Below are 70,000 nucleotides of genomic sequence, written 5' to 3'. Positions count from 1 at the left end.
TAACTCGTACATGCAGGTGCAGGAGAACACAAACACATCGGGGTTCGCCGACCCCGATGACTTCCCGAGAGCTCCTAGTAACCTCATTTTCTCACCAGCTTGGACCACAGTAAAATTAGAAGCTGACCACTAGATAATTATGTTCAGTAAGCTTCAAAGCCCACTACGTTGATGCTCATGTAGTCCCAGAAACATAAAAGTCACCTGCTTCTGCTTGCCACCAACGCGCGGCATGGCGCCCATTCATCTTCCCATCCAACTTGTGGATTCACCACCACTATGTTCTGTTCTTGCTTGGCCAGTTGGCCGCTCAGCACTCGGCACTCGCTCCTCACTGCCTCACGGCCTTGTGCCGTCTGCTATGGATCTCCGACACATTTTACATACACGCGTAGATATACAATATGTCCAGATACATATGCATAGCGTAAAAAATATGCAAGAGAATACTAAACGACTTCGAATTTGGAATGGAATGAGTATAAATTATAGCAGCCATGCCTATATTTGATTTTTATGAAAGTAGTTTTGAAATACGAATTCAGTGGTGCTAAAATTTGAATGGTATAGTATAAAAATTCATAGACCTGAAAACAAAAGGAGAGAGAGAGAGAGAGAGTATATGCTCTGCCGGCAATTTGTGTTTTGTTGTCCACGCATTTGAAGCTGGTAGAAACTTCTTACAGCACTAGCTTTTCAACAAACTATATAGATAAAAACAAACGGAGCCCTGAGGAGTGCGGACTGAAATGTGGCGAGAACACTGAACCCGCCAGCAGAGAGCGCAAAGTCGATCGCCGGAATATCAATGAACCTCATGCTCTTTGTACGTCGACTAAGGCTATCTCCAATAACATATACCCAAACATGAGACCCACTCCATAGTTTAGGTCCTAAACAGTTGAAAGTTCACTCATCCAAATCTTATCTTTTCCAACAGCCAACCCAAATCTCGCCGCCGTTTTCCTCGCATTGCTCGCCTCCTCCAACCACCTCCCCTACGCGCGCCTCATCCTCGTCTGTGCGCTCATCACTTGCGGGCCGCGGTCGGGCCTCGCGTTCTACCGTCGTGTGTGCCGAGTTGAAGGCGACGAGGCTGCAAAGGGTGTCCACACTCCACACACAAGGCTGCAGTCCGCCATTCCTCCATCGCCGTGTGCGCACCAGGAGCGGAACGGAGCAATATCTGATTGTGCAACACGGCAGGAGGAGGAACCGTTGTTGTGTGTTTGGTGGATGGGCCGATAGCCCATCTGAAAATATACACACTAGGCCTTTTGTGTCTTCCACGTTGTTCTCGTTGGGCCTCAAATCTTCTATGTACCCCACTATATTTTTCTCTTTTTTTTTTGGCTCGTTGGTTTTTACACCACAAACGTGACTCTCCACACATAGTTTTCTTTACCATGGACTCCAGATCGAATGGATCCTCGTTCTCGAAGCCGCCGGTTTCGCAAACCTCCACCGTGATAACACGTAATAGAGCTGTTTCGTCAAAAAAAACACGTAATAGAGCTAGAGATAATCTGCAGGAGAAGGCTTGCCACGCTTGAGTTTAGGATGGTTCAAGAGTTTACCAATTCAAGGTCAGTAGGTCACTGTGCACACCGCGTACGGCGTACCCACTTTAAGACATCCTCCGTGCCATCCTCCCATCTTTCCTGGCTTTTGGAGTTATAAAAGATATAGTGTAACATGAAGTTGCTACAAGATCATAGTCGTTGAAAAGATATTGAGCATCTTAAAGGGAAACTTATAAATGTAAGACAAATGATGATACAAGTTAATCCATGATGGACGACGACATAGATGGAAGAGGGGGGCAGTGTGGCTGCTCTATGGTCGGGGTGACATATCGACTAGAAATCATGTTTTTGTCATACTATGGGATATTTGAAATTACCCCACAAATTTCACAGTGGAGCAGTCTCATAACTTCACTTTTATTCTCGATCACAGTGCGTAAAGCTAAAACCGTTTTGCTAAGAAAAATATGAAGCGGAGCTGAAAAACATAGAGCGAAGCAGTCCCAAAAACACTTTATATTCTTGGTTAAGATATATCGTACCTATTAAGTACTAAAAGATGGAAAGCACGAAGATAAGCATGAATCCCAACATCATAGCTGTCAAACAATAGTACATAGTAATTCACATAGGCTTTGAAGGCCACAAGAATCTTGACAACTACACTATCTGTCATGATTTTTATTCACTAATACAAAAAAAGATTTTAGAGACGGTTAAAATCAGTTTTTAGAGGCGTTTTGAATAAAAATCGCTTCAATGTCACCGATTGTAAAAATAAGTGATTTTTAGAGATGATTTTCTTAAGATAACCGCAACTAAAAATAGTTTTCTGGGACCCTAAAATAATTTTTAGAATAGCCTCAAAGTCGGTTTGAAAAACCGCTTTAATGCCATCAATTATAAAAATAAGTGATTTTCATAGGCAGTTCTCCTAAGACAACTACAACTAAAAATGATTTGCAGAGACCCTAAAAATAACTTTCATCTCCTACCACTGCACTATACAATCTCTTATGTCATGTTCTACGATGTTGTCTATTTGTACTAATATGTACTAATCTTGTAATTAATATTTTAACTCATAAACAATCTTAAATGAGATAAACTTTCAACTATAAAGTTTTAGAACTCATCGAGCACTATAACTTTCATACAGGACATTTCTCCTTCCATGATCATTTTAAAAATTCAAAAAATTAAAATTCAAAATTTGAGACTTAATTTTTATATTTGGAACCCTAAATGATCTCAAACAAAAAAATTTATCAACTACAAAGTTTTAGATCTCATCGAGTTGTATGATTGTGTCTTCATCCAACTTCATTTAAAAAAGATATGATTTTTTTGGGCTACAGCTATTTTTAAAGATTGTTGACTTAGTCAACTACCTCTGAAAATTGATTATTAGTTGCGACTGTGTTATGAGAACTGCCTCTAAAAAATTACTTATTTCCAGAGACATTGACATAAGGAACTGCCATTAAAAATAGCATTTTCAGAGGTGTGGATATATTTTAGAGACAGGTTTCTTAATGGAACTGTCCATGAAAATGGATATTCAGCCACGATCACGGAGCTACAGATGATGTTAGAGACGGCGTGCTAGTTTAACTACCTCTGTTTAACTACCTCTGATTGAAAGGAGAGATGTCCCTAAAAATCTTCTGTACTAGTATATATGTGCTAATGTGTGTAATTAGAGTAAAGAGAGTGTATCGGTAACAGTCCTCACGCATACGTGCATATTTGGAGTACTACATTACCCCTACTCAATTGAGTGCATAAAGCTAATGCTTAATGACAATGCAAAATAATGTATATTTATTCCAAACATAAAAGTGGCCATTGCCCATACGTTACCGGTATAAAGAGGCATGCATGAAAGCTAATGCATACATTTTTTTTCTTTTGTTGAAAAACCTAATGCATACAGTTGAAGGTGCAGTTCATTCTTAATGCTTATGCCGATACAAGTCCTACACACCTATGAATAAATAGGAACGATGGAAGACAAGAAAGGTACGGTCATACGGACATGAAATCCATTGCGGCTAATATGAAAAGATAACCATTCTGGCATTCTCCAATCATGCATGGAGAGAATAAGAAAGGTAAGAAGGAAGAGGAATGAAAGAGAAATACTTTAAAACTGCAAGAAAAAAAACATGGTGATGTGGGTCTGTAAATGTTTAGCAAATGAATGCATGCTTTTTCTGAGCCAAGCACATATAAATGATGTTTATTTGGTTCATTAAATCCATTTATGCTAACATCATCTTGAATATAATCCTTCACAAATTGTTTTTTAGGCTTTTACACAGACTGGACAGACCTGTGGTGGTGAAGCGGCACCAGCAGGCTTTGGTGATTGGTGTCGCCAGATGACCGGCCGGACCGGTTGATCACACGTTATGACGCACGGACACGGCGTACTTGGGGAAACAATCAATGGAGATGCCGCGCCGGATTAAAAAGGCAACAATGAGGAGAGACGCCGGCCTGTCGAACAACTAGCAGTAAGGCCTTGTTTACTTAAAAAAATTTGCAAAACGTAAACAGTAGCACTTTCGTTTGTATTTAACAAATATTGTTTAATCATAGGCTAACTAGGTTTAAAAGATTAGTCTCACGAATTACGTGTAAACTGTGTATAATTAGTTATCTTTTTTATTTATATTTAATGCTCCATACATGTGATATAAGATTTGATGTGACGGAAAATTTGAAACATCTTGCAAAATATTTGGGGAAGTAAACAAGGCCTAAGTACTCCGAGACTTGGGGAAACAATCAATGGAGCACGTAGTAACAGCAGTACGTACGTCGAGAACGGAAGCGGCTATCGTCGTCGGCCCAGACCGTCGGCAGCCTGAAGATCGACGAGTGTATCGCGGCGCACGTTCCCGCTGCAACAAAGTCGTCGTCCATGGCAAGCATTACAACGTGTGTGCGGTCAGTTGTGGAGCTATACTACTGTAGACATTCACTCGTCGCTGTTGCCTTTGGGTGCAGTACGAGTTGTTGGTAGCCGCGGCGCGGCGGCGGCAATAGGCTCGCGTGCGGTGACGGCCGCAATTTTCACTCCCATATGTTGACTTGCTTGCTGGTTTCGATCGTGACCCAATGTCTCATCTTGCGCATGGGTAGGTTAACCATGGCACGTTCACTAGATTCGCTTACCACCAATATTTCGTCCTCCATTTTTGTGAGATTACCCAGGTGTCCATCACCCAACGTGTTCGTGAAGAGAAAACGAGTCCGCATCTTTTTCCATTCCATTTTCTTTCAAAATAGAAATACTCGTGCGTAACGAGAAGAACAAGAGACCTCAAATGTCTTTTCTTTTCAGCAAACAGCTTAACTAAGGCATTGTTTAGTTCACCCAGAAAATCAAAAAATTTTCAAAATTTCCCGTCACATCAAATCTTTTGGCACATGTATGAAGCATTAAATATAGACGAAAATAAAAACTAATTGCACTGATTACCTGTAAATCACGAGACGAATCTTTTGATCCTAGTTAGCCTATAATTGGACAATATTTACCACAAACAAACGAAAATGCTACAGTAGCGAATTTCAAAATCTTTTCACATCTAAACAAGATATAAGTCCATTGGCTAACCTTGCCGTAGCAAGGGTGGTCCGTGCCCTCATCATCGTGCCACTAATTAATTATTAAACACATGTGACCGGGAGAGAGAGAGATGCTCTTCGGGCTCGCTTAACCCAAAAAGAATCCGACTACAGGTGCCACCTTCCGGCACCACGTAGTACGTCGATTAAGAAGCTTCAGATAGTTTAACACAAAGCAGAGTGAAACGTCAGGGCAGACAGGCAACTGAAATTATTGGTAGCTACTGTAGTAGGTGCTAGGTCACCGGAAACCGTCGACAAGTCCGATCCCTTGTGCGGTCTTGCAGTTGCAGGTCGTTGGACTGCTGCTTCCAGAAATCCGTTTGCCAAAAAAAAATTACAAATGCCACGTCCCAATCGCGCATCTGTACGTACTGAACGGTCACGAGAGATGGACGGATCGGAGCGTCGTCCCAAGAAACCCACCAGCGATGGTCCGCTGTCCGCAACAACAAATAATGCCACGTCGCCGTCGATCGATCTCATCTCACGAGTAAAGGAGCGCCGGCGGCGCCGCCGCTAGAGCTGCACCAGCTGACTGATCCTCCGGCCGCCTACAAAAACGGCCGTCGCCTCCGCCGCATTCAACCGCGCGCGCCTGTGTCTCCCTCCCGTCTCGACCCCTGGTCCCTGGTAAGGAATCGGTCGGAGCACAGCACTCTTCTACACCACTGCATTCACAGAAGCTGCTAGCGCGGCGCGCCGCATGCATGCAATTCCAATTCTCAGTCGCGTGGCTCGCGCTCGCGCGCGCAGCAGCGCCCAACCACCAACAAACGATCGCGAGTACACGCTGCGCGCGTGCATCGCTGGCTGCACTGCATGCGCCATGCGCGGACCGACCAGTGTACCCTCCACTCCGCAATCCGCATGTTGGATTTTCATATGCAGCAGCTGTTGCACTTGCACGTCTTGTTGCAACGGTGGACGACGCCTGGACGCACATGCCATGCGCTAGTGTTTGCGCGAATGGACGGGCCAACCACCGGTCCGCCTTGCCAGCGATAAGTTAGCCAAGAGTATTTCCAATACTAAAAACTACGCATAGTTTCTATACCTATTAAATCTTAGATCAGTCTCAATGTATATTTTATGAGAGTGTCATACACATTAAATAGAGTGCCACATAAGCGTAATTGCTGACTTGGCAGGGTCATTAAATGGAGAAGTTTCATCAGATAAGGCCAGTCTCAGTGGAAATTTCACCAGGATGTCATGCACATTTATTAAAGCGTCATGGCGTCATGTCAGCAAAACTGCACTTTTTCCATGAAACGAAGAGGAGAGAGAAGGAAGTAGTTTCACCATGGTAAAACTCCACGCGCATTGTTTCCCACGCGGTGAAACGGGATGAAATCCCTACTGAGGGCTAAATCGTTTCACCATCTTACATGTGATCCAATCATTTTGCGATAATTAAATGCTTTGCCCAGCCTAGGAAACGTCAAGGGGAAACTCATGCATTGTGGAGGTTGTTTCATTATTCGTTTCATTGATGTCCTATCAGCGGATTTATTTTGGAAACAGTGCATTGAAACAGGCCACTGAGACTGGCCTAAGAGAGAAGTTTCATTCCCATGAAATTCCTGTGGTTCGGTTACCTAGTTTATAGTCTTGGTAACTGTGTCATGAAATTATGCATTGAGACTAGCCTTTACATAATATTTTTTTATCCAATCACATGTATTCTCTCAACATTATCTACCAATCACATCCTATGTCTTGATTCTCATGTAAACCTGATTTTTATAATTTTTACTCTCTCTTTTCAATAACTACTTTGCCATATCAACAGTACTTTTAGCTTGCGGTCCTATGTCGTGGTCAAAATCTTTTTAGCTACAATAAGGAATACACTTGGAAAGATCAGCTCAGTAACATATCGAACCCTATCATCAACATATCAAAAAACTTATGTATATGTCTTTTTTCCCTAAAAAAACTTACATACGTCTCGTGTTAAATCTCAACTAGACACCATGATCTTGAACTAAGTGGAACCAACAGCAAGCAAGATAGGAACCAATCAACAAATATGACAAGATAAATATCGAATGAAGTGTAGACACAAAAACTTACAAGAAAACTCTATGCAGGGAAAAACACAGACAATGACGAGAAAGCAATCCACTAAAAAGATGTAGATACATGGTGGGAGCCAACAAATAGAGGAGAGGCTCTAAATTTGCTCATATATTTGTACTAGTATTTAGTGGATGTAGAGGAAAATTAAATATAGTTCTCTCACTCTCTCAAGTGTTCCCTAACCCTGGCTCTCAAGGTGAAAGAACAAACCCCTTATTTGTCGAAGAAACTCCCATTTTCAAGCAATAGTCGGGCTTGATGGCCATAAGAAAACCCCCCAATCACATGTGGGGTGTTTAGTTTTATTTTATAGTGAACTATGAAACTAAAAATCACTATTTTTATTCTCATTACATAGCAATATGCCTTGATAATTCTCTTCTCCCACTTCCAGTTATTATGTCAATGGCATTTGCACTTTTTTCTTAATTTTGACAGCAACAAAAAAATCTTAGACATTTAGCGCCCTTTTCTAGCATTTTCTCTTAAGTATAGCTATCGTATTCTCACTTTACTGTATATTCAACAGATAAATAACTGTTGACACCGTTTTTGGACGCGTACATGAGGATCAGCGGAGTACGGATCGACAGGTAGAGCAACGGTAACTAGACTGCAGGAGAGTTGCCGATGAGGAGAATTGCCGATGATGAGGCAGATGAATGTGACTAAGTCCAGAAGTGGTGATATGTTCGTGCCGATGGTCAGCATTAGTCTTTGCCGATGACTATGATGAGGAGTCTGCCGATAACTCGGAAGGAGAACGTGAAGGTTGCCGATTGACCTATGGTGGTGTCCCGGTTTGTTACGGGAGGATAGTTTTATGTTTTCCATAGATGTTTAAATTCGTTTTGTATACGGATTCCGTTTAATTTGGAATTCGAGTTCTAGTCGTGTCTGATTGTAGCTCTTTGAGCAGGGTATAAATGTAGACCCTAGGGCCTTGTAATAATCTATCTATCAATCAATCAAACACAAGTTTTTACACATATTCTAGCATCAACTTTTTCGACGACTTCGTCATATTTTCCTTTTACTACGAGTTCTAAGGAGTTCGTCGACTTAAGTTCGGCGTATTCTCAAGTTCCGCGTGAATACCTCTTGGCCGTGACATCCGGACGCATCGCTGTTGTCGGGACCAAAGTATTCGAGTTATCACCTTTGCCGATAGTAAGGTCAAATCGGCTGGCACGCCTTAACATTTGAATCGGGTATTAACCCTTTGTGTTTGCAGATCCGCTTTTGCATCAACACATCTTTTGGCACGCCTAGTGGGACTAAATCAAGATCAAGATTAGCATGGCGAATACCGAGTTCGACTTGGAGAATGTCATCCCCGTGACGGAAGCCAATCTCAAGGATGAGCAGAAGCAAGCCATTGCAAAAGCCATGGAGGACTACAAGCAGCAATGTTTGAAGTCTTTTAGTATCAACAGGAGTGGCGAGGTGATCCAGAAGGAGGCACTGCCGGCACCTCGGCAGGTTACTTTCGACGCCAATCCTGGTAAACTCCAAGACATGGTTGATAGTGCTATTAACCGTGCCTTGATCAATCAAGCTGGTGTGCTGTCCAATACGTTTTTCAACACCGTGGCTAGAACTTTCAAAGAAGGACAATTGCCACCAAATTATGTGGGCCCTGTCTATCATCAGCCGGGATCACCGGTGGTTACAGCTCCATCGGCTGCTACAGCCACTGCGGGCACAGAAACTACTGTCCCTCCAAGCACGTTAGGAGTCACTAACGCGCAATCTACGCCGATGACGACCAATCCATCGAATTCAGATGGGCAGATCAAGCTTGCTACAGATCTATTAGCATCGGCGATGTCTGGATCCGTTCCTCCTCCTAACTGGTGGGGTTATGGTATGCCCCCAGAGATGACATTGAAGACACCTGGCACGTCTCAGACGGCTGATTTGAGGGGCAAGGTTCGTATGACATCGGCAGCCCCAAATTTGCCGATGAATCAGAGTCCCCAATATACTACAACTACTACTGCAAGGCCTTACACTGGGAATTCTCAAGCTCCAACGTTCCAGATGCCTAATGCATCGGCAGATTCAATGCCGACGCAACAGAGGTTTATGGCTCAGTCAGGGTATGTCAATTCTATGATGATGCCCAATTACCAGACATTAGCAGGGTCTATGCCGATGACTAATGGTGGATGGACTGGGCAGCAAGTCTTTCCACAAATGCCCCAACAGAATCATCAGGCTACAGGGTTTGAACAGGGCTAGATTTACCCTGGGTTCCAGAATCAAGGATTAGCCAACCAGCCAATGAACCTTGGTGGTCTGCAGTTCGGTGGTCAGCAGTTTTGTGGTCAGCAGATTGGTGGCCAAATGATTAACCCAATGTTCCATGCAGATCACGCACCGCATAGACACGTGGAAGTATATCAGCAGGTGCCGCATCCGCAACCACCCCATCGGCAGGATGCCGATGCTTATTGGGCCGATAAGATTGCTGAAGTAATGAGAGACCAATTTGGGATAAAACCCAAAGTCAACACTTATTCTTATCGGACACCGTATCCTCCTGCATATGATTTAATCCGACTTCCAAATCGGTACAAGGTGCCAGATTTCACTAAGTTTTCTGGACAGGATGACACATCAACCATGGAGCATGTCAACAGGTTCATCATCCAATGTGGAGAAGCTGCTAACAGGGACGAGTTAAGGGTTCACTTGTTCTCGTCATCATTATCTGGATCGGCTTTCACTTGGTTTATATCATTACCTCCCAACTCAGTGATTACTTGGGCCGACCTGGAGAAGCAGTTCCACAAATACTTCTTTTCTAGAGTCCATGAGAAGAAGATCACCGATTTGGTCAAATTGAAGCAACGCAATGATGAATCGGTTGAGAGTTTTATGCAGAGGATATGGGAGGTCAAGAACAAATGTTATAGTCTGGTTTTGGATGATCGGCAGCTAGCCGATTTGGCTTTCCAGGGTTTGTTGCTGCACATCAGGGACAAGTATGCTTCTCAGGAGTTTAAAAGCTTAAGTCACTTGGTACAGAGAATTTCTGATCAAGATATTAGACCTTTTGAACCCAAGAGAGCATGGAATAAAAAGGTATCGTTCGTTGATGAAGCAGCAAGCTCGGATTCTGATGAGGAACCAGTCATCGGCTTGGCAGAATGGGTGAAAAATAAGAAACCAATGTCTTGTCCTTTTGGGCATAAGGAGCCAGAGAAGTTTGCGTTTGACATCACCAAAGCCGATAGGATATTCGATTTTCTACTTCAAGAAGGTCAGATCAAGCTGTCACCCAATCATGTGATTCCATCGGCTGAAGAATTAAAGAAGATGAAATATTGCAAGTGGCACAATGCAACTTCTCACAACACCAATGAGTGCAAAGTTTTCAGGCAACAGCTGCAATCGGCTATTGAATCTAGGAGAATCAAGTTTGATAGTTCTAAAGCTCAGAAGCCGATGAAGATTGATCAACACCCTTTTCCGACAAACATGTTGGACGCTAAGGGGAAAACTAAGGTGCTGACGTCAGAAGCAGCTGAAAGAAATGCATCGGTTGATCCTCAACATCAGATTACCGCTGCTGATGCTAAAGGAAAGGGTTTGATCCAGGAGGGATCCGATTCAGGAAGGCCTCCCCGATCTGGTATTGTGATAACTCATAGAAGGCCTCGGGAGGCTTGGCAGCAACGTGAAGATCGGTATCGGCGCCAGCAAGAAGATTATCATCAGGAAGAAGAAAGACGCCGATGGGAGTGGAATCGGCACAAGGATCACTGGAACTGCCCGTTCTTCGTCAATTGCTAGGAGCAGAACATTAAATTACCTACTGTTGAAGATTGCCCTGAGTTCAATGGTTATAATCAGCATGGCAGATCTGATCGGCGCCATCATGATAACAATCGGTGATTTAATGGGCCAATTAGGGGGAGAGCGTCGGTTCATGATCGGCTGGGGGGCAGACTCAGTGTACACGATAGGCTTGGTGATCGTGTTGGATATTTTCCCAGGGATCAGGAAGAACTTGAGGAGATGGCTAATGCACGAGTTCCCGACGAGTTCATATTTTGTAGGGATGCTAATACTCATCGGATGGAGTCGAGGGAACATCGTTGTCCATCGGCAAGGCAGTCACCACTTCCCCCATGGTGTCCAGAGGGATTGACCAAGACAGAGAAGAGGAGATTGTAACGCGAGAGACGAGAAGAGCTAAGCAAGGGTGAGAATTCTGGCGAGTCTGGGGATCAGCAACAATCAGACCCTAAGGGAAAAGGGTCATCGGCAGGTGTTAACATGGTATTTATGTTGCCGATGGAATTCCTTGCACCCTCTAGTGATGATGAAGAGTTGGAGTTTTCTGACCAGATAGCTCAATTGGCTCTGGATCCGATGACAGCCATCTTCGAAAAGCCTGCCGACAATGAAAGGCAGCATCTTAAAGCTTTGTTTGTCAAAGGAAGAGTTGATGGTCAGCCCATGACCAAGATATTGATTGATGGAGGAGCTGCTATCAACATCATGCCGTATACAGTCTATCGGAAGCTTGGAAAAGGAGATCAATATTTAACCAAGACCGATATGATGCTCAAAGACTTTGAAGGGAACGTGTCTCCAGTCAAAGGAGCAATATGCGTCGAATTGACCATCGGCAGCAAAACCTTGCCGACAACTTTCTTCGTGATCAGCGGAAAAGGTGTCTATAATTTGCTGCTAGGGAGAGATTGGATTCATGCCAATTGTTGCATCCCATCTACAATGCACCAATGCTTGGTGCAATGGGTAGGTGACAAGATTGAGATTGTCCCGGGAGATTCTTCCTATGTTATTGCATCAGCAGACGCAGATACTTATGAAAGGACTAGATGCATCTCGGGAGAAATTTGGGAGAAGGATTTCCTCAAAGTCGCCGATTATGAAATTCCACCGATCCAAGAAGTCGGTTCTGATGAGGAGTTTTAATGGATAGGTTCGCCGATGATGGAAAATTAGGCTAAGGATTCACATTGGCCGATGATTTGGTAGAAGTAGATGTAGGTAGTGGTGATAAACCTAGACCTACTTTTATTAGTGCTAAATTGAGTTCTGAGTGTAAGCAGCAGTTAACCGATCTGTTAAAGGAATATAAAGATTGCTTTGCTTAGGATTATACTGAGATGCCTGATTTAGACCGATCAATTGTTGAACATCGATTACCCATCAAGTCTGGATTTCGGCCGCATCAACAGCCAGCTCGCCGATGTAATCCTAATATTCTTCCTGATATTAAAGACGAAATAACCAAACTTATTGAAGCTAAATTTATTCGGCAATGTTGGTATGCCGAGTGGATTTCCAATGTTGTTCCAGTTTACAAGAAAAATGGGAAGCTTCGGGTTTGCATTGATTTTAGGAATATTAATAAAGCTACATCGATGGATGGTTTCCCGATGCCGGTTGCCGATCTGCTAGTTGATGCTGCGGCTGGGCATCGGGTCATTAGCTTTATGGATGGCAATGCAGGATACAACCAAATATTCATGGCTGAAGAAGATATCCCAAAAACTGCATTTAGATGTCCTGGTCATGTTGGGCTGTTTGAGTGGATAGTCATGACCTTTGGCTTGAAAAATGCTGGTGCTACTTATCAAAGGGCCATGAATTTTATATTTCACGAGTTCATTGGCAAGCTGGTGGATATTTATATTGATGATGTGGTGGTTAAATCTAGGGATTTCACGAAGCATCTTGCCGATTTACGAAAAGTGTTAGAATGCACAAGAAAACATGGTATGAGGATGAATCCTAATAAGTGTGCATTTGGTGTATCGGCAGGACAGTTTCTTGGTTTCATGGTACATCAAAGAGGGATTGAGATTAGCAGAAGATCCATTGATGCTATCAACAAAATAGTTGCTCCTACCAACAAAACTGAGCTCCAGTCCTTGATCGGCAAGGTGAATTTTATCAGAAGGTTTATATCTAATTTGTCTGGTAAAATCCGTGCTTTCAGCCCTTTACTCAAATTAAAAGCCGATCAAGAATTTGTATGGGGAAAAGAGCAACAGTTGGCCCTAGATGAAATCAAGAATTATTTGGTGAATCCTCCGGTTCTGATTCCACCTCAGCAAGGAAAGCCCTTCAGATTGTATTTGTCTACCGATGGGATGGTCATCGGTTCAGCTTTGATTTAAGAGTTTGAAGGGAAGGAGCGTGTAATTTATTACTTAAGCAGAAGTTTGATTAATACTGAGACCAGGTATTCGGCTATTGAGAAACTATGCTTATGTTTGTATTTCTCCTGTATTAAGTTAAGACATTATTTGCTATCAGCCGAATGCACTGTTGTTTGCAAAGATGATGTGGTCCGATACATGCTATCTATGCCGATCATGAGTGGTAGAATCGGTAAGTGGATTTTGGCACTGTCGGAATTCGATCTGCGTTACGAATCGGCTAAAGCGGTTAAAGGACAAGTTATGGCCGATTTTGTGACTCAACATTGCGGTACAGTGGAAATTTTGGAAATAGTACCTTGGACACTCTTCTTTGATGGATCCACGTGTGATCGGGGGGCAGGAATTGGCATAGTGCTAATTTCCCCTCGGGGAAGGAAGTATGAATTCTCCTTGCCGATTGCTGCCACATCAATGAATAATCAAGCTGAGTATCAAGCTCTAATCAAAGGGTTGGAGTTGTTAAAAGAAGTTCATGCTGATGCTGTCGAGATCTTCGGGGATTCCATGCTGGTTATAAATCAATTAGCTGGGAGTTATGAATGCCGAAGTGAAGTCCTGATAACTTATTACGAAAGGAGTATGCAATTATTAAAGGAATTCAAGGATTTCCGATTAGAGCATGTTCCTCGGTTGCATAATGAGGAGGCCAATCGGTTGGCTCAGCATGCTTCGGGATACCAGCCCATGTTGAATACAATATCGGCAGTTGGTGCCGGTGATTGGAGTAAAGAAATTGTTAATTATTTGAATGATCCATCCAAGAAAGTCGAGAGACGTGTTCGGTTTCAAGCCACCAAGTATGTGCTCCTCGGAGATGAATTGTATTATCGAACAATTGATGGAATTCTTCTCAAATGCTTGCGTGAAGATGAAGCTAAAAGTTTGATGGGAGAAATCCATGAAGGAGTATGTGGAGCACATCAGTCGGCATTCAAGATGAAGTGGATGATTAGGAGGAATGGGTATTATTGGCCAACCATACTTGAAGATTGCTTTAAATATTTCAAGGGATGTCAAGGGTGTCAGAAGTTTGGCAATGTTCAAAGAGCACCCGCATCGGCCATGAATCTCATTATTAAGCCTTGTCCGTTCCGGGGATGGGCTATTGATCTAATCGGTCAGATTTATCCGCCTTCTAGTAAAGGACACAAATTCATCTTAGTTGCTACTAATTATTTCACCAAGTGGGTTGAAGCAATTCCTTTGAAGAAGGTTACATCGGCCAATATGATTGATTTTGTGAAGGAGCATATTATTTACCGATTTGGTATTCCTCAGACGATTACTACCGATCAGGGTACTATGTTCACATCGGGGGAGTTTGACGAGTTTGCAATCGGTATGGGAATTAAAGTGTTGAATTCTTCTCCTTATTATGCTCAAGCTAATGGGCAGGCCGAGGCATCTAACAAAGGAATTATCAAGCTTATTAAACGAAAGATCGAAGAAAACCCTAGAAGGTGGCATACGTTGTTGAATGAAGCTTTTTGGTCATATCGGATGGCTTGTCATGGATCGACCAAAGTTTCACCTTATCAATTGGTGTATGGGCACGATGCAGTGCTACCTTGGGAGATTAAGACTGGATCTAGGCGACTATCTTTTCAAAACCAATTGGCTGCCGATGATTATGCTACTTTGATGACAGACGAGTTGGATGATCTAGCGGAGCATCGGTTAAAGGCTTTGATAAGTATAGAAGAGAATAAGAAGAGAGTTGCCAGATGGTATGATAAGAGGGTAAAACCTAAGGAGTTTGCCGATGGAGATTTAGTATGGAAACTAATTTTACCGATCGGGACTAAAAGTTCAAAGTTCGGGAAGTGGTCTCCTAATTGGGAAGGTCTCTATCGAGTAAATCGGTCGGCTCCTGGAAACGCTTATATCTTAGAAACTCTCGAAGGAGTTGAATTTCCCAGGGCATTAAATGGTAAATATCTGAAAAAATATTACCCAAGCATCTGGGTCGATGCGTAGAAGTTTAAATGCCGATAACATTTCTATCGGCTGGATCAAACTGTGTGTGGAACCGGACTTAATGTTTTAAACGGATGCCGATAACAGCCCTATCGGCTAGACCAAAATAATTAAGAAAAAAGAGCAAAGTGTGCCGCCGATGAGGAATTCACATGTTTAACAAAGCCTGAATCGTCGATATGGTGCGCAGACGGATCTGGTTGGCTTCTTCTATCTCTTTCATGTCACCATCGGCAGAGCCCTCAACTGGATTCAGCTTCTTCTTTATCTGTATTGCTTTGCGGGCTTGGATATTTCGCTCTTGCTCAAGAAGCTTGATCGCCTCAAGCAGCTAGCTTTCTTCTTGTTGAGCTTGGGACAAGGTTTCTTCTACCTCTTTGAGCTCTGCCAACAAAGCTTCTCTTTTTGCCGATAAATCAGAGATCTTGTGCTTCCGCGCATCTCCTGAGGACTTCAAGATGCCGATACTCTTGTGCTTTTCATCGGCAAGGAGCTTCACTTTTATCATCTCTTCTGAGAGCTAGGCGTGACTAGCTCTATCGGCAAGGCGCTGAGCGGCCTTTTGATATTGAAGTTGCCGACTTTCTAAGTGAGCAGCTTTGAAGAGGACCTCCTCGGCATCAGCAGGAATTTGGTCTCTGAGGGTCTTGAACAAAGCTTTGGCCGGATCAGAGTCGTCGACCAATTAGGCCGTGTCTTGTTGAAAGAAGTCCGATAATTCTTCTAACTTTGCTCTGATTTCTGCCGATGAGATTCCAATAGCTCGAGAAGAACTTGCCTCCTCACCTACATCCTCAGAGATCTCGATAGCAAAGGAGAACAAGCTGTCGGGAGAATCCTGTTCCTGAGAAAGAAAAACAAAATAAGTTATTCCATGATCAAGTACTGATGACAATGAAAGTAAAAGGTTGGATGACTCACTTGTTTTAGGGCTATTTCTCGCCTCTGACTAGATGACGTTGATGGAGCCACAGACTGATCGACTGGAATTGCCGATGGAACTATGTCAGCTGAAAGATCGACAGAAGTAATTAATAAAGTAAAAAAAATAGGTTCATCGGCGGTAAATCGGAAGTGTGTTACCTTGAGGGGGTGCAGTACTCGTCTGAATTGAGAAGACTACCGATGCTATGATTGGGCTTGTTGGATCGGCGGTCTGCTCGTGTACGTCAGCCAATGTTTCTTCTGGCTGAGGTTCCTCTGGCTGAGTTTCTTCTTCCTGTGGTTGAGGGGGAGATGGTGCTTGTTGTATCTGGACTTCTGGAGAAGAGGGAGAAGATTCCACCGGGATCGGTGACCTTGGAGGAGGGGAAGGTGTTGCTGTTCTCTGGCGCGCCGCTTGGGTTCTGGTACTCTTGGAGCCTTTTCTCTTTGGTTGGCTGGACTGGGGGGCATCGGCAGTCGTACTTCTGGTCTTTGCCGATGTTCCAGTGTGCTAATACAACAGTAAGAAGCTTTGTGAGTACAAGTACAATAGGGTATAAGAATGGAATTGGTATAAATGAAGAATTAAATACTTTACCTTGAAGGCTTGTGCTAAGGCAGTGGCGGCCACCGATGGGGATGTCTTTGATCGCCTGGTGGTGACTTTTTTGAGACGCACACCTCGATGCATCATAGCAGCCAAGGTCGGAGCGTTGTTGTCGATCGAGGAAATCGGGCCTGATGGAAAGAGCTCAATCGGATTGCCACTCCCGCTGACCGATGGTGGTGTGTCATCAACCTGTAATGCAACACAGAAAGTGAGTTACCGATGGAAGTAAAAGTGATAGGATTGAAACATCGGTTTAGAAATACTTACAGTGTTATCAGGGACTTTGTATTGAGGGTCAATCATGCCACGGTATGTGAGAGCCGATCTGCACAACAGGTGCTCTTTCCATTATTCCCACCACTGTTTGTATGCTTGAGTGATGAAGAGAGTTGGGATCCAAGCCGATAGATCGACATCTGTATCGGCGTTTGGTGGAAGCTGGGCTACCTTGATCCATTCCAGATGGCTAGTGATGATCTCCCTCGGCTTTATCACATCGGCGTAGCAAAGTGCAATCGGCAGTTGGCCGAAAGCCAGTTGACGAGCTAGTGCTGATGGATTGTAGAACTCGTAAGTCAGATTGGAAGTTTTTCCACTACCGAAGAAGTTCACCGGTATAGCTCTGGGAGTAACAATTGCCATCATCACTTTACGATCCTTGTTGAGAGCGTCATTAAAGGGATGGAAAATCAGAGGGAATCTGGTGTCTGGATCTTCGTAAGGCATCCATGCCCGCTGTTCTCTGGTCAAACCCTCATACAGAGTTTGGAAGAATCTGCTGACTTGGTCTGCGTTGCCACTTGTGCCAGGTAAAACTATGGCGGCTTCGCCAAAGTTTAGAGGGGAACGAGTTGCCGATTCTTCTTCGCCCAGTTCATAATCTTCAGCTATGTCTGTGGGAAAGCGCTGTGCAAAGAGGTCAAACTCAAGGCGCTTGTGCATGTGAAGACTAAGCCACATGTTGATGAACCACCAGGGACCCCCCAAGTTGCCGATGGGTTGACCAAGCAGTAGTTTCTGGGCTACCTGGTGGAGGAGGTGATAAGCTGACCCAAGCAAGTATCGACCAAGAGGAAATCGGCCACCATTGGCTAATTTTTCTGCTGCCGATAAGTAAACCGAAGTTGGTCCTGCCGATCGGCCACAGAATACGAATTTGTCTAGCCACATGTTTAGAAAGGTGGTCTGTTCCTTTATATTGACGGGGCCTATTCTTCGGTACTTCTGGATGTACCCTGACCAACCACCGATAGAGCGAGTTTCCACCTTAGCGCTGGGTTTGGTATCAAACACGTGAGTGGTATCGGCAGAGGATACATCTAAGCCGGTGAGCATAAGCACATCGGCAAGTGTGGGAGAAGCAGGGCCATGGCCAAACACAAAAGCATTGAGTGTGTCTGACCAAAAGTATGAGGCAGCTATCAGTAGCGACTCATTTCTCTCCATATCGGCAAGAGACAGTCTAATGCACTAATCTAATTTCCGTTCACCCCATTGGACTTCATTTGGATTACTGACTCTCAGAAACCAATCCTTCCATCCCTTGGTAGGACTGGGCCAGCAACAGAAGGCATCTTTCCATAGATCTAAAGAAAAATTCTCGGCTCTGAAAGGGATTCTGTTTGTCTCTGCGTTTATGAGATCGGTGAGATCTAAGTTCCCTAGTGGACCAAGGCATTGGAAATGGGGTTGATCGGTAGGGATGACAATCTTATCGGCCAGATCCTAGAAATATTTAGGAGCGAAAAGAAGAACAGAAAGAAAAAGGATTCGGTAAGACAGATTGATGAACAGGGGTACAATAAAAGTGCAGGAAAAAGGACGGTGTGCTGACCACAGGGACAACGAAGTTGATGGCCATCTCCTCGCGGGGGAGAAGAACGAAGACTTGGGAGTTGTTGAAGGAGGTTTTTGTCGCAGTTCTTGGAGATCTCGAGCAGTATCGCCGCTGGGAAAGTAAATTTTGGGCTGTAAAATGACAAGGTGGAGAAGGAGTACCCGAGAAGGAAGTATTTATAGGACAAAACGGGCAGGGGCAAAACTGACTTATCTCTTTGCCGCATCCGTGAAATCCGAGGGTGCTCAGGTGGATATGGTAACTGTTCGCACGATAATCAAGGGATTGCGCAGGTGATTTGACAGCAAGCGGTCATGATTTTGGAGATATTTCACTATACAAGATCTCTTGGTCGGTCCATCGGCAGTTCCTTCTAACGGTTATATTGCCGATGGGCGAATAAAGTGGGGTGTCCAGCTTTGGAGGTTGAGAAGTTCGAGGAATCCGCAGAAAAATAGGCCAGGGTTGTTCGACTTTAACGGTCGGTTGCCAAATTGGGAGAGTTAATCACGGAAAGGCGTCATTAATGCAGAGAATTTCGGAGCATTAAGGATTTTATACTCCGAAACTGGGGGGGCATGTGTTGACACCGTTTTTGGACGCGTACATGAGGATCAGCGGAGTACGGATCGGCGGGTAGAGCAACGGTAACTAGACTGCAGGAGAGTTGCCGATGAGGAGAATTGCCGATGATGAGGCAGATAAATGTGACTAAGTCCAAAAGTGGTGATATGTTCGTGCCGATGGTCAGTATTAGTCTTTGCCGATGACTATGATGAGGAGTCTGCCGATAACTCGGAAGGAGAACGTGAAGGTTGTCGATTGACCTATGGTGGTGTCCCGGTTTGTTACGGGAGGATAGTTTTACGTTTTCCATAGATGTTTAAATTCGTTTTGTATACGGATTCCGTTTAATTTGGAATTCGAGTTCTAGTCGTGTCTGATTGTAGCTCTTTGAGCAGGGTATAAATGTAGACCCTAGGGCCTTGTAGTAATCTATCTATCAATCAATCAAACACAAGTTTTTACTCATATTCTAGCATCTACTTTTTCGACGACTTCGTCATATTTTCCTTTTACTACGAGTTCTTAGGAGTTCGTCGACTTAAGTTCGGCGTATTCTCAAGTTCCGCGTGAATACCTCTTGGCCGTGACATCTGGGTGCATCGCTGTTGTCGGGACCAAAGTATTCGAGTTATCACCTTTGCCGATAGTAAGGTCAAATCGCCTGGCACGCCTTAACATTTGAATCGGGTATTAGCCCTTTATGTTTGCAGATCCGCTTTTGCATCAACACATCTTTTGGCACGCCCAGTGGGACTAAATCAAGATCAAGATTAGCATGGCGAATACCGAGTTCGACTTGGAGAATGTCATCCCCGTGACGGAAGCCAATCTCAAGGATGAGCAGAAGCAAGCCATTGCAAAAGCCATGGAGGACTACAAGCAGCAATGTTTGAAGTCTTTTAGTTTCAACAGGAGTGGCGAGGTGATCCAGAAGGAGGCACTACCGGCACCTCGGCAGGTTACTTTCGACGCCAATCCTGGTAAACTCCAAGACATGGTTGATAGTGCTATTAACCGTGCCTTGATCAATCAAGCTGGTGTGCTGTCCAATACGTTTTTCAACACCGTGGCTAGAACTTTCAAAGAAGGACAATTGCCACCAAATTATGTGGGCCCTGTCTATCATCAGCCGGGATCACCGGTGGTTACAGCTCCATCGGCTGCTACAGCCGCTGCGGGCACAGAAACTACTGTCCCTCCAAGCACGTTAGGAGTCACTAACGCGCAATCTACGCCGATGACGACCAATCCATCGACTTCAGATGGGCAGATCAAGCTTGCTACAGATCTATTGGCATTGGCGATGTCTGGATCTGTTCCTCCTCCTAACTGGTGGGGTTATGGTATGCCCCCAGAGATGACATTGAAGACACCTGGCACGTCTCAGACGGCTGATTTGAGGGGCAAGGTTCCTATGACATCGGCAGCCTCAAATTTGCCGATGAATTAGAGTCCCCAATATACTACAACTACTACTGCAAGGCCTTACACTGGGAATTCTCAAGCTCCAACGTTCGAGATGCCTAATGCATCTGCAAATTCAATGTCGACGTAATAGAGGTTTATGGCTAAGTCAGGGTATGTCAATTCTATGATGATGCCCAATTACCAGACATCGGCAGGGTCTATGCCGATGAATGCTAATGGTGGATGGACTGGGCAGCAAGTCTTTCCACAAATGCCCCAACAGAATCATCAGGCTACAGGGTCTCAACAGGGCCAGATTTACCCTGGGTTCCAGAATCAAGGATTAGCCAACCAGCCAATGAACCTTGGTGGTCAGCAGTTCGGTGGTCAGCAGTTTGGTGGTTAGCAGATTGGTGGCCAAATGATTAACCCAATGTTCCATGCAGATCACGCACCGCATAGACACGTGGAAGTATATCAGCAGGTGCCGGATCCGCAACCACCCCATCGGCAGGATGTCGATGCTTATTGGGCCGATAAGATTGCTGAAGTAATGAGAGACTAATTTGGGATAAAACCCAAAGTCAACACTTATTCTTATCGGACACCGTATCCTCCTGCATATAATTTAATCCCACTTCCAAATCGGTACAAGGTGCCAGATTTCACTAAGTTTTCTGGACAGGATGACACATCAACCATGGAGCATGTCAACAGGTTCATCATCCAATGTGGAGAAGCTGCTAACAGGGACGAGTTAAGGGTTCGCTTGTTCTCGTCATCATTATCTGGATCGGCTTTCACTTGGTTTATATCATTACCTCCCAACTCAGTGATTACTTGGGCCGACCTGAAGAAGCAGTTCCACAAATACTTCTTTTCTGGAGTCCATGAGAAGAAGATCACCGATTTGGTCAAATTGAAGCAACGCAATGATGAATCGGTTGAGAGTTTTATGCAGAGGATACGGGAGGTCAAGAACAAATGTTATAGTCTGGTTTTGGACGATCGGCAGCTAGCCGATTTGGCTTTCCAGGGTTTGTTGCCGCACATCAGGGACAAGTATGCTTCTCTAGAGTTTGAAAGCTTAAGTCACTTGGTACAGAGAATTTCTGATCAAGATATTAGACCTTTTGAACCCAAGAGAGCATGGAATAAAAAGGTATCGTTCGTTGATGAAGCAGCAAACTCGGATTTTGATGAGGAACCAGTCATCGGCTTGGCAGAATGAGTGAAAAATAAGAAACCAATGTCTTGTCCTTTTGGGCATAAGGAGCCAGAGAAGTTTGCGTTTGACATCACCAAAGCCGATAGGATATTCGATTTTCAACTTCAAGAAGGTCAGATCAAGCTGTCACTCAATCATGTGATTCCATCGGCTGAAGAATTAAAGAAGATGAAATATTGCAAGTGGCACAATGCAACTTCTCACAGCACCAATGAGTGCAAAGTTTTCAGGCAACAGCTGCAATCGGCTATTGAATCTAGGAGAATCAAGTTTGATAGTTCTAAAGCTCAGAAGCCGATGAAGATTGATCAACACCCTTTTCCGACAAACATGTTGGACGCTAAAGAGAAAACTAAGGTGCTGACGTCAGAAGCAGCTGAAAGAAATGCATCGATTGATCCTCAACATCAGATTACCGCTGTCGATGCTAAAGGAAAGGGTTTGATCCAGGAGGGATCTAATTCAGGAAGGTCTCCCCGATCCGGTATTGTGATAACTCATAGAAGGCCTCGGGAGGCTTGGCAGCAACATGAAGATCGGTATCGGCGCCAGTAAGAAGATTATCATCAGGAAGAAGAAAGACACCGATGGGAGTATAATCGGCACAAGGATCACTGGAACTGCCCGTTCTTCGTCAATTGCTGGGAGCAGAACATTAAATCTAAAAAAAATTTAGCAAAATTTTGTGGGAACTAAACAAGGCCCGTGCATTGCGATACGCCGATAAAGTTTATGCTACTTTAATTTAATTCGGTACATTCAATTCTGCCGTCTCCATCTAAAACAAAAGAAAAGCTTAAAACTACTACCGTGCTGCAGATAAAAAGGGCATACACGAAAAGAGTAACGTGCTGAAAACCTCTGGTAGCATCTCTTGAAGTTGTGAAGAAAGCGCAGGCTAATTATATATACCAATATATCTCCACTATAATTAAAAACTTCTTGGATTATTAGACCAGACAAACTCACGTCCCAACAAACTCATCTCCACCGCAGCCTACTAATTCGGCCCATTAATCTCCACCATAACCAGGTCAAAACACGCATCTGGCTCCCGGGAGTGAATTCTACACGCATGCATGCATGCAAGAGACATTTTCTGTCGCAAAAATATTCTACTACTGGAGTAATAAATTTTTTTGCTATGATTTTGGTTTATCCTTTTTTTAATAATAAATAATAAATAGCTACAGTAGCCAGTAGGTGCTGTATATGGTCCCTACTGGAGTACATACAGGAGAAAACGTTTTTCCTCCAAAGGCCAGCCTGGTTACAGTACGTGACATGTACAGTGATCATAGATCGATCTTAGTATATTCGTATTCAAGTACTATAGGTTACACGTATACGTACCGGATGGTCGGTGACGGGCGATGCGGTGTGGAAGACGTCGTGGCAGCCGGCGACGGCCGACCGCATCGTGTCGTAGTCGAGCAGGTCGGCCTTGCACAGCGCCAGCCTCTCCGCCGCGCCGGGGAGTGCCCTCAGGTGCGCGTTCTTCAAGCGCGAAATTTTTTTGGCCTATGACGCCGTCGACAGACGGACGGTCTGATCGGCGGACAGCAGGGAGACGGTGATCAGCGAATTCCAGTCGATCTACGTATCCCTTCCTCAAGCGCGAAAAAAATTTGCCTGGACAGCAGGGAGACGGTGATCAGCGAATTCCAGCTGATCTACGTATCCCTTCCTCAAGCGCGAAAAAAAAAATTGCCTGAGACGCCGGCGCAAGATCCTAAAAGCTCATGGAGAGCAAGATCCTGAAGATTTAGGGATTAAAAGACAAGTCGTGGCTGAATCAAGGGTAAAGGATTATTTAAAAGATGATATGGTAAGCTTAAACATAACATTTGTCATATGATAAATTTTATACCGTCCAAATAAGAGTACATAATGAGCATAAATTTCTATGTCAGCACCATCAATATTCCACACTGTCACTGCCTCGCTGGTACCTCGCAGTCATGAATGCTTTAAAACGAGAGATACAAGTATTGGACTCTTTTGGAATGCAGATGATGGACTCTATTGGAATGCTTTAAAATGAGAGATACAAGTATTGGACTCTATTGGACACAAGCAAATGGGAGCATGGTATTAAAGTGTCGTATTGGAAAATTAACCATATGATTGCCCGAAGAATGCAAAAGGATTCACTAAGGACGGAGTTCTTAGCTGAAATTTTGGCGAGTCATGCAAACGAGTGCTACGACAACATCCCTGAAGATATCCAATATTTGATTAAAAAGTTAGAGAAAATGTAAAGATGTCTTTATGTACTGATGATTCATAAAATGTATATAGACTTAAAAATAATTACCCAAAATTAAAACTCTAAAAAAATTACTATAGCATTCCATAGAAAAAACCGTGGCGTTAGCATGAGCATTATACTAGTTTGGGTAATTCCTCTTCTCCCACTTTGATCTAGTTATTATGTCAGTGGAATTTGAACATTTTCTTAATTTGACAGCGATAAAAAAATTAGTCATATAGGGGCTTTTCTAGTATTTTACTCTTAAGTATAGCTATGATACTCTCACTTCACCTATGTCTTAAGTGAATATTTTTTCCTTGGAATTAGGATACTTGGTCGACTCCTTTAGGGCGTCTACAACAAAACTAGCTATTTGGCTAGCTGTTATAATGTAGATAGGAACAAAGAAGGAGAGAGTAGTCACTAGCAACGAATAAAGCCTTGTTTAGTTTGGGAAAAATTTTGGATTTCGCTACTGTAGCACTTTCGTTTGTTTGTGGCAAATATTATCCAATCATAGACTAACTAGGATCAAAAGATTCGTCTCACGATTTACAGGTAAACTGCGTAATTAGTTTTGTTTTCGTCTATATTTAATGCTTTATGCATGTGCCGCAAGATTCGATGTGACGGGGAATCTTGAAAAATTTTGGGAACTAAACAAGACCTAAATAGATAATATATTTCACATGGTGCAAGAGGAGCATGTGGGTCCAATAGCACATAAAAAAACAAGAATGTATAAAATAGTCTTTACTTTGTCTTTCACCTTCACATAAGCTAACTACATAGCTAGCACTATTGCAAACACTCTTATGCCTATCATGTTAACATTAACATTAATTGCTATTGTAGGAATCTTACGCCTTGTTTAGTGTCTACAAATTTTTGGTTTTGGGCACCGTATCACTTTCGTTTGTTTGTGGCAAATATTATCTAATTACAGACAAACTGTGTAATTAGTTTTTATTTTGGACTATATTTAATGCTTCATGCATGTGCCGTAAGATTCGATGTGATGAGGAATTTTGAAAAGTTTTTTGTTTTTGGTGTGAACTAAACAAAGCCTTAGTTCTTTTGTTGATGATAAAAGATATTTAAGGTTTTCTAAGGGTATTGCAAAATCTGTATATTAAAAATAAAACAATTTATAGTTTGAAATGGACGAGTACTTGCTACCGTTAATTAGTACGTGGAATCAAAAAGACTGTTATATGATATGATGTCTTGCTCAGTAGCAGTTCAATCGTGTATTGCGATACCAAATATAAAATCCAGGGTGGAGCTGATCGTAAAGTATAAAGGGTACTATATGCTACTTTAATTCTGTACTACATTGAATTCTGCCGCCTCCATCTAAAACAAAAGAAAAGCTTAAGGCCTTGTTTAGTTCGAAAAAATTTCGGATTTCGCTACTGTAGCACTTTTGTTTTTATTTGACAAATATTGTTCAATTATAAACTAACTAGGATCAAAAGATTCGTCTCGTGATTTACAGACAAACTGTGTAATTAGTTTTTGTTTTCATTTATATTTAATGTTTTATGCATGTGTCGCAAGATTCGATGTGACGGGGAATCTTGAAAACTTTTTGGATTTCGGGTTGAACTAAACAAGGCCTAAAACTACTACTGCGTCAGCATGTTGTAAAGTACTCTAATAACAGAGTACATATACAATAATACAACCCTTGAGCACGTACGGTGCTGCAGATCAAAAGGGCATACACGAAAAGCGCAACGTCGTCAAGCATCGGTACAGCTACAACCAGCTGATTAGCACGCTAATATAATGGCACGCCAGGGACTTCCGTGATCATGCATTCATGCATGGTTACCGAAGCAAAAGTGTTGCATGATGTGCCAGGCCGCGGGCACGCCGGTGATGACATTGAGAAACCACGAGACCCCTCCACTAGGTCTTGGGAGGCACCATTTATATGCACCGGCAATTATTTGGCCTCGCTGAAAATGCGTCATGATCAAGATATTGGATTTCCCTGATATCTCTCTGATATCTGGAGTGCATCACAATACTATGTTCGACTGTTGCACCTACCTGTTTGGCTAATGATGCAATTATAGTTTCCAGCTCGAATAATGTCATGTCTCTTCTGGAGTGCCGTTCATGGTACTATTTTTTGAGTGGGGGAATTTGTTAGCTAGAGCACTTATATGTGAGACGAAAACAAAGTAAATACAAGTAGCACAATTGTGCGGCAACACAAAAGGTATCGGTCATCATGCCCTATTTGAGTCGCTTGGCTGATAAGTTATAGCTCAAAGTCATGTTCACTTATTTATTATGAGAAAAAAAGAAAAAAAAAATTGGTTTTATCTATTGTAGCACTTTCGTTTGTATTTGTAATTATTGTCCAATCGTGGATTAACGAGGCTTAAAAGATTCGTTTGGCAAATTACAGACAAACTGTACAAATTAGTTTTTTGTTTTTGTCTATATTTAATACTCTATATTTAATTCGCAACGGCCCGTGAGCACAATGATTGCCAGGTGCTGCGTCCATTGTAGCCGGTGCCGGCAAACAGAATAGCAGCCGAGCACACGGCATGACAAAGCTACTACACCTACAGTCCTACTAATAAACAAACAACGGTAGTAGAAAACTGAAAACATGCCGAGTCGTTGCCACTCTCACGATTCATGCACGAACCGCTTGGCGATGATGCCATATCATGCGCGTGCATGCTTACGACGACGACGACGGTGAGGTTGTCCGGATCCCCCGCGGATTTTCCCCATGTGAGGACGACGGACGTCCCGCTTGTCCGCACGTCCTTCGGGTTCGCCTCGGACTTGGCGGCGGCCGGAGGCAGATGGAGTTGCTGCCCTGGCCTTGCCGATGCCGCCTTGCCTGGCCTCCCGCACGCATCGTAACGATGACCGGCCATGCGCCGTGCCTCCTCTCCCGTCCGCGTCCGCGTCCGCCCGAGCCCGGCCAGCTGATGAGCTCAGCCTCAGGGCACAGGCCCTCAGCTCCCCGCCCGGCCGGTGCGCGGTGACGAACGGATGGGAGTGGAGTTGGTACGGGTACGGCCGAGCAAACGACTGCGACGCGCGAGCCGATCTGGTTCTAGGTCTCGTTGTCGCGCGGGGTCTGTCTGTGTGGCACGTACGTACGCCGCCGACCAGCACTCCACTCATCCAGATCCAGGGGCAGGCAGGCAGAACTGACAGCGAGCTCATGCATGGCGCCATCAGGCCGCGGGGGACGTACGCCGCCCGGCCGGCGGCCCCGGCCCTCTCGGAGGCAAGGCGGCAACAGTACTGAACCGGATGATGGCACACTTTGAAAACAAACGGTGTTGGTGTTGCATTGCATCGTGTGATCGTGTCGTGTCGTGTCCCACACACTCCCCTCGACGACGCTTGCAAGTTGCAAATTAAGCGCGCTTGCGGTGTGATGCAAGGTCGGACGACGGACGGCTCCAGAGCTGCTGATTTTGGTTTGGTTGGGTCATCCAGGTGGTGCTTGCGGTTCGGATCCATCGAGGCCATCACCTCATCACCACCACGTTTGCTTCTGCCTCGCGCTAGCTTTGTGTGTGTGTGGCCGTCCCTGGTGTGGGTGCGTTGGTGGCTAATGTGCTCCCGGTTGCTCGCCTAATCCAGATCCCGACGGACGGACGGACGGAGACCGGCGAGCTTCCTCCTCGGCCTCGAATATTTTATTTGTTTGATTGGCACTCGGGGTGGGGGCTTGGCTTCCGTGGCTACATTTGGCGTAAAACCGCCGGTTAACGTCGGCGACGTACGTGCTGTGCTGGCAGCCTGGCACGAGGGGCGGGTCTCTGTTGCCCACGCGGTTATCCGTTTCGTTCCGAGATTTATTTCTCAGGGCAAAGCAACCGCAGATTCGATTTATCGTACTACTAGTATTTGTGCATGACAGCATGAGTTTAGTGGCAAACAATATTCCATCGTTTCCTTTGCACTGCCGAAAGCGTGCGTGCGTGCTTAAAAGGAACACGTAGGCTCCGGCGGCTCTGGCTCCAATCCAATGAGGACTCGTGAGAACGCGTGACGGCAAGGGCGATGTGTAAAAGCAGTGATCAATGTGGCCAGGGCCTTGTTTAGTTCCAAAGTATTTTGCAAAATCGACACTGTAGCTTTTTTGTTTGTATTTGACAAATATTGTTCAATTATGGACTAACTAGGCTCAAAAGATTCGTCTCGTCAATTTCGACCAAACTGTGTAATTAGTTTTTATTTTTGTCTATATTTAATACTTTATGCATGTGTCTAAAGATTTGATGTGACGGAAAATCTGAAAAATTTTGCAAAATTTGTTGGGAAGTAAACAAGGCCCAGGAAAAGAATGCACCGCCTAAAAGTAGAGCTCTCCAAGATACCATACCAGTCGGTACAACTGAGTTTTCGCTTTATTATATTATATATATTTCTTTTCCTATAGGTGTAGTGTAGTAAGATCATTTTGTAACCCAAAAAAAAGTATGGAGTACGGGATTTGCATGCCAACGTGTCACTTCCAGCTCGATGCCAAGCCACAACCAGCGACCGCGGTTGGGAGCACATAGCAGCATCCAGTTCACGGTTCACACGCGTGTGCAAGCCGGGGCCGGCCAGTCCGCCAGTGCCAGCTCAACCACCAAGCGCGGCGTAGGCGGCGGACGGAAACACGCGCCGGTCCAAGGCAGCTATCGATGCCGGCCGGCTGGCTGCAGCGCGCACTGTCGAGTAGTACTTGCAGAGGAGTAGTAGCAGTGGCAGGCCAGAGCGGCACAAGACGGCGTCACGGGTGCCGCCACTGTCCGTGCCGTCTCGATCCCACACCCACACCGCACTCCACACTCCCCGCCACTGGCCACTGTACCCGCGCGCATAAAAACAGCCTACTACACCCACGCGCACATTCCCACCTCTTCACTTCCTCCCGAAATTTCCCACCCCCGAGAAGCAAGCAAAAAGCCACCGTCCGCAGCAAAAAAAAGCGGCAGCGGCAGCGCCAGCCAGTGAGGAGAAAAGAAGCTCCAGCTCCAGCTCAAGCTCCCCTTCCTCCTCCTCACCCAATGCCTCGCCCGTAGCCGCGTCGCAGCTCCACCGCACGTCCGCAATGGCCGGTCCCCGCGCGCCCGTAGCGGCGCTGGCGGCCCTGCTCGCGGTCGCCGCCTTCGCGTGCTGCGCCGTCGCGGAGCCGCCGCCGAGCGAGCGGTCCGCGCTGCTGGCGTTCCTCACCGCGACCCCGCACGAGCGCCGCCTCGGGTGGAACGCCTCCACCCCGGCGTGCGGCTGGGTCGGGGTCAAGTGCGACGCCGCCAACACCACCGTCGTCGAGGTGCGCCTCCCGGGCGTAGGCCTCATCGGCGCCATCCCGCCGGGCACGCTCGGCCGGCTAACCAACCTCCGCGTGCTCTCGCTCCGCTCCAACCGCGTCCTCGGGACCATCCCCGACGACGTGCTCCAGCTGCCGAGCCTCAAGGCGCTGTTCCTGCAGCAGAATCTGCTCTCCGGCCCCATCCCGTCGGGAATCCAGAGGCTCGCCGGCCTCGAGCGCCTAGTGCTCTCCCACAACAACCTCTCGGGCTCTATCCCCTTCGCGCTCAACAACCTCACCGCGCTGCGCGTGCTCAAGCTCGACGGCAACCACCTCTCTGGGAGCATTCCCAGCATCAGCATCGCCGGTCTCAGCGTCCTCAACGTCTCCGACAACAACCTCAACGGCTCCATCCCCAAATCGCTCTCGCGCTTCCCGCGGGACTCCTTCGCCGGGAACCTCCAGCTGTGCGGGGACCCGCTGCCGGCCTGCAGCAGCCCATTCTTTCCCCCAGCGCCATCGCCGGGGCTTAGCCCGGGCGGCGGCGGCCCCGCCCCTGGCTCCTCCAAGAAGCGGAAGCTCTCTGGCGCCGCAATCGCGGGCATCGTCGTGGGCGCCGTGGTGCTGGTGCTCCTCCTCCTCATCGCCATCGTGCTCTGCACGGTGTCCAAACGTCGGAGTGCCGGCGCCCGCGAAGGGCCCAAGGCCGCGACATCCGCGGCGGCGGCAGCGGGGGCGGCCAGAGGGCAGCCCCCGCCGGCGTCCGGCGAGGGCGGCGGCGGCGGCGGCGGCATGACGTCCTCGTCCAAGGAGGACCTCGGAGGCGGCGCGTCCGGGTCTGCCGCAGCCGTCGCGGCCGCCGCTGCAGGCGCCGCCGCGGGGGAGCAGAGCCGGCTGGTGTTCGTGGGGAAGGGCGCCGGGTACAGCTTCGACCTGGAGGACCTGCTGCGCGCGTCGGCCGAGGTGCTGGGCAAAGGCAGCGTGGGGACGTCGTACAAGGCGGTGCTGGAGGAAGGCACGACGGTGGTGGTGAAGCGGCTCAAGGACGTGGCGGTGGCGCGGCGCGAGTTCGACGCGCACATGGAGGCGCTCGGCAGGGTGGAGCACCGGAACGTGCTCCCCGTCCGCGCCTACTACTTCTCCAAGGACGAGAAGCTCCTCGTCTACGACTACCTCCCCAACGGCAGCCTCTCTGCCATGCTCCACGGTCAGTGCCCACACAACCTCTTCCTTTCCTCGCGCTCGCATTGCGTCGCCGTCGGGTCGCGGTCGCGGCGTCGCTGCTGCATTGCCTGCGGCTTGCCTTGCTTGGTTTTTTTTGCGTCGCGCGGGCGCGGCTGGGATTTTGTTTTGTTTGCCGCCTTGGGACGGGAGGGGACTACTACGGCGAGGGGAGGAGACCCGGCGGGGAATTCCAAGTCCAAGTCGTCGTCTCGGATAGCTGCCGGATTTGCCACCACTCATTCAGCATTTACGAACTATCCGTGCGGAATTGCGCGAGGAATTCACCATCAGAGCGTCTCCTTGACAATTTTAATTTGGGCAACGTCAGATATGGTACGATCTGGCAGCCCGCGTTCGTCACGTCGGTACGGCGTCCGTCGCATCGCCCGCGGCGGCGCGCGTGGACGCGGAAAATCCTGCCGGAACAGGCCGGCGATCGTAGGTTGGTACTGTAGGTTGCGGCGACCGCCTCGCGCTCCCTGGCACTGGCATGGCATGTGGGCGGCGGCGGGTGGTGGTGGTTCTCGCGCGCTTTTCTTCCTCCCGCTTTCTTTCTTTTTTTTTTCCGCGCTTTTCTGCGATGTGATGTGATGCGAGAGGGATTGAGAGATGCTCATGCTGCCCGACGGGCGAGGCAGTGCGGGCGGAGTGGTGGCTGGTGCCGTGCGGTGCGGGCGGCGTGCGCGGCAGTGATGAGCCAGCGTGAGCGTGAGGGTCCTGCCTGTAAAGCCCTCCGATGGGCGGTGGTCCTGCCACGCCCCGGCCCTGCCGGGGCGGGCGCGGCCTCCCCCTCGCAGCACCTCGTGGATGGTCACGGCGGACGGATGGGATGGGTGCGCGAGAACGTCATTTGTTTGTAGCCGTCGCGTACTTGCATTTACCAATGCGACCGCTGGCAGAACGATCCAGAACAGCATTCCGCTACGGGCACGCTGGACACGGCCCTCCGCCGCGTGACATGCCGGATACGGGTCGCGTCTCCGCGTGCCGCAGTTATTGGCACATGAGGATCCAGCCGCGCCCCGCGTATTTGTACTGTAGGTATGTCTGTATCCCCCGCCATATCTTGTTCCAGGTACTACTCCTGCTCATTTGATCCTACATCATCGTACATACTCCAACAGTAGAAATATGCTCTGGGGACCGGTGGCAAATGGGAAGCTGTCCGGTGCTCCACTTATAACTATCCTCGCTGTACCTTTGCGCACTACTGGCTCCATCTCCATATGGGTACTACGCAGAAAATTGCTCATCAGAATCGCTTGAGATGTGGCCCGTACGTGATGGCACAGAAGTTCCCTGTACGCTTAGCACTTTGGCTCTGGGATATGGACCTATGGTGGGGGGATAGTAGTCTAGTAGAGTAATGCGGCGTGAGTTGTCGTGGTGTATCGTGGCCGCGCTTGTAGCTCGCTTCGCTACGTGCTGGCGACTAGCGACTTGGCGAGTTCACCTTCTTCACCCCGCCTTCTCCGTCCGTCTGCTAACCCGGGAGGACGTGGCGACGGACGGCAATGCATGGCTGGCTCATTATTCACCTGCATGCGTGCCCACGGTCCAGCCCTCCTCCCCCGATGATGGCCGATCCAATGGATCATGGATGCCCGCGCACGGCGCGCGTCCTCCGACACATCTGCCGTGGTCGAGCGGTGCTGCCACCCCGAAAACCGGCCTGCCCGGCTGTCCATGCAACCGGAACCGGGTCGGTAGCCACTGGAACGGGGACGGCATTGACGCTGCCCCTGAAGCACCTCTCGCCCGGCCTGCTTGCCTGCCTTGAAGAAATGGACCCACTTGACAGGGTCCGAGTAACATGCGCAATGCGTCAATGCCACAGTATTGTACTGTATTCCGTAGTTGGGAGTGCAGTGGTCCACAACTACGGTAGTCAGTGCACAATGCTGCCATCCAGCCATCGTCCTATGTATCTGCCACTGCCGTTTATAGCAGGGGACGCGGTGGCGCCGTGGCGGTACTGCCTCTGCCGTGTGGTCCACTACCAGTCAACGTTGTTCACTACTCCTACCACAGGAGTACTCCTACCAAAATCTTTGAGTAGTAAATTGCAACTCTCTCTGCACTCGGCAGTGACTAATAAGCTCAGTTTGTGTGCTATTTAGTAAGAGTACGCCCTCTGTCTTCAAAGCTTCAACTTCTAGAGTTGTTCTAAGTTGAACTTTTAAAACCTTGATCAAATTTCTAGAAAACAACACTAAGATTTATAGTACCAAATTGATATCATTACACTGATTATAGAATATATTTTTATAAGATACTCATTTCGTGTCATAGATATTTGTCCTTTTTTTATAAAGTTGGTCAAACTTAAAAAAATTTTGATTGACACGGATTCTAGAAATTGAAGCTTTCAGGGACAGAGGGACTACGTTAGTTCATCAGCTCAGAATATTCTTTATTAAAACCGGTGCTTTGATCTTGAAGAAGTTCGTAGATTGCTCGAGTCAAAAAAGAAAAAGTTCGCAGCATCGTTGTTTTCTGTGGCCGTGCAATTATGCAACCTACTAGTAGTTCGGTGTTCTAGCTGGCCTGTCACGTCCTACCAGTCTATCTACCAGATGAACTTATGAGTGTCCTATCTATATGGTGCAATGTTCTAATTAGATTGTTTAGTATGTTCTTAATTCAGCTTCTCAGTAGACCTAATCGACCTACTACAGCCATGATTTTATCCCTTTTGTTGTGTGCTTGTTCCTGCTGTCCAACCGTACTTGTTTACTTGACCAGTTGCTCGTGTCTTGTCCTCTCTACTTCGCTGCATGCTGGCTGCAATAGTCCGTCCGCGTTCTCTGCATTCCAGTTTGCACAACGTTTGTTTAACAATATTCCTATGTGTGTGACCGTCACAAATTCCCTGACAGTGACAAACCCCTGTGGTTTTCATATACCCGTCCAACATGATTTGTCGACTAACCGGCAGAATAAACAAATCTAGCAGCACTCACATTTTCTTAGTAGTATCACGTTGAGACGTCTGTGGTTTTTAGCGCCAGCCAGCCACATGAATTTTGTGAACGTGAAGAACTTTTGTTGCTATGTGTAATAAAAAAAACCTTGTGTGCGTTGCTCAGTCATTGGACATTTGGATGATGTCACATTGTCACTAATTGATCTTTGCGAAAATTTATAGGAGTATTTCTTTGCTGTTTTGCCAATTAATTTGCCATGTCCATCACCTTTCTGACGGGAGTTTTGTGCATCCACGCGCAGGGAGCCGGGGCTCGGGTCGGACGCCGCTGGACTGGGATGCGCGCATGCGGTCGGCGCTGTCCGCCGCTCGCGGGCTGGCGCAGCTGCACACGGTGCACAACCTGGTGCACGGCAACGTGAAGGCCTCCAACGTCCTGCTCCGCCCGGACGCCGACGCCGCGGCGCTGTCCGACTTCAGCCTGCACCAGCTGTTCGCGCCGTCGTCGACGCGGGCCGGCGGGTACCGCGCCCCGGAGGTGGTGGACACGCGGCGGCTGACGTTCAAGTCGGACGTCTACTCCCTGGGCGTGCTCCTGCTGGAGCTCCTGACGGGCAAGTCCCCCTCGCACGCGTCGCTGGAGGGCGACGGCACGCTGGACCTGCCCCGGTGGGTGCAGTCCGTGGTGCGGGAGGAGTGGACCGCCGAGGTGTTCGACGTCGAGCTCGTGCGGCTGGGCGCCAGCGCCGAGGAGGAGATGGTCGCGCTGCTGCAGGTGGCCATGGCGTGCGTGGCCACGGTCCCCGACGCGCGGCCCGACGCCCCCGACGTGGTCCGGATGATCGAGGAGATCGGCGGCGGCCACGGCGGCCGGACGACGACGGAGGAGAGCGAGGGCGTGCGTGGCACGTCGGAAGAAGAGCGGTCGCGGTCCGGGGGCACGCCGCCAGCCGCCCCGACGCCGTGACGCAGCTAGCAGCAGGGTAAAGGTTCTCTTCTTGGCCTGATTAAATTGCATAGGTTCTTGGTGCCTGTCTGTATGTCATTGGACAGTGGTATTCTGTTCCTTCTTTTTTCTTTCTTTTCGCGTTCTTTTTTTTCTTTTGTCTTTCCAGGGCATTGTTTTGTTGGATCAAATTTTCTTTTTTCTTCTCCCTCTCCCTCTCTCAGGCTTCATTCATCCAAGTAAAGAAGTGTAATTTTTCTTCAGCTTCTCTTCCTCCTTTTGCAAATTGTGATGCTTCAAACTGGCGCCAAACTAGTACCAAGCGAGTTTAATCATCGGCAGGCCTCTATGGCTTCATTCCATATATATACTACGTGCCCCACCACCAACATCTTGTTGCCTCTCGCTTGTCTGTCACTCAAACTCAAAGAGCCTATGATGAAATGCCTTGCCCTTCACTCACGGCGTGACAGTGAAGCTACATTGCTTTCACATCATTTCTTTGGCGACAAGCTATTCGGCTGATCGGCGAAGCCCTGCCCAGAGCGTAATGGATAAGATTTTCTTGTTCCAACTCCGTGGCTGCAGCGAGACACAGCACACGGGCCGGCGTCGAGACAAGTCAAACAGAAACGGGGCGTTCTCGTGGCTGTGTCATGTGAGGCCCGTGTGCACTGTGCTTGCACAGCGACCTGAGGAGCCTGAGCCTGAAACCACGTGGAGACATCTCGACTCTTCTCTGCGTGATTCTACCGTGCACGACCGCACGACTCGCGAATCAGCGGCCAACTAGAGATCACACACAGATGAAGCTGGGTAGCTTGCCCTTTGCCCCGCGCCCCCGACCCAACAACTTTGCTCAAATCCGACAGGGCGCGGGACCGGCGCGCTAGCCTGGCTGACCGGGCGTTCTCACTCCAGGTCCTTTGGCTCGTCGTCCGTCCTGCGTTGCATCGGCGTCCCCATCCCGACCATGTCATGTCATGTACTGGTCTCTTTGTGTGCCCCTTGGCAAAAGACACCTGTAGGCTGTAGCCCCATCATCCTGCCGCTGCCACATGCCATACCCCTACTCCGGCGGCTCGCTGCGTTCCTGTCCTGGGAACCGTCCTGTGGCCTGTTGTGGCTGTGGGGATGGACCGGGAGGGACTCCTCTCGTTTCCTCAAGGAAGATGCGTATGCGTTTACCGGCCGGCCTGACCGCTCTTTGAAGAAGGCATGTAGCCATTCTTCTGATGAGGAACGCAGGGCTGTGTTGTGTCCTGGCGCGGTGTCCCATGTAGGCCCCCGGGTTCGCTGGCCACTGGGCAGCTCCTGATCGGATCTACTCCGGCAGCTACATTCCCCATCCTCCCAGTCCCAGCAAAACAGAACAAAATCGCACCAGGGCAACTGGGGCAAACAGGCAGGAGTCCTCTCACATACTATAGAAGGAGGGTTGGCGGAGGAGGAGGAGGAGTGGAGGACGGGTGATGGAACGGCAACCTGGGCTTTTTCCCCGCGGGAGACACATGGTGGGGCGCACGCTTGGGCTACCCGCCATCGTCCGTCGTGCCTCCGCACTGGGGCGGGGCGCCCACTCCTCACGTGGTGCCTTGCTAAAGCCTGGCCCGCCCTGCCTTTCTCCCCTGGGCCGCGCGTCGAAAGCGGCCAGCCGTCGAGCGGCAAGCCAAACCCTGGAGCCTCCGGTTAAAATGCAGGGAATCCACTGAAAACTCTTTTCTCATGGCTTCTTCGTTCTTCCTCACCGGATCCCGTAAACTCAAACGAAAGGAGTTGCGGCCGATTATATTTTGTATATATATATAAGATCGATGTTCATCTGACGACATTGCAAAAGTTTGAAGATTCCGAAAATCGACAGCACGCAGTAAAAGTGACCACATGCTCGTGCACTAGATAAAAAGAATAAATAATTCTTGCAGTTATTCTGCTCCTTTATTTAAAAAAAAAGATATATACAGTACAGCGGTAATTATAATTACAGTTCTCAGTATCTCTACTATAATTGAAATCTTCTCTAAGCAAATCCCAACTGCCACATCAACGACTCACAACACATGTCCTACAGATTAGACGACTCAGATTAAAAGTATGATCACAACCTTACAGCCCTCGCCTCGCGTCATCTCTACACTCCGCCCTCACGCGTCGCCTCGCGTCATCTCCATATCGGAAAAAACACTCCCCGTGAAAAACTCCATAACTTCGTATGGTATCGCAGAAAACCGTTCCCGGCCGTGGAAGCCGTGGAGGACCGCGTCGCAGAAAACCGATCCGGCCGTGGCGGACGAGGAGTTGGGCGCCCTGCGAGAAGTGCTGGCTTGACTGGGCCGTGTAGGAGCCACCGCCGGCGTCGGTTGCCCCGGGGTTCTGATCTGGTCCTCACCTAGCCGGAGGAGATGAAGGGCACCAGGGGCAGCCACCACAAGCAGCAGCAGAGGGCATCAGGCACTCCTGATACAGTAGGCGCTGCAGCAGCAGGTCCGGTGCTGCGGCGGACATGACCTAGGTTGTCCGCCTGATCCTCACCTCTCAATTTACCGTGAAATTTGCTCCTGCAGGATGCTTGGTTCAGTAAACATGAATTTTTTAATTGTTATTGATAATTCCCACCCTTGATTACTAAAGTGAAATTATCAGTGTTTTTCAAAGCAGGATGCCATGCCATCTGCATTTAGGGCCTGCAAATGTCTTCAGATGTCTCCTGTAACCCATGCCTCTGTTAGGTCTGTGTTTAAATTTTATGAGATTTTGGTACTAAAGTACTTTAGAGGACCATCATGTTCCAGTACTTGTGATACCTAATAATATGTACAAATTTTATATGGTTTTTGTAATATTTCTTTTTATGTATTCCTTTTTCTCTCACCTTTGGATTGGATTTCTTATATCTGCACCTAATGTCACCTCTAACATGTTTGTTTACTCCGCATTCTACTTTATAGTGCAGGAAGCTCCTAATTCCACCTGTAGCTTATCTGGTTCCTCAATGTACCATTTTGTAGAGTTACTCCAAATTATGTCGCAGTGTAGAAAAATTCCTTTCTTTGTTCAACATTCCGCTGCTTGTGACTACACTTACTTCCTCATACATTTTATCTGGTTTATTCCATGATGCAGATTCCATTTGCTTTTATTTCTCATTAGTTTCCCTGAATGCACTTTGTAGTTATGCATATTTGTTTGTTGTTCATGTATTCTGCTCATCTAAGTTTGGGGCAACACAGTAAATTTTAATTTCTTATGTCAATTATTTTATCGGCAGTTGATGCCTTAGAATAAGAAAAAAATAAAGAAATGAAATAGTTGAGCTATACACAGCTAGGGTAATTTAAAGATACAGGGTATCATGTAGATAATCTAAGCTTATCTACTGACAGTTTAGTGTGGGTAATTTAAAGATACAGGGATCAGTAGTTGTAGTGGCTCAGCGGTGATTGTCTGAGCAGTTCATCAGCAGCTGCAGGTGACAGGGATATTGCTTCAGAGCTTGCCAGGTGCTGCTCGAGAATGGAGCTTATGTTTGAATCTGCTTAGATAGATGTTGAGATTTTTCTTGGTTGCTATAATGCAGGGACTGAAGTCTACTGCGAGAGATTTGCGAGGGCTCTTGCCAATTAGTTGTGTGCACCATTATTGGTTCTGGACAGCAGTCTTCTAGCACCATATGTAATATATTCTTTCCCATATATTATAAGTCTTAAGATCAGGATAAAGGTTTAGAATCAGAGGTCGATGGAAGGTGACGAGGAACCTGCTAAAAGTGAGGATGATGGCATAGTCCAATCAGGTAAATCTTCACACACACTGAGTTTAAACAGTGTTGTCCGATCCCTGTCTCATCTTCTCTTTTATTTGTCTTATAAGGAATCTTTAAGAAAATGTATTGTTAATCTTTATCAAGATGAATGATGGAATAAGATGCGTGCAAGAGATGAATAAAATTTTGACACTGTTGTACTTTATATTTCAGAGTAATCTGGATGATAAAATTGATGTATAGAGTAAGAGATTATTTTTATCAAGTTCTTTGTGCCCTTTATAGTGTTGCTGATAGCTGAAGAGTTTAGTTCCTGCATTCGTGGTACACTAGCCAAGGTATCACAGCTTGTAGCAAAGTTTGATGGAGAACTTCAACATTGGAAATAACTACAAAAATAAGTCTTTACATGTGCTGCATACGCCAAGCTACTTCTTGTCTTAAGGATTGTTTTCTGTTTGGCCTTCAGGTCATTGACATGAATTAAGCTTCAAATTTCTTAAGATATATGTGTTGTAAGGATAACAGTGATAGAAATTTAAGTACTTCTTTGTGGTGTATGTCTTCAAATGGTTTACTTGTAAGAATTACTGTCAGCTTCACCCACCCTTCGAGTAGGACTTACCATCCAAAATAAGGTGTTTTTGTTGTTTTTTTCTAAATTGAACAACCCATGTATCAATAATTGCACATAAATATATAACATGCTAGAGATAATTTTCTAGAAAGTTGTTTAAATTCAGAAATAAGCATCCTTTCAATTATTTTGGATGCAATCTCAACCTATATTCATGTTTGCAAAAAAATTATTAGTGGTTTCAACTATCGATTGTTGATTCTTGCACACACGTGGGGCGAACAGCACATATTTTCTCACTGTAGTTGAACTATGCTGCTCCAAATTGTTACACTTATGTGTTCAGATCTGCTTTAAAATAAGGTATTTCGTAGCTTGCATGTAGCAAGGTTCTGCAAGGCAACAATTCAGCTGATAGTATTTCCTGCAAGTTTTCCCTGCAACTTTGTGAAGGCCCGTCAATTGTGTGTCTGGTAGCTGATAGTATTGTATACTGCCTAGAATAATATAACAGGCTTCTTTATGCTAGCTTGCTGTTGGGATGCAGTGCTCGATTATTGGACTAAGATACAGGAGTGCTCCATTTATGGACTTTTGCTTGATTTGGTTGTTTTTATTCAGAACTTTATCAAAGGCACGCATCAGCAAAAAAATAGATTGATGTACCAGTTTGTTGTTCAAGAATTTTACAACCTTTTGCTTTCAGATTGGTCTATAGAAAGGGTACAATTAAACTAATTTGATAAACATGTTTAACTGGATTCACTAATATGATTAGAAGATAATTAGGGAACTCTCAGGCAGCAGCTATCCTCTATTTGGGAGACGAGTATATTCATGGTATAACAGCGGTGGAAAACCAAAATTAGAGGGAGATAGTAGTGGAGTGGTAGTGAACAATGATTCATTTTCCTAACTTCTCTGAAGATACAATTAGTTTATGCAATGTTTGAACTCTTAGTGCTCAGTTTAGCACTATGGAAACAACTTTAACGAAGCACAATTAACCAAGTACTTCAAATTTGACAAAATAATCTTTGACCTTAATGTGGTTCGTAGCATTAGCACAAGCACTAATTAAAATACCTTGTTTTTCGGATTAATATACAGTTACATGAAACCTAAACTATAAAAGGTTGTTTATATGTGCATTCTTTAAATAAAGCCGTGGCGTTAGCACGGGCACTATACTATGGATGTATAGTTAATCTATTGTCACCTTGCCTTTTGAAATTCCCAAAATGGGCCAGCAGGGAGTGCACAGCCTGCTGATCCCAAATTGAGCAAACTGGATAGCCAACACGATATACATTAATACATTTCATAATCCAAACAGTATGCTTGTTGGTGCAAATAATTCAAACATCTGTAGCTGCAAGCTTTCAGAGGGTGCCAACACAAACAGCGCCGCTGTTTGTGCGCTGCACCGTGCCTCTGTAGGGTGCTCGTTTTCTGATTGGAACCTTCTGACCTCATCAAAATGCCACTCAAATCAGATCCAGACTCCATCCCGCATCAGAGATGATTTTTAGATTCCTCATCACATCAAATCTTTAGACGTATACATAAAGTATTAAATATAGACGAAAATAAAACATAATTACACAGTTTGGTCGGAATTGACGAGACGAATCTTTTTAGCCTAGTTAGTCCATGATTGGACAATATTTGTCAAATACAAACAAAATTGGTACTATTCATATTTTGCAAAATATTTTGCAAGTAAACAAGGCCTAAGACTGCAAGAGATGTTACTGCATACTACAACCTATCTGTGTTAACTATACTACATATCTACTTCTGAAACACTGTTGATGAATATGGGATAGTTCAGTCTGTGCAATGCCATATAACTATGTCCAGCTATATGTCCAGTTCAAGTGCAGGGTCACCAAAAACAACTTTTCTGAAAGTTACAGCCAATGGTGTAAGTTTGATGTTTGTAAAATCTAAACTCACGCAGAAAAATGTAACCATAAGATCAACACTAAAATCTTCTAACTTTTACCCAAAAGAATAAAAGATATGTGTGAGCTAATTACACTTTACAGTATGGGTATATTATTATTATTGTTCTATTGTCTCAACTGTAACAAGGACTGCAACAGCAGTTTGCCCATACAGTCCTCTGACAATTCCCAAAAAGGCCCAGCACAGAGTGTCGATTCTGATCCAAAATTGAGCAAACTGGGCAGACATAACAAAAGGGCAACACCTCCCAACATGTTTTCCATGGTCACAGTGCGACATTTCTGCAAATAGTTCAAGTATCTGTACCTTCAAGCTTTAGAGTGAGCTCTGCACAACAACAAACAGCAGCATTGTTTTCTTGCTGCCCCGGGCTCTTCCAGGTGCTCGTTTCCTGATTGGAACCTTCTGATCCCTAGAAAATTCCTCTCCAACGGATGCAGACTCCATACCATAAGTGTGTGTTGCTGAGCACAAACCTGTCTGTGTTAGCAACTTTAGATATTTACTTTCCAACCACGCTGATGGTGAATACTTCAGTATGTGCAACCTGGTATAATCATGTAGAGTTGCATGCCCTATAGCATCGGGAGCATTTTATGTTATGTACTTTATTCAGGAAACAGTCTTAGTAAACCATCCATTGTGTCTCTGTCGTCAAAACTACTATACATGTTCAGAAGTGACTGTATCACGGATTTGGACAGCAGCAGACCCTTTTTAACAACACACGCATGAATTACCTTCCCGTGATCTTCAGAAACTGCTGTTTTAACAGCAAGGATCGCTGATGAATAGATTGTTGGACTGGGTGCTGACTCTACTTCCTGCATCTTGCAACATATATCTGTTACCTCCTGATGCATGCCATTTTGGGATAAGGCACTTATTAACAAGCTCCAGGTGCGCAGATTGGGCCGAGTTTTCGTCAGAAGCATCTCACTGAATATGTCTAGAGCGTCTTCAAATTGACCATTCCGTATGAAAGCAGAAATTACTAAATCCCAACATGCTGCACTTGGGGATATGCCTTCAAGCTGCATCTGATTCAAAAGATTCCGAGCCTCAGAATTAATGCCACAATCGACATAAGCAGAAATCATGACTTTCCAGATGACCAGATTTCTTGGACACATGGCATTGAACACTCGGCGTGCGTGTTCAATCCTCCCAGCACTCGCGTACATGTCTATCAGGCCACTAGCAACAGTCTTATCTGAATGAAGACCGTTTCTGACTGCATAACCATGAGCAGCTATACCCACCAACATAATGCAAGACTTTAGACAAGCCATGATAATGGACGCCAACGTCACACAATCAAACTTAAGGTTAGCCTCCAGCATTCTTCGACAAGTGTCAAAAGCCTTGTCAATCTGCCCGTCCTGAAAATACCCAGCAATCATCAAGTTCCAAGTCACAGCATCTCTCTCTTTCATCTGCTCAAACACTGCCTCGGCAGCCTCCACCAAGCCAACCTTACAGTAGAAGTTGATCATGGAGCTCCCCAAAATCACGTCCATCTCCAGCCCGCTCGAAACTGCCACTGCATGGCCCTGCCTTCCCCCATCAATAGCCTCAAGATCCGCTGATGCCGAAAGAAAGCTCAAGATGCTCACCCTCGTAGGCAGCACGCCCTCGACCCTCATCTCGTAAAACAGCTCCACGGCTTCGTCGATCCTTCCATTGTGTATGTACGCCATGAGCATCGTGTTCCAGGTGACCACGGTCCGCTCAGGCATTGCGTCGAAGACCGCCCTGGCGTCCTCCACCTCCCCGCACTTCCCGTAGAAGTCCACGAGGCTGCTCATCACGTAGACGCATTCAGCCACTCCCGCCTTCCACGCATACCCGTGCACCGCCCTTCCGGCGCCGGACAGGCCGAGCCCCGCGCACGCCTTGAGCACGGTGGGAGCGACGAAGTTGTCCGCGGGGACGCCGGCCTCGAGCATGGCGACGAACCCCGCGAGCGCCCTGGCGTGCAGCCCCGCGCGGCTCCAGAGCCCGATGACGGCGGCCCACGCGAAGGCGTTCCTGTGCCTCTCCGGGAGCGCGCCGAGCGCGCGCTCGGCGTCGTCGAGCGCGCCGCAGCGCGCGTAGAAGACGGTGAGCTTGGTGCCGACGTACGCGTTCCGGCAGTAGTAGGGACCGCGCTTGACGAGCGCCGCGTGCACCTGGCGGCCCGCGCGGAGGGACCCGGCCGTGACGCAGCACTGGAGGAGCGACGTGTACACCTCCGGACCCACCGCGGCGGGGGAGGACTGGCGCTCGGCGCGGGCGACCAGCGCGAACGCGTCGCGGAGGCCGCCCTCGTGGGCTTGCTGCGAGAAGGAGGCGAGCGCGGCGTGCAAGGAGGCGTCGGGCCTCGGCGCGTCGTGCGGTTTGGAAGGGTGGGGACTGATCATGGAGGCGGGAAGGGGGAGTGGGAGAGGCAGAGGCGCCATGGAGCTGAGGCTGCTTCTGCATCGCGCCGAGGGGGGCGGGGCGGAGCGGAGGACAAAGAGAGATAAAAAGCGAGAGGGATAAGACGCTAAGGGCCATGAGGTGGCGGTCTCACGGGCTATTGGGCTTCGTGTAGACTATTGGGCTTCCTCGTCCTTGTCCCCGCCCTCGCCCTCGCCCGTCTCAAACTTCCACGGTTCATTTCAGTCCATGGCTATCAAAATGGGCCCCGAGCGACGGGTATGAGGCCCAACCAAACCAAGATGGATCATCAGACGAGGTGGACAAGTCACCTGGTGTAAACAACTTGGACACCGACTCCTTCGGAGATGTGATAGAATATGTAGGATGATAGGAAGCTGGGAGCGCTTTATTAATGGAGCTCTTTTATTTTATCATGTTTGATTAAAAACAGCTCCAAACAGCTTTTGAAGCCGATTGAGAAGCCCTGTCAAACGGGGCCTTATACTTTTCTTAAAACCAACTAGGAAACGTATTTTGTAAACCGGTCGTGATCCATGTAACCCTATCCCTTGATAATAATAAGGCGAGGTAGGGAGCCTCCGATCGGTACACCGAAAGCTACAATCAACAATCCCTTGTAAACACGAGCATATGAGACAAGAGATCCACTCTAAACTAGACGCAGGGTAAGACGTACCTAAACTAGTATAAACATTGTGTCTCGTGTGCTACCCTTTTAATTCCCTGTACGTGATATACTGATTCGTATTGCCAGAGTAAATACTTCTCACAGTTGGCGCTCTAGGTAAGGGCCTTTTGCGCACATAGTGTTTCGGATGGTTCTCGTCTTTAAGACTGACTCCAACAGAGTTGGCAAACCAGGACGCATACGTAAAATGGGTCATCACAGTGTTTCTTAGCTGACAGAAACGCCTCCAACAGAAGACTGAGACTAGCCACTCATTTTGTGTAGCGAGCAAAGAAGAACGCAAAAATGCATCTCCTCTCTCATTCAGACGCAAATCTCCGGCCTCTCTCTCTCCTTCAACCATTTCTTCCCCATCTCCACGCAATCGGAGCCGGGACTGCGACTTCCGCAGGGCCAAGCTTGTGCTCGGCAATGGCCACGCTCCGCCCTGCCCGCGGCCGTGCTTGCCCCCGGCAAGGGCCACACTCATGTCGCCCCGTGATCAAGCTCGCCTCCTGGCGAGGACCATGCTCGCCCCGTCCCCATCCCGCTACGCACTGAGCCTGCCTGCGGTCGAGCTCACCTCCCGGCGAGGGCCATGCTCGCCCCGTCCCCATCACGCTACGCCCTGAGCCTGCCTGCAGTCGAGCTCGCCTACTCGCGCACGCCCCCAGCGTCTGTGGCGGTCGCGCCTACTCGCGCGCGCCCCGGCGGCAGCGGCGCTCCGTGCCCTGGCGGTTGCGCTTGCCTATGCCCCGGCAGTCTGTGCCCACATCCACGGCTTCTCCGGCGGCCGTGCCCCTCCCCAATGGCGGCAGGCCTTGCCCAGGCGGTGTTCTCTCTCCAGCACACTTCTTTCTTGCCCTTCACCCGAACAGAGACAGGCATAGGCATGAGACGCAAATAATGCTACTATTGGAGAAGCAAGTTTTTGGGTATGGGACTCTTTCACTGTGACCCATATGACAGAATAGGTCTCATGATTGGGTCTTCGCTGTTGGAAACAGTCTAACTTTGATGACATTGAGAAGATGCAACCGGGCGCCAAGATTAGCTGCGACCGTATGCAAGCAGCGGTCGACATGTCGGAGCCGTGCCACAAGCTCTATGAAATAAAAGATCTAATCGAGACGCGCGGCATGAGCGTAGTTGTGCCCCGTTTGTCACGGCTCTACTTCACTAGTAAAGCTGTTTTTTGTGGCTTCAGCTCCATGAACAGCTCTATCGGTGGAGTTGGAGCCATTTTGGTAAACCGTTTGGCAAAACAACTCTTTCCTTAAAATGTGCTCTCACAGAACGCCAGGTAGGATGAGGTGAAGCCGAGAGAAGCCACTATTTTTGGCTCCTTCACACCCCAAAGCTCTATAAAAGCACGTTTTTAGGGTCTTCATTGGTGGAGCCATTCTATTTTACCCTGTTTGGCACAAAACATCTTTAAACGGCTCCTGAAGCCGCTGGAGAAGCCGTGACAAACGGGGCCTTAGTCTAAGCCAAGGAATGGGACGGTGAGATGATAAGAACCACTTCATTTCACAAAACAAATACCCATATATTCTTTAGATAATTGAAAACATATCTGATTTTATTATTATCACTACAAGCAAGGAACCGTACCAAAACTATTATTGAGACACGTAAGCTTAGCGTCTCGTACTGTCGATTTTCGCTTTTACGGTTTCACAACCTTCGCTTTTGATCTTCCAGGACCGTTCGAGTACATGTTGTGTTCCTTGTGAGCAGGCAGCAATATTTTTAGCCGGTCTATTCATGCAAACAATGACATGTTGCTTTTGGACTCTAGAACACTGGAGGACAAGAGTAAAAAGCACTTGAGCATGATACGTAGTACCAATTCCTTATGAGTTGTTGTGACACCAGTGACAGTGACCGGGTATCTAATCATGTGTGTAGTAAAGCAACTCAAACAGTTTGTTAAAATACTTGGCATGCTAAGATTTTTCTAAAAAAAACAGCCACGAGGCATTCCTCGCGGGCTCCTCCAGGTCGGTGCGAGCCCCAAACGCTAGCCAGTCCATGCCACCGCCGAGCACGGCTGACTGCGGTGCGTGGTTGTGCGCGTTGCCGTTGCCGGCCCGCCAACGATGGCGCCGTCGTGCTGCTGTTGCAGCGAGAGCATCTCCACCGTGCGGCGGGGAAGGAGAAGCCTCCCAGACACGACCGCCGGTCGAAGGGCCTAGATCGCCGAAGGGATCAATCCCTCGCGGTGCGAGAGGAGAGGGGGTGGGGGTCTGGAGGCTTCGAGAGAGCAGAGGGGGACCGTATCCGTATGGAGACTCGGAATTTTTTTTTTTTTGACAACATGGAGACTCGGAACTTGGGAGACAAACGGCCGGATGCTGCGTTAGTAGAGAGAGCTTAGGGCACTCACAATGCAAGACTCTATCACAGAGTCTAAGACACTTAATTACATATTATTTATAATATTTTGCTGATGTGGCAGCATATTTATTGAAGAAAGAGGTCGAAAAAAGAAGACTCCAAGTCTTATTTAGACTCCAAGTCCACATTATTCGAGGTAATAAAAAACTTTAACTCTATGATAGAGTTTGCATTGTGAGTGCCCTTAGCGAATTTTGTATGAGGAGAGAGATTGTGATGGCACCATAATAATAAATAAATAAATAAATAAATAAAATAAATGGTGGCGAAAGGGGAGCGATCAGTTTTTCTGATAAATGGATGGCAGGGGCGTCACATGAAAACCTCAATACCTAATATAAGTCATTGATGAATAAAATGTTACATAGTTTACATTCTATCTAATCTTATCTATACCTATATATGGCTCTGTGGTTTTTTTCTCTCCTAAATAAAAAAGAAAAATATTTATCAACCAATCTAATCTATATCTTAACAAATAAGCTGAATACAAATTAGGTTAAATTTGCACCAATTAAACTATATAAGCATGACACCATATCATCTCATGCAAGGCGGTGCGAAAAGATGTTGTGGCCGGAACGACGATGGCAATGATATGTGGAGACCCTGGCAAGATCAGGGAACGAAGGGGCAACCTGACAACATGGCAACGTGAGCAAGACCGAGACGAGGATATGTGATGGTGACGATGCGGGGCAAGGTCAAGGAGAGAGGATACGGTGACACGAGCGAGGTTGCCAAGACGTCGTTGGCACGTGCGTCTATCGGGGCTCCGTCTCATGGACTTGCCAGGCTACCGGGACACCATCGCATGGAGGTACCGGGGTATTGTCGCGCTATGACTCTGTGGCCACCAGGGTGTTGTCACCATGAATCCGTTAGGGCTCCATGTTCGCCTTAGGGTGCGAGCGGTGAGGCCACGTGGCTCCGAATCTGAGCTAACAGTTAAGGACGAGAAAGAAGAGAAAGAACAAAGAGGAAAAAAGAAAGTGAAAAAAGAGGATATTATGTTTTCTTATTGATTAATTATGTGCTATTGCTCTCGACTTCAACAAAAAAAATTGCACAATGAAGTGTTTATACACTATGTAAATTCATTGGTATGGAGTATGCTCAGTTATATTGCTGATTATTTGATGTTATAATTGAAAGTAGAAGTGAAAACATGTATACCTCTAGTCCTTCGTGTTCACTAACGCTTGGCATAGATGCAATTGATTACATAACTAGAAGAAATTATATATACCTTTTAGCATAGCATTGAGTGCAATAAAAACAATAGCTTTGAAGATAAAACGACACATAGATGTCAATAATTATGATAACACTATATCTTTCCTTCTGTTGCAACACACGGGCACTTTTGCTAGTCAAAACTAAAATCTCATTCTTTTTGAACGAAGCGAGTACACCTTACTTTTTGAGAAGACGACTAATTTTTTTTAACTAGATTATAGAAAATAGTATCAATATTTGTATCTTTTTTCCAAGAAGATAATTAATTTTACATTTGACTATATTATAAACAATAATATCGGCATTTACATCTTTATATTAGTTTACAATAAAAATATATATTTTATGATTAATACAACGATATTCATTTGTTATTATAGGTATTAATAGGTATGAAATTTGGTTGAATCCTCAAAATGTGAGATGTGTACTCTTTTTTGGACGAAGTGAGATCCAAATGGGTTTCAAATGGTGTGCTATCAAAACTTTAGGGTACGTTTGGTTCAAAGGCTAAAGTTGAAATGACCATCCATGTTATTGGATAAGGATATCCATAATGCAAGTTTGTTTAGATAGATGTGATGCACTATTTTTTTGTTTGGTTGGATGGACGAAAGTGGATGAGATGAGAATAGTTGACTAACTATATCTATTGTTTTAAAAATAACAAATAATTAGACAATAATAAATATACACTGATACTATTTTTGTCATGATAATCACTATTTTAAAATAAAATATATTAATTAGCACTACTAAATATCCTAATTAACACATGAAACATGCACTAATCAACATATTAGCACCTATCAAAACTAATCCTACTCACCTACCATCATAATTACTAATAATCTTTAATTTATTTACTAATGATAAATATTATAAGACATAGATAAGCTGGTCTGCTAATTTTTTTTGGGCCACGAAATCCACTTTCTTATTCATGGATTTCCTTATCCAAGTGATTCACCAACCAAACACACCTCATCCATGGATGGTCTCATCCCATCCATGGAGATTCAAGGAATCAAACACATCCTTAGTAGATGCAAATTAATATGACGCTCTTTATTCTAAGGGAATTTGTTAGGGTCCGATTGATTATTCGTATATAGGTATTCTTCATAAGGCCCTAGGTAGGTTAAACCAATCTAGCTTAGTCCTATGCAACGACATTGGTTTTATTGCATCTTTTAGGATTTTTGTTTGGTTGTTATGGGTCGAATATGCATTTTCTCGTGTTGGATAGCCTACATAACCTGTGTTGTGGTACCCTCATATATAAGAGCATCTCCAACAGTTTGGCAAAAACTGTTTGGCAAATCTTGACTTTTGGCAAGTTGATAAAAATGATGGCAAGTCAAATATTTGACGTTCGTGTCATTTTCAGAAGTTCTTTACCTGCTTCTTCTTTTGTCATATTAAAGTTTGGCCTTCATTACAGGAGACCGTGAATGGTTGGGGCAATCAGATGCAGATTAATCGTTGCCATTCTTCACTCTGAGCGACCTCTGGGACTCATTCAAGGAGTGCAACGCGTACGGCACTGTTGTACCCCTTGTTCTCAACAGTTGTAGTGATGGCGTTGTTCAGTACTACGTCCCTTACTTATCTGCAATCCAGCTTTATGGTGGGTTCAGGAGGCACATCGGCCCTTTGAGGTAATACTAATACACAATTGCTCTTGTTAAGATCGCCACATTTTGATTTTGCACACATCGCACACCTCTCGTTACAAAACATATGTTCTGAAGAACAAGAAGTAAGCTGGAAGCTGAAGCAATTGGTAGAATTATTTCTTACAATAAGTTCAGAGTCAATCCAATAGTCTGAAGTGCTTATTCTCATAATAGATTCAGAGTCAATTCAATAGGCTGAAAGTGCTGAACAGCGCGTCAAGTCATACTATACTAATCTAGATTAAAGTTACTGAAAATTCGCTCATGGGCAACACGTAGATTTGCCAGCACGCTGATTCAGAGAACATGCTGTATCTCCCTACAGAAACACGTACATACAGTTTATCTGCTTATTAGGTGACCAATGTTCCAAGAAAAGGGGGCACAAAGACAAACCAGTCTTGAAGGCTCATCGAACTGATTATGTATGTATGCAGTACGTGTAAACTGAACTGATCTATCATGTATACTAGTAGATCGATGTGTCTGAGTGATGTAGAATGAAACAATCAGATGGATATAGCGAACCCTAGACAATGGACGAGGCCCTGGCGGGATCCAAACAATGGACGATGGACGAGGCCCTGTGAAAGGTCCTAATATGGCTAGAGGGAGGGTGAATAGCCTATTTAAAAATTCTACAAACTCACTAGAGTAAGAGGTTAGTAAATAACAAAGCAAAGCTTTTTGCTCTAGCTCTAATAGGGTATTTGCAAGCCACCTATCCAACAATTCTAGTTGATATAATCAATAGGCACACAAGAGCTATGTCACTACTTACACTAGAAAGCTACCTAAAGTTTCTATACAAGTAATTAAGCTACTCTAGTTTGCGGGAATGTAAAAGAGATGGTTTGAACTTTATACCGCCGCGTAGAGGGGATGAACCAATCAATAATATGAAGTCCAATCACCAGGAGAAATCCAATGAACAATCACAATGGAGACACACAATTTTTCTTCCGAGGTTCACGTGCTTGCCGGCACGCTACGTCCCCGTTGTGTCGACCAACACTTGGTGGTTCGGTGGCTAAGAGGTGTAGCACGAAACTCGTCCTCACTAGGACACCATAAGAACCTACCCACAAGTGAGGTAACTCAATGACACGAGCACTTTACTAGAGTTACCTTTCGGCTCTCCGCCGGGCAAGGTACAAGACCCCTCACAATCACCTGGAGATGGCCACGAACAATCACCAACTCGTGCCAAAGCTCCTCCGCTGCTCTAAGCCGTCTAGGTGGCGGCAACCACCAAGAGTAACAAGAAAACCGCAGCTAGAACGATCCCCAAGTGCCACTAGATGCAATCACTCAAGCAAATGCACTTGGAATCACTCCCAATCTCACAAAGATGTATAATCTATGAAGGAGATAAGTGGAAGGAGTTTGCTTAGGCTCACAATGATGTCTAGTAGTCAAGAATGCCAAGAGAGTGAGCCCTAAGCCGGCCAAACACGTATATATAGCTCCTCAAACAAATAGAGCCGTTGGCTCTTTTACTGGGCAAAACTCGGGGTCACCGGACGCTCTTAAAGGGGCACCGGACGCTCAACACCTGCGTCCGGTGCTCCAACGTCAACCACGTGTCAGAGTCTGACGGTAACCTGCAGCGCACCGGACGCTGAGCAAGTTAGCACCGGACGCGTCCGGTGCACACCGGACTCATGCGCAGAGAGTTCCACAAACCTGCGGGTCACCAGACGCTAAGCACCGGTAGCGTCCGGTGCTCACCGGACCCATGCGCAGAGAGGGTCGCAAAATGCCCGCACACCGGACGCTAACCACCGGACGCACAGGCCTGCGTCCGGTGCCTGTCGTCCGGTGCCTTACCCTAGCTGGGCCAGCACTGTCTGCACCGGACGCTCAAACGCAGCGTCCGGTGCTCCAGAAGCCAACGTTCGATGAGTGTTTTCTCAGCGAGAAACACTCCCGCGACTTCTCCAAATTTCCTAACGGCGCAATAGAAAATAAGCACTTCATTTTCTCGAAAAGCGCCGACACCACAACGTGTAAACCAACAAGTGCACGTGTGTTAGCATTTTCACAAACATTTTCTTCGAAGGAGTTAAGTTAGTTCACTAGGTTCTAAATGCATGCACATGAACAATGACACCTAGTGGCACTTGATAACCGCTTAGCCAAAGAATTCCCCTCTTTATAGTACGGCTATCTATCCTAAATGTGATCACACCCTCTATGGTGTCTTGATCACCAAAACCAAAACCCTAAATAATACATTTGCCTTGATCTCCATAGGGTTTTGTTTTTCTCTTTCTTCTTTTCCAAGTTGAGCACTTGATCATCTTGTGGTCATCACCTTCATCACCATGATCATCACTTGCTCCATCACTTGGTATGTACCAACCTCATTAAGTCTACACACACTTAGTATAGAGGTTAGTACTAGGGTTTCATCAATTATCCAAAACCAAACTAGGGCTTTCAATCTCCCCCTTTTTGGTAATTGATGACAACCCTTTTTACAAAGATTTTCAATAAAATTTTCTTGGATTCATGTTGCTTGCCCAAGCATTTTACCATGTGCAAATATTATGGACAAGTTTCATAAACCCAAATTGGTAGCAATTGCTCCCCCTACATATGTGCTAAGAGTTTGGATTTGAAAGCTTGCACATATGCTTAAATAGGAAATATAGGAGTCAATTTCTACCAAATGATGCTAAGGTGTAAGGAATGGACCTTTGAAGCGTGATACCAATCGGAGTTGCCAATGTACACCATCCTTACCACCATTAGTAACTAGACATTTATAAAAAAACTAGAACATCCCGTGAGATCAACAATATAAACAAAGTTCTAGTACCACTTGTGAAATAACTAAAAGTCTAGTTACACTACCTATGCATGCTAGTTCTTCATTTCATCAATCAAACCTATAACTAGCATACATCACACAAGCAAGGTATCGGAGAGAAAGCTTCTAAGGCTAATGCAAATGCAAGCAAACATATGTAATGGACATTCAAATGCAACAAACACTGTAGCAAACCGCCATAAAAACCACCGTGGGGTGATTTGAACGGTTTTCGATAGTTCAGGGGGTAAATTAGACGGTTTCATAGTTCGGGAGGTAAAGTAGACACTATCACATAGTTCAGGGGATGATGTAGACTTTTTCCATTAAACTTTAACACCTTCAACCACACGCCTCCACCCCCCTCTTCCTACTTTCTTCACTCTGCTCCCCAATCAATCCAACCCCCTCTCCACCACGTAGCCCCCGGTTGCCACCCATGGGAGCATTGAGCATCCGAGCTCTCCTCGCTGGACATAGCCCTCGACCGCAGCTCCCTCTGATAGCCCCTGTGGCCCATCTCACCAGTTGCAGCTCAGGCCTTAGCTCGTTTCCGCAACATCTCAATAAAGATAGAGGCGAGGTCACCGATAAGGAGCTGTCACCTAAGACCGCTTAAGCCATTGTCCAACTCCAGTGAAAACGATAGGTGTTCCTCTTCTCCCTTGTACGTATTTCCCTCTCTTGTCGCATTGGGCAGGGCTCCGGCAGGTCACAGTTGTGCTATTTTAGCCCGATGCCCTGATTCACCACTGAAAATGTCCACCAGCCACGACCAACTACCAGATAACAATGGGGATGCATCGCCTTCATTTAAGGAAAAGGGGACTGAGGAATAATAACTACTATACTATATAAGAGTTGTTAGATATATTATGGACATGGCTATGCAATATATTTAATATATCAGATAATTTTATGATAGTACAAATAACGTGCACGTGATGATTTCATATCATAATAGAATTGTGATGGAAGATGAGGCGAACATACATGCATGACGTGTTTTTATCTAAGATGTGTTGCCATTTAAGTCGAGTAAGTGCAGGAGTTTCTATTATTAATGTTGGTTGAAAGGGGAGTTTTGAAAGATGTAGGAGTTTCCAATTCTAATGACTTAAGTTATTGGATGAAAGTTTCTTTTTTCTAATGGCGCGAGTTACTAGATGGGAGTTTTTCCTATCAATGTTAATTCAGCGACGTCTCTCCCATCTCTTTATCTCCTGTCTCCGCTCGTCTTGCATGGCTATAAGATAAAAGGGAACGTATCTTGTGCAACTCAGCTTCGTGTGCAACCTATGCAATCATCAATTAAGGCCACAAGATCTAGATCTAACGTCTGATGTTTTTTCACTTAAACCCTCCCATCCGGATACACACGGGTTAGATTTAAACCCACGGGTGGAGGGTTTAAGTGAAAAAATCTCAGACCCTCCTCTTGTATAATCAAAACTCAGTTTGTTTTTGTTTTGTCTTTATTCTCTATGATATGTTCATCACGCCATTCCTGTGTGTGCTTCTCTCTATTATGGGTAACGTGCTATGTTTATATGTGTTTGATCATGTTATTGTTACACACATGCTTTATGACCTTGCTGATACGTTATGCATGTTATGGTTTAATGTTTTAAATCATGTTTATGTTATTTAAATTAACATATATAATGCCATAATTAAATTGCTTATTTATTTATATGTCGTCATCATGATATTGTTGTTTTTTCAATTAAAATAATTTGGAAATTGCTTAAATTTAGAATCATATTGCTTATTTATTTATATATCGTCATCATGATATTGTTGTTTTCAATTAAAATAATTTGGAAATTGCTTAAATTTAGATCATATTGTTTTTTCAATTAAAGTAATCTGATGGAACCTTTTCGATGTCTTACATGACAATTTTTTATTACTCGTTGGAGATGCTCTAAATTACTTGTCTAAGATGGCTTGAAATTGACACTTTTCCATAAGGCCAATCTCAATATGAGTTTCATGATCTAGTTTTTAAAACATTTGAATTTTGTAAAGAGTGTAAAAGAGTTTTATCCTCATAAAACTATCTCTACTTTTATGAAACTTTTATCATCTCTCTTTATCAATTTAGTATCGTATCAATATATTTAATATTTATAAAACTTTTATAAAACCTCTATTGTGACAGGCCTAAACACATCTACTACAGCGCAAAAGTAGTGCACGCAGTGTTTGGATTGGACTCTCCAACGGTTAGCAGCGTTTTTTTTAAAGAAAGAAAGAAAGAAAAACGGTTAGCAGCGCAAGATGGCGGTATTTTAACGCGACTTCACATCAGCTACTGTACTTCGATAGTTTCCACCCATGGACTGCTAGGCCTTGAGTAAAAAAAAAGGACTGCTAGGCCTTGTTTAGTTTCTAAAATATTTTGTAAAATTTTTGACATTCTTTATTATATTGAATCTTACGGTACATGCATAGAGCATTAAATATAAATAAAAGAAATAACTAATTATATAGTTTATCTATAATTTGCGAGACGAATCTTGAAGGTTTAGTTAGTATATAACTAGACAATATTTATCAAATACAAACGAAAGTGCTATTATTACTATTTTGCAAAAACTTTTGGAAGTAAACAAGTACCTAGGCCTTGTTTAGATCAAAAACTTTTTAGGTTTTGATATTGTAGCACTTTCGTTTTTATTTGACAAACATTGTCCAATCATGGAGTAACTAGACTTAAAAGATTCGTATCGTGATTTATAGATAAACTATGCAATTAGTTATTTTTTTATCTATATTTAATGTTCCATACAAGTGCCGTAAAATTCGATGTGATGGAGAATCTTGTAACATTTTGGATCTTTAGATGCATCTAAACAAGGCCTAGTCTCGTTGCACTCCATTCCATTCCGCCAACGGTGGTAGTGGTATGTGTCCGGCAACACGAGAGTAGAGAGAGGAAACGCCGTCGCACCTTCAACTTTTTAAGCTAGCCCATCGAATTTTTAGACACATGCATAGAGTATTAAATATAAATAAAAATAAAAAACAAATTACACAGTTTGACTGAAATTTACGAGACGAATTTTTTAAAACTAGTTTGTCCACAGTTAGACAACAATTACTACAAACAAACAAAAATACTACAATATCGTGATATTTTTTTCTTCAAGAACTAAACACGGCCCTACTGCCTAGGCTCTGGGATCTTGTGGGCTTTGTCTCATCTCGCGCGCACAGGCTGAGAGGCAGCTGAGCTGAGGTCCCACCGCGCAGCCGTTTGCGCGGTGAAAATTTGCCGTGTCGAGCCGCGACCGGTGGGAGGCGACGGGCATATAAAAAAGTTTTTGATTTTAATATTATAGTATTTTTATTTTTATTTGATAAATATTGTTCATGATATCATGAAATAATTAGGTTTAAAATATTTATCTTGTGATTTATAGATAAACTGTATAATTAGTTTTTTGTTTTATTTATATTTAATGTTTTATGCATGTATTCGATGTGATGGAAAATCTTAAAAAGTTTTTAGTTTTTAAATAAATAAGGCCATAATTTAGTTAGATAGGTGAATTTTTTTAAATTATAGTATTTTTGTTTGTATTTAACAATTATTATTTAATTATAGATAATTAAGTTTACAAAATTTGACTTGTGATTTATAGGAAAATTATATAATTAGTTTTTATTTTTGTTTTTATTTTAATATATATCGTAAGATTTTATGTAAAAAAAATCTTAAAAAATATTTAGGTTTGAGAGCAACTGCAGCACGGAAATCACTGTGTGGCGCCAGCCTCAGGCCTTGTTTAGATACATAAAAAACCAAAACTTTACAAGATTTTCTATCACATCGAATCTTGCGGCACATGCATGGAACATTAAGTATAGATAAAAATGATAACTAACTGTACAGTTTAACTATAAATCACGAGACGAATATTTTACAGAGTTTCTATTTACTAAGCCTAGTTGCTTTATGACTAGATAATGTTTGTCAAATAAAAACGAAAATGCTACAGTGTCAAAATCCAAAAAGTTTTTAGATCCAAACAAGTCTTGAGTTGTCAAATCCGTCACCAGAAAGCACTATAAAGTCTGGCCCGCTGCGGCCCTGTCGGGCTCAGGCCTTGTGTAGATCGATTTTTTTTTTAATTTTAACACTGTAGTAGTCTGTAGAGGTTTAAAAGATTCTTCTCGCGATTTATAAGTAAATTGTGTAATTGATTTTTATTTTCATCTATATTTAATATTCTATACAAGTATCATAAGATTTAATGTGACGAGAAACCTTAAAAAGTTTTTTTGTTTTTAAGGTGAACTAAACAAGGCTTCAAAGTCTCTGTGCCACTCTTTCCCCGAAGTTTCTTATAAATTTTGTATTTTTTTCAGATTCTTCGAGATTTAATTAACTGTATATTTTGTTTATAATTGCAAGATAACTTTTAAACTTAGTCCATAATTAGACAATATTTGTCAAATATAAACGAAAATACTACAATATTTATTTTGCAAAATATTTTGCCACTAACAAGGCCTTGTTTAGTTTCTGTAAAAATTTTCAGTTTTTCTGTCACATTGCAGCTCTGCTTCATGTTTTTTAGTCAAACGGTTTCAGCTCCACGCACTCAGTTCGAGGAAAAATAGTGGAGTTATGAGAACACCTAAAGAGGTACTCCACAAACTCCAGTTTTTTGTAGAGCTGCTCCATGATGGAGTTTATGGAACAGAGTTTGCGAAGCAGTCCAAACACCCCATTATTTTATAAAAAAAATTACAACTAAATAAAACCCAAGACCCAAGTTTGAAGACACAGGTTTCGGGGCCCAGCAGTGGGTGCAGCAGTGCCTCCTGGACAACAAGACAAAACTTTCCGAAAGGCATACTCCTACTGTAGTAGGAATAGAGACGCTACTAGTGATTTCGAGTGAAGCACTAAGGCCTGGTTTAGTTCGCAAATAAATTTTGGATTTCGCTACTGTAGTACATTTGGTTTTATTTGTCAATTATTATTTAATTATAGACTAATTAGGATAAAAAGATTCGTCTCGCAAATTACAGATAAACTGTGTAATTAGTTATCTTTTTTATTTATGTTTAGTGCTTTATGCGTGTGCCGTAAGATTCGATGTGATGGAGAATTTTGAAAAATTTTGGTAACTAAACAAGGCCTGACGCTCGAGGCAATCAAGCTTTCCTAATATTAAGAGCCATTTTGCTTAGGTCTTGTTTAATCTGTGAAATTTTTTGGCTTTCGTTATTGTAGCAGTTTCGTTTGTATTTGATAATTATTATTTTATCACGGATTAAGGGCCTGTTTGGTACAGCTCACAACAGCTTCATGAGCTGTTGTGAGCTGTTTTTTTTTGCCAAACACTTATTTCCAAAACAGCTTCATGGGTGAAGCTGTTTTCTCCAACCTCTCACAAAGACATAAGTTGGGTGAAGCTGGGAAAAAGTAGCTTATTGCAGCTTCTCCCTCATTTCTCTCTCAACTATGTATGAAGTAGTTGGTGAAGCTATTTTGCCAAACACTTTTTCCAAAACAGCTCAGCTTCATCTAGAAAGTCACTCATGAAGCTATTTTCTAAAAAACAGCTTTACTAGTGAAGTTGAGCTGTGCCAAACAAGCCCTAACTAGGCTCAAAAGATTTTCGCAAATTACAGACAAACTCGTAATTAGTTTTTATTTTTGTCTATATCATGCATATGTCCAAAAACTCGATGTGACGGAAAGTCTTAAAAAAATTTAAGAACTAAACCAGACCTTATATAAAAAGTCATGGCTAAAAGTACTATTTAGAAAAAAAAAATATTGTTAAATAACTAACGGATTCGACAAATAAACTTAAGCGATCAGAACCTTAATGACATTATTTACCTCCACAAGCCGCAAACAGTAGCGACGGAGACGCAGCCGCGCGCGGGGCACAAGATACTAAATCATGTGGGGCCTTATTTACTTCAAAAGAATTTTGAAAAAAAAAGAAAATCAGATTTCTTATCACATTAAATCTTACGGCGTATACATAGAGTATGAAATATAGTTAAAATAATAATTAATTATACAATTTGCCTGTAATTTACGAGACGAATCTTTTGATCCTAGTTAGTTCATAAGTAGATAATATTTATCAAATACAAATGAAAGTATTGCGATATTCATTTTATAATTTTTTTTGAACTAAACAAGGCTCATACTTAAAGCAGCAGCATTAAGAGCATCTCCAACAACTTGGTATTTCAACATGCTATCCTACCAAATTTGCTAAAAGTATAAAAATCCTCCTCCAACAACTCCTTATCTCAACTTGCTAAATTTCCCAAGTTGCTATCCAGAGGTTTCTACTGCCGAGATTTGTCAAGTTGCTATCCCGAGCGCAACTTGTTGGAGACACAGATTCTTTTACCAAGTGAACGGGTCCCATCTGTCATTCTCTATTTTTACCAAGTGAGAATAGCAACTTATTGGAGACACATTCTTTTTTCTTTTGCTAAACAAATTAGCAACTTGCTATAACTCAAGATTTGACAAGTGAATTTTACCAAGTCGTTGAAGATGCTCTAAGATACACCATGGATCGTGCAGATCTCGCTTGCTTTTGCTCCTCAACGATTACTTTCGTCTGTGATCCCTACTCCTACCAGGGTAAACTTCACGGAAAACGCAAAAGCTTACTCAAATACTACATGGTAGTTGTTTCTTATATATATATTGACTATTAACGGAGCATGGTGGTCTTGTTTCCATACATAGTGTTGATATAATAGGAAGTAAGTTTAGCTTAATTAACTGATTAGATGGGTGACATGGTCATACATCCAACAATTCATTTTCCTCAACTTGAATTTGGATGTCTATTTTTTCTAAATAAAATAGAAAACCATCTAATCCCACTTAGACTGTCATTCTCCTCAAGCTGACTTATGTTGTTGTTATCCGCATAATATAGATCTTTGTATATATTACGATGAATTATCATGAAACTAAGAGTGCAACCACTATTTCAAGTTGTATATAATAGAAGTATAGAACTAAAAAAGGGCAAGACCACTCCTTAATCCACATACAAAGAATGAAAATAGAGGATTTTACTAGTCATCCACAAATTTGTCTTAGATTCCCATTTAGGTTTTCAAACTATTAAACTTGCATATTTGAGATCTTTTATCTTGTTCCATGTATTTATGTAGGACTAAACTTGTTAAGATCATCCAAGTCGTCTATGTGGCTTGCTAGCAAGGTAACATTGCATGGCTTAACAAATAGGTTTCTGTTTATTTTTAAAAAAGAGGTTCCAAATCAAAGGAACAACCTTCTTTATAAAAAGTATGCAAACACCTCTTGGGTCTTAAGGTATATTAGAACATAAGAAACTTAGAGAAAATTTACTGTAATAGACAAAATATGTCATAGTAAAGATTGAATTGACTATAGAGAATCAAAAGCATGAGGAGTTATACCAAACAAGCCCATAAAAAATCATTATTGATGGATGCACCATGTGACTTTGAAGAACCTTATTCAAAAAACTCCACCTACATCCTTGTCGCACTAGTTAGACTAACCATTGGAATTTGGTTATATACAATTGTTAATTGAAAATAGACATCTTCATACTAACTATAATATGTGCAAACTAAAATACTCTCTCCACAACTTTCTTAGACGTGAGGACTAGTATTCTAGATACCAAGGAAAAACTTATGAATCGACACACATGCTAATACAAGAATTAACTCGGCCGTGGGTACGGTGCTATAATGCCAAAGGACGAAGTTATCATGCGATGAGTCATGCATATGGGAAACACGCTACCCATCTTCTTCTCTGTTATGACGCCTTCTTCCTCGTGACCTTTGCTCCACCGCGTGCACCCCTCTTTCTTCCTCTTCCTCACGCATGTGCCTGCCCCCGCTGCCGCATGGTAGGGTTCGCACGACGGCCTCCTCCTCCCCCTCCTCCCGCCTCGCCCCTCATTGGTGAGCTCCGCCACGACACCCCTACCCGCCAGCCCCACTCAATCGCCTTCTCCTGCCGCGCCCTACCCTACCACCATGCCCCCCCCTCAAAGCTCCTTCTAAGACTGTTGGGAACAAATCCCCTAACCCCCTCCTACCTCCGTCGTTGGAACCCTAAGCGATGGGCTGCTATCATCGGAGCAGGCGTGGAATTCTACAAACCCTAAGCGACTGGACACTCTTGATCCAAACAAAGCAATCAGGAATTTTGTTCTTCCCGATTCTACAAACTAGGCCTTGTTTAGTTCACCCTGAAAACCAAAAAGTTTTCAAGATTTCCCGTCACATCGAATCTTATGGCACATGCATGAAACATTAAATATAGACGAAAACAAAAACTAATTACACAGTTTAGCTGGAATTCACGAGACGAATCTTTTGATCCTAGTTAGTCCATGATTGGATAATATTTGTCACAAACAAACGAAAATGATACAGTACCGAAATCTTTTCACTTTTCGGAACTAAACAAGGCCCTAGACACTCCTCAATTCGCATTCCGCTGTTGGTACCATATCCGATCAAGCGCCAACAGTTGATTTTTCCTAGGACACAGAGAGACGGAAAACCGCCGCTCCAAAGGTGGAAACGGCCCCACACCACGGGCCCCCACCCCATACGTTCCTTGTGCCAGCGCTGGTCCCTGACAGTTGTCCCCCACACTGGCGTCTTCCTCTCGTCCCCACCTGTCATCCACCATCCAAGTCAGATGCCACCGAAAATCGAAGCCTCTCGCCGTCTCGCGCACGCAGAGCCGCACCCCCCCGCCCATGTCCCCTCGTCCCTCGATAGCACCCCCTGTTTTTTCCCATCTCCAGCTCCAACTCTCCTGTCGTTGCCCCCACCTCTGCTCCCTTCTCGCCTCCCGCCGTTGCAGTTTGCAGCTTGGCAGTCTCCAACCCCAACCCGTCCGTCTCCCCTAGCCGTCGCCTTCACCTTCGCCTTCGCCGCGAAATCTAGGGTTTAAGCCGCGCATCGGGTCCCGCGCACGCACCGACCGACCACCCGGCGGTCGGCGCCGCTGGACGAGGTCGGTCAGCCAGTGTGCCTCGCGAGGAACGGCAAACCATGTCGCAGACGAACTGGGAGGCGGATAAGATGTGAGCGTGCATTGCCTGCTGTTTCCCGACGGTTTGAGATGCTTGTTTTTTTTTCCTTTTGAAACGTTTTTTTTTCTATTCTAGTGCGGTGTTTTCTGGGCGCCGTCCCGATGCTCGCGTTTGCTGTTCCACAGTTGTTTTGCTGGACAGGCATATACGCTGTCCGTTGATTCCTCGTCAGGGTTCATTGAGTCTGGCTTCTCTTGGGGATAAACTAGATATGGAGTTAGAAGGAATATTTTTGGGAGATTGCGACATGCCGGGGGAAAAATAATGCCGATTTAGTGCACTGATGAATAGCGACAATACGGTACTCGACTAAGGTACTGTCCAGTGGCTACCGTGTGGTGTCGCTGTGCATGGGCGGGTTGGTAGCTTAGTAGAGGCGTACAGATGTACTGTACTTGTGTTTTGTAAAAGCAGTGAAGACATGATCGAAGCCTTACAATTTACAGCCATTATTACGATAAAAGATGTTCGTATTCTTTAAGTCATTGACTTCTTGACTCCTTGTAGACTTCTTGACTCCTTGTAGACAATAGGACAATGCAATGTTGTACCCTTCTGAACGTTTTTTTGTTTCCATCCAGTTTATGATGGTGATGTAGTTATATAAACTAGACTAGATGCATGTTTGTTTGGACCCTCCTCAGAAGGACTGAGTGATCTATTATTTTATTACTTAATGATGAACAGGCTGGATGTGTACATATATGACTATTTTGTCAAGAGAAACCTGCAGGCTACCGCAAAGGCCTTCCAAGCAGAAGGCAAGGTCTCATCAGATCCAGTTGGTACGCCTCTCGAACAGTCACAATGAAGTCTTTTTAGCTTGGTTTCATTTTTGTGATGACATGGTTTTGAACCTATCTTTCTTGTAGCTATCGATGCTCCTGGTGGCTTTCTCTTTGAGTGGTGGTCTGTATTTTGGGATATATTCATAGCACGAACAAATGAGAAGCACTCAGATGTTGCAGCATCATATATCGAGGTATGCATGTGGACATGCTAAACCTTGCTCTTCATTCCTGCCTGTTACAACCATTTTTCTAATGTAGTTACAGAAACAATCTACCTCAACTTATTTTTTTAAATGGGTGTGCTACCCTCTGCATTACATATATTTACAACACATCCGCTGTAGCAGCAGTGGCAACAACACCAACAACAAGACTTTTAGTGCTATGCAAGTTGGGGTAAGCTAGAGCTGAAACCCCTACTTCCTTGGTACTAAAAACCTTAAAACTATATTTATAATAGGGGATCCAAAGATTATTTGTGCTTTAGGTATGTGGATAGTTGATTTCCATGTGCTCTTATCTATGGACAAGTTTCTGGGTATATATTGCACTCAAGTTCATTCGTACTACTGCCTCCTATGTCAAGTTCAGTGTACCCCTCTGTTAGAGGTTTATGTCGCCTCAATTAGAGGCAAATCTGTTCAGCCTTGCCTTAGTTAGCTGATTCGGTTAGTTTGGAAGGTTGGAGACATAATAGGAAAGAAGAGAGGAATTATAGAGAGTGATTAGCCAGGCAGGCTATTTATAAGTAACCCGTACGGGGGATTAGAGGCAAGCAGGAATTAGAAGGAAAAGCCTTCTGTCTTGCTCGTCCCACGGCCGGCCTCCTTTCTCCCTCTCAACCCTAGCCGCCACCATAACATCTGGTATCAGAGATATCTGATGCCAGGTTCTGCTGCTGATTTATCCCAACTTCCATCGTCTGCTTCATGTCGAAGGCACTGCTTCTGCTGCTGTTGATCCTTCATCTGGCATGGGCAGCGCACCTTCTTCAAGCCTTGCGGATTGGTGATCTGCAGCAGCAGATGTGCTATGGGGAGATGTGGCCATGCTGTCCCCGAAGGTGATCGTGGCGTCTGCTGAGATTCTCCCATCGATCAAGGATCTTTGTGCCAGCATAAGGGACATAATGGCCAAGATCCAAGTTGAGATCGATAAGTTGCAGCAGATCGAGAAGATGGAGATCGTGCGGGAGCAGCTGAGTAAGAAGAGTGCCCGCCAGGTGTCAGTGGTGGTACGGATGCAGGCTGCTACGCGCGGCCTCTGAGTGTGTCGGCGGGTATTGGAGATGCGCAGTCTGCAGCTGATTCAGCCTCGCATCCCTTAGCAACTCCTCCAAGTTGCGCTTCGCCGCACAAGGGCCTCGATCTTGTCCGCTGCGTCGGGGATCTTGGGCATGCTGTTTCCACCACGGATGGCAAACTCAGAGTCTGCAGCGGTGGCGGTTGGGGAGGTGCACCCCTCCTCGCCGTTCTCCATCGGAAGCCTCCTATCGTTGCGAACCAGCAGCTGTCCGGCGGGGAGAAGGCATGGGGTCACTGGCAGGCGTGCACCGCATAGCGCCGCCACATTCTGCCACCAACTGATGTGAGGGCGCCTCTGCTGGTTGCTGCTGTGGCATGGCCACCTTGCTGCCTTCTTGGTGATGCACATGCTGACGGCGCAGACAGGCGGAGCTCCATTTTCCTCGGCAAGATTGGCTGCAGTCTGTGCCTAGCTCATCCGTTCGTGCTGGATGTGGTGGCCAAGCTGCGTGGGCTTGCCCTGTTCAGCTGATGCTGATTTGTTGTGAGAGAAAAACACTGTTTCATTACTGAAGAGTAGTGCTGATAAGTTCAAGCGAACCTTCCTGTACGGACTGCTCCATGGGATCTAGGTGGTTGTACGTGTGCAGTTATTGCGTTCAGATGGTGTTCACCTTCCATTGAGGAGGCCGCCAAAATAAAGAGTCCAAATCTATTTCAGGTTGAGAATAGTAAAATGAGCTGAGATGTAGAAGGCTCGTTTTTAGGTGTTAGATCTATGTCGAGTCAAGTCATCATTATAGGCTGGTTAGGTTGCAGCTTGAGGACGAGCTGCTTGTCCAAGATGGGTGTAGTGTTAGAGGCGTATGTCATGGGTCTACCTAGTGGCTAACGGTCACGCCTCAGAGGCAAATCTGTTCAGCCTTGCCTTAGTTTGCTGATTGGGTTAGTTTGGAAGGTTGGAGGGATAATAGGAAAGAAGAGAGGGAGTGATTAGCCAGGGAGCTATTATATGTAACCCGTATGGGGATTATAGGCAAGCAGGATTTAGAAGGAAAAACCTTCTCTCTTTCTCGGCCGTGCGCAAGTCCCCCGGCCGGGTTTCTGCACAAATCATTATTGAGCTTCTCGTGTACTAGCTATTGCCACTATAACTGTTTTTACTGTTGTTTTCTGGACATGGGAGATGACTCCTGAATCGACAGTGCTAATTTAGCTGTACTTTGCTGTCTATTTTTCAGACTCAGCTAATTAAAGCAAGGGAACAGCAACACCAACAGCCACCTCAACAGCAGCAGCAACAGCAGCAGCAGCAGCAGCAGCAGCAGCAGCAGCAGCAAATACAAATGCAACAAATGCTGTTACAGAGAGCTGCTCAGCAGCAGCAGCAGCAGCAACAGCAGCAGCAGCAGCAGCAGCAGCGTAGAGATGGTTCTCTTCTCAATGGTACTGCAAGTGGATTTTCTGGGAATGATCCATTAATCCGACAAAATCCAGCTAATGCGAATTCAATGGCAGCAAAAATGTATGAAGAGAGATTGAAGCTCCCTCCCCAGAGGGATTCTCTGGATGAGGCATCAATAAAGGTACCACCCTTAGTTAGATCTGGTCGTTCTCATATTTTAGTTTACTCCTATTACATTGTGTCATAAAAACTTCAGTTGCAGCAAAGATATGGAGAAAATGTGGGGCAAGTAATTGATCCAAACCAAGCATTAATGAAAGCAGCTGCAACTGGACAATCCTCTGGGTATGTGCAAAATTTTAAGTTGCGTGTGTATTGCATATTTCATTGCTACTACAAGTTACATCAGATGGCAGACATGAATGCAGAGGGTATAGGCTTCTTTTGGCATCATGATGGATTTTCAAAAGCACTTTTTTTTTCAATTTAGGCGAAGGATTTTGTAGGAAGCGTTCTTTTGGACTGTAGTGGCAAAAAATCCTACTACAGTTGGCAGCTATTTGTCTAACTGTCTAGAATTGCAGATACCACTAATGCAGAACTGCACGGAAACCCGTGGTCTATTAGTATTATATATTGAATTGAATATTGAACTGAAAGAGATATATACATTTAGCAGCGTTATCCTAAATGCTAAATAGTAAAGAGTCGGTCACCCTTTGTTTAGCGTTTTTTTTGAAAACCACAGGAGAGCTGCGTTTCATTGTATTATAGAGAAGAAAAATAGGGTGGGTCCCCAACAGGATCCTCACTCATACGGGGACCAAATATGAGTGAGGCAATTACACACACCTTTACTGAACTCATAGAAATCAGCTGAAGCTAGACCCTAACTAAGCAGCCCTAGTCAGCCAACGCCAAACCAAGCTCAAGGAGCTTCTTTGCCCCAGCCATGCACCAGAGACTATGTTCATTCTTTAGCTCACTCCAAAGCATGCTCAGCGAAGGAGAAACCCCCTCAAACACACATGCGTTTCTATGTTTCCAAATAATCTAGGCCCCTAAAATAATTAGAGAGTTCACTCCTCTCCTGTGTTCCTTGCTCACTCTGCTGATCGTCTTGCGCCACCATTCAGCAAAACACCGCTCGTTTTGCCGGGGAGTTGAATCAGCTAAGTTCAATGGAGTGAGTAATTTGCACCATACTTGTCTTGCCATCACACAAGATGTTAGCAGATGTTGTATTGTCTCCTCTTCCTGATCGCATAGGGGGCATTTATCCGGATGTGAAAGATCCCTCTTAGCAAGCCTATCAGCTGTCCAACATCTATTACGGATCGCCAGCCACAAGAACATTTTGCATTTGCTCGGAGCCCAAGACTTCCATAGGCGGTGCCACGGCTCAAAAGTCACTGCACCATAGAAAAAAGCTTTATATGCAGATTTGGAAGAGTAGCAGCCACTTGTATCCAGCCTCCATATGTGGCGATCCTCTTGGTCAGTCAGAGTGATACTCATGAGACAATCACAAAGCTGTAGGAATTCTCTAATACCGATCCAGGATAGGCCGCCATGAATGTCTCGTGCCCATTGCACATTAGAGAGAGCTTCAGCCACAGTGCGTCTTTTGCGAATTCTTGGCGAGACATGAGCAAAAACAGTTGGCGCAAGATTTTCAATCGAGCACCCATGCTGCCACCGATCGGTCCAAAAGAGAGTATTTTGTCCATTCCCTATCTCTGTCGTGACTGCAATAGAGGACAGAGCTATAGAATTAGGATGTGTTGGGAGTTCGAGATCAGACCATGGACGATCAGCTTTAGTCTTTTTCAGCCACTGCCATCTGACTTGCAAAGCCCAGGCCACCACTTCTAAGTTAGGGTCCGATCTGCGTTGTGGTTTTCTTTCCTCAATCTTCTCTGCATTGTGGTTCACACCCTTGCAACCAATCTAGAGTCATAACTTGTTAATCATAACTCATAAGGCACATTTATGCATAAAGTATTTTGTTAAATTTTCGGCAGATTATACTTCTTGGAAATATTGCTTGTATTTCCTTTTTTTTATTGAATTCCATGACAGTAACTGTTTTCTTGTTTTTTGGGATTTCTGAAGTACAATTGGCAGTTGTTTGTCATCCAATTGATTGTCTATTGATCATTAAACACCAACTTTACTCATCTATTTAGGTTATAGGTTTTTGTTTAGTCATCAGTATGCTTGAAATATTGGTGTGAGAGACAAATAGTCTTTTGCATTTTGCAGGAATGAAGTGTTGATTATGGTTTCATCTGGATTATGTAGCAATTAATTACTCCCTCCGTTCCAAATTGTAGGCTGTTTTAGTTTTGTTTTAAGTCAAAGTTCTCTTTGATGTACTAGATATTGATCCATCTCCTACAAACTTGGTCAAAGTTAGAGGACTTGCAACAAAACTAAAACAACCTACAATTTAGCACGGAGTGGGTAGCTTTCTAGGTGTGTTTAGTCTTGCTTTCATGAATGTTGACATGCTATCTTTCATAGGCAAATTTTGCATGGGACTGCTAGTGGTTTGTCAGGTACTCCGCAACAAGTTCAGGCAAGAAGCCCACAACCACCTACGGCAAAACAGGTTACCTATGATATCAAAACGTTTGCCACTCACTTCCATGAGCAAAAAAAGAAAGAAAAACAATAAGAAGGGGTGCGGGGGTGGGGGGGCTATGTTATTGATGTTCTTATCAATGATCGTATATAATTTTTGCAGAATATTAGGACCGAGATCAATCCAGTGTTGACACCAAGAGCAGCAGGCACCGAGGGTTCATTGATTGGTCTCCAAGGTAATAGTCATCTATTATGTCAGTAGACTCACACTGTTGTCCTGTTAATTATGCCCACTGTTTCAAAGGCGTCCAGGTATACTCAGCTCGCCTTTGCGAAAACAGGGGTGCTTAGGCGTCCAGGTGGGCCCAGCACTCGCTTGGACGCCTAGTCGCCTTTGAAACCATGATTATGCCACATCATTCCTTTTGAATCTTTTGGTGATAGCATCATGTCATGTAATACTCACTACTCTAGTAGGTAGTTTTCTGAAGTTAAGCTCCCGTCTCATTTTAGCAGGATCTAATCAGGCTGGAAACAATTTAACTCTGAAAGGCTGGCCACTCACAGTAAGCTCTACTCTATGGTTGGATGTGCTTCTCTTGCATGTGCTTCATTTATGACATGTGCCTACATTCTGGATTTCGATTTAGGCTGCGTTCTGTTTTTGTTTTGCGGGCTAAACATTTACTTTAGCTCATCCCTGTGGTTGCATATCTGAGAAGCATTGTTATATTTTTCAAAATAGATTATATTGGGTTACTGTTGACTGAACTGCAAGTGTGTCCCTCTACCTACGATAGAAGCATTTAACTCACCAACATCACATATTTTACTTTCTCCGTGGTATGTGGCGCAGCTATACCAGCACATAAAAATTCCCTTCTTTGTGATCACTTGCTATATGGACATATGGATATCTGTTATATCTATTAGACTATTAGTCTTAGCATGATGATATATGAATACTAAAAGCTTAGGGCAGTCCCAATGCTGAAACTATCCTCTGGTTTCAATAGCAAGAATCTTCCTTTAGAAATTACACATCACATATTTTACTTTCTCCATGGTATGTGGTGTGGCTATAACGCACGTAAAAAATCCCTTCTTTGTGATCACTTGCTATGTGGACATATGGATATCTGTCATATCTATTAAACTATTAGGCTACTAGCATTAGGCTCAGTGGCGGTGCAGCAGAGGGCTTGCGGGCACAGCACATCATCCTTTTCCCATCGAGATGGTTGCAAGGAGGTTGGTGCCGGATCGATGGGCATTGTGCAGCTGCTTCATCCTCCTGGCCAAATCTTGGTGATGGTAATGGTGACCAAGGCAGGCCCCATACTAGAAACCGTTGGACTCACCCAATGCGACTTCGTCCATTTCTTCGGCTCTCTGTGCAGGAGCCAAAACCATTTCCTCTACAAGAAACGGTTCCCTCTTCTTTCCTCAAGTATTCTCTTGCTGTGCCATTGATTTGCTTCCTTGGCAGGCTAATTAATGCCAAGAAACTATAGCGTTGGGATTGCCTTTATACTAAAGTAAATTTGTTGATGTAATTCAACTTGTGCTAAATTCATTATGCTTTAAGCAATATAGTGGAAACACTGAACAACATCTGGGTGGACCTGGTGATCATCTGGGCTGAAGTTGCCATCTCCATATACCCCGAAGCAGTGGCTGTGTTGCTTTGCAACAGCCTTGCATTTGTTCTGCCACATATAATTCCCTTGTATTTTACAGGATCAGCTGTACCGTTGTAAATTTCTAGTTCCACTACAGATTTTGTGGTATACTTAGTTCTGGGATTGTGGCAGAAAGAATGTCTGCATTCAGCAATTTATGTAGTTTTGAAGTATAATACACATTATGTGGTTGATGCTACTATAGATGTTTTCTGTCAAACTTCTGTTTTAACATGCATTTTATTTTATCTTCTTAGGGACTTGATCATTTTCGCTCTGGAATTCTGCAGCAGAAGCCATTTATGCAATCTCCACAGCAATTTCAGCAGCTCCAGTTTCTGACTCCACAGCAGCAGCAGCAGCTTTTGCTGCATGCTCAGCAAAATCTGTCTTCCTCGATGTCAAATGATGTTGATACCAGAAGATTAAGGATGCTTCTTAACAACAGGAATGTGGTCCTTGGTCAGGATGGGCAGACTAATAGCGGTGGTGATATTATCCCAAATATTGGTTCGCCAGGGCAAAGTGGTGGATCACGTAATGATATAGATATACTAATAAAGGTATGCAAATCACTCATTTCCCAAAGTTGATACCATGAAGTAATCATATTCAGTTAAAGGTCATATCAGACACCATGCCATTAGCTTGGTATACAGAGGTTGCATGCTCCATTTGGTGAGATGACGAGTAGGGTGGATGGAGGAACATCGAGACTGAGTCGTACTTCTGCCTTAATCTGATTTTATTCGAACATATTCACCATTTGTTTACCTTTCTCCAGCTTGAGGTTCTCTTAATCTTTGCAAGTTTGTGATAGCTCTTAAATTCAGGCATAGTTTGTGCCTGTACTTTCCTTGTTTCCAGAATTGTATTCTAGCAGCTTCTGCCATGGTGCTCACTGCTTACCTAATTGAATAATGAGTTAAATGCATCAGTGGCCCTTGAACTTGTCAAGGGGTGCCACTTAGTTCCACGAACTTTGA

General features: G+C 44.9%; 3 protein-coding genes and 1 long non-coding RNA gene across 12 annotated transcripts in view; 3 read left to right on the top strand and 1 right to left on the bottom strand.

Annotated features, from left to right (window-relative positions):
- On the top strand, positions 29,017-34,987 carry LOC8082231 (probable inactive receptor kinase At2g26730). Its single transcript, XM_002458086.2, has 2 exons — positions 29,017-30,763; positions 34,009-34,987. Exons 1-2 carry the CDS (start codon positions 29,356-29,358, stop codon positions 34,671-34,673), a joined length of 2,073 nt encoding a protein of 690 aa, XP_002458131.1. The 5' UTR covers positions 29,017-29,355; the 3' UTR covers positions 34,674-34,987.
- LOC110434146 lies at positions 36,737-38,599 on the top strand. Its single transcript, XR_002451630.1, has 2 exons — positions 36,737-38,152; positions 38,230-38,599. It is a non-coding gene; the product is annotated as an uncharacterized LOC110434146 (long non-coding RNA).
- LOC8082521 (pentatricopeptide repeat-containing protein At5g55740, chloroplastic) lies at positions 40,874-43,650 on the bottom strand. Its single transcript, XM_021457919.1, has one exon. It carries the CDS (start codon positions 43,402-43,404, stop codon positions 41,572-41,574), a length of 1,833 nt encoding a protein of 610 aa, XP_021313594.1. The 5' UTR covers positions 43,405-43,650; the 3' UTR covers positions 40,874-41,571.
- Positions 60,944-70,000, top strand: part of LOC8082520 (transcriptional corepressor LEUNIG) — a 13,585-nt gene continuing 4,528 nt past the window's right edge. Inside the window, exons 1-10 of one of the 9 annotated variants that reach the window (XM_021457008.1) lie at positions 60,944-61,294; positions 61,991-62,088; positions 62,176-62,285; positions 64,580-64,784; positions 64,857-64,924; positions 65,006-65,088; positions 67,270-67,357; positions 67,493-67,568; positions 67,846-67,898; positions 69,272-69,577. In XM_021457008.1, coding sequence (XP_021312683.1) covers positions 61,263-61,294; positions 61,991-62,088; positions 62,176-62,285; positions 64,580-64,784; positions 64,857-64,924; positions 65,006-65,088; positions 67,270-67,357; positions 67,493-67,568; positions 67,846-67,898; positions 69,272-69,577 — 1,119 coding nt within the window. In that variant the 5' untranslated portion in view covers positions 60,944-61,262. Of the gene's footprint in view, positions 61,295-61,990; positions 62,089-62,175; positions 62,286-64,579; positions 64,925-64,999; positions 65,089-67,269; positions 67,358-67,492; positions 67,569-67,845; positions 67,899-69,271; positions 69,578-70,000 lie in introns of all 9 variants that reach the window. The other 8 variants (XM_021457007.1, XM_021457006.1, XM_021457002.1 and 5 more) reach the window with 8 other exon arrangements.

This window comes from Sorghum bicolor, chromosome 3, assembly GCF_000003195.3.
Source record: "Sorghum bicolor cultivar BTx623 chromosome 3, Sorghum_bicolor_NCBIv3, whole genome shotgun sequence".
In the NCBI taxonomy this organism is placed as follows: domain Eukaryota; kingdom Viridiplantae; phylum Streptophyta; class Magnoliopsida; order Poales; family Poaceae; genus Sorghum; species Sorghum bicolor.
This window is presented reverse-complemented; position numbering and strand designations above follow the sequence as displayed.

Excerpts from the sequence above, each read along its gene's own strand:
- LOC8082231 (XM_002458086.2), top strand. The coding sequence starts at position 29,356 with ATGGCCGGTCCCCGCGCGCCCGTAGCGGCGCTGGCGGCCCTGCTCGCG. Across the intron at positions 30,764-34,008 it reads CCTCTCTGCCATGCTCCACG|GGAGCCGGGGCTCGGGTCGG; the intron begins GTCAGTGCCCAC and ends ATCCACGCGCAG.
- LOC8082521 (XM_021457919.1), bottom strand. The coding sequence starts at position 43,404 with ATGGCGCCTCTGCCTCTCCCACTCCCCCTTCCCGCCTCCATGATCAGT.